Here is a 72089-nt window from a genome sequence, read left to right as displayed (position 1 = left end):
CCACTAAAGAGCAAACACAGAGAGACAATCACATTCACACAAAGGGAGAACTTAGGGTTCACGAATGAACCTAAAACACATGTTTTTGGACTGTGGTAGAAAACCCCTTGCACACAAAGGGAGAACATCCAAACTCCTCGAAGAAAAGAAAAGTCTCCCTTTAATGTTCCAGCTACACCACAGCACAGCTCTGCTGATTCATGCAGGCTTCTTTTTTCTTAACTATTAACGTGTTGAGAAATTGTGACATAATCACTATAATTACAGTCATAATTTACACATGATGGCTCATTAATTCAATCCTCTACCATTTCGTGTCGGATCAATTCTTTGAGACGTGACTGACTAAAGACGCAGTGTCATCTTTACGCCAGAGACACAGAGATGAAGAAACAGGATTAAATGTAGGTAGTGGGATGTAGAAAGCGCACCTGGGCTGGACGTGTGTTCCAGCTGGATACTACAGCGAGCTGTGAACGTGAAAGCTGCTCGGTCCTGTCAGTCTCCACGAGCCCCCGCCCCGCCGCTCTGCTAACGGGAACTCCCCCTAAGTTCCCCGGTTTCTCCTCTCTAATATGCTCATTCTCTCCATGAGCTGTCACACACACGCACTCATCTATCCTCCCGTTACACACGTTCTCACACACGCGGAGCCGCCGCGCGCTGGATCAAAAAAAACAACCCCGGTTTACTCTCTCCGCTCGTCCCCGGTTACAGAAGAACGGTGCGTCTGGTTCCGCAGACTGCGTCGAGCCTCGTCGTGACAGAGTTTGGAGACGGCTGGAGCCGCAGGAGCAGGAGGAGAAGGAGGAGCAGGAGGAAGAGGAGTGAGGAGGAGAAGCAGGAGGAGTGAGGAGGAGAAGCAGGAGAAAGAGGTAAGGCAGTGGTGTCAATATTACTATTTTTTTCCGCGCTTAAACTTTACCGTGCATTTTACCGTCGCGGAGACACCGCCTGTAGCGTGTTAAATTTTTATTTTTTTTATTTTAAATAACCAGGGCGGTGTTTATTGTAAGTATTTGTATTTGCGCGCGCGTAATGGTGCGTGCGTCCGCGCGCACGCGCCTCTTCCTCCAGTGGTGTGAAGGAAGTTTGGGGGGGGGGGGTAGCATGTCTGTAAAGATACAGCCATAGCTCCTTCATGTAGGTCAATCTAAAGTATTCCGATTATAAATATCTACTCTTCTCTCGTGGCTGTTCTACTATTGTTGCTTGCAAAGCACTGCCTATATTACCAAGCCTGAGAGGATACAGTGTTTGTGTGAGTGGATTGTTGTTGTTAATAATAGGACAACTTATGTTTGCTGCAAAGCAAGTTTTTATATGCAAAGAATTAGAAAGGCATCTTAATCCAAATCCTGTTTTGAAAATACCACCTGATGTTTACATACACACGTGTTGCTTGCACTTTATCACTACTGTTTTTCCCTTGTGTGCATGTGTATGTATGTCCTTCAACCCACCCATTATATGTGTGTGTGTGGGAGTGTGTGTGTGCCCAAGTGGTGATATCCTGTCAGATCTTGTGAGGTGGGGGTCAGTCACAGGGTCTCCCCTCTGGAATTCTCCTAGAATAGATGACACACACACACACACACACACACACACACACACACACACACACACACACACACACACACACACACACACACACACACACACTTTGAGGGACATCTTCCTGTCAGTTTAATGCCTGTTGCTCATTACCCTGAAATTTGTTGTATTTCAAAGCTCCACAAATAGAAGAGACATGCCACTGTGAGGATGTGTTCTCAACTTAGAGCGTGCTTGTCTCCTTGATGTTGACACTAATGGATGTGTCCCTTCCGTGCATCAGTTTCATCGTTTTTTTAAAAATGTTATTTTATGGCTTTCCTGTGCAGTTGGGTTTGTGCTTGTGTTTGCATGTGGATAAATTTGTTCTTGCTTTTGTAAATAAACAACTTCAAGTTGAATATATTGACTATTGCAGGAAAATAACCATTGTTTATGTTTCTTTCACATATTATGCCCTTTTTACTTAATGCCAAACGATGAGTTCTACAAATACATGTCCTTAAAGCAACACACTCCACTACAAGGATTTAACAAATACTGTTTTTTCTACCTTTTGGTTTAACAGAGAGTGAAGTGTGATAGGAATACGTCAAAGAAAAGCACAACTACCAATTCTCTCTTGTTGCTCACTGACCGGCTCTGCATATGCCTGTAAGATGATGGATGCTTGAATGTGTGTGTGTGTGTGTGTGTGTGTGTGTGTGTGTGTGTGTGTGTGTGTGTGTGTGTGTGTGTGTGTGTGTGTGTGTGTGTGTGTGTGTGTGTGTGTGTGTGTGTGTGTGTGTGTGTGTGCGTGTGCGTGTGCGTGTGCGTGTGCGTGTGAAAGAATGAGAGGATCTTGTCTGCAGTAACTTGAGCTCAGCTGGACACACTTACTCTTGAAAGGCCACAAATACTGATCTGCATGAACTGTGGGGAATGTGGAAGTTGCCATGTGTGTGTGTGTATGTGTGTCTGTGTGTGGGTGTATGTGTGTGCCATGTCACCAACCACAGACCCTCTTAACCAAAGCCCACACCACACTCACCATCACTATTAAGTCAAGTCAAGACTTCACAATAGATCTCTCACGTAAAAAGATTCGACAGTTGTGATATGAAGGAATTTGATCACTATGAGTTTATAGAAAAATGCAACACACTTTAGCTTGTAGCTTCTCAAACATGATGATTTTCTGCTTTGTTGTAATTTGTAACGTTGCAATTATAGGAATGCATTGGTATGGCTGATTTTCTGCAATCAAAATCTCAAGGATTATGTATACTAAATATATCTATTTGTCTCTTTTTATAGTCAGAATCCGCTGATCTAACTTCATGAAACTGACTGGTTTATTAAGTTACATGGTAGAGGCTTCAGGTAAACAGATTAAGACGAGGGCAAGTTGGTTATAATGCTGGAATATTAACACTGTGATGCGTATGAATAAGTCACATTGGAAAATCTTCTGATCTCCTGTGACTAATTAAAATCAAATTCATATATTAAATAGGATCTATTGTATGCCTGGTGCTTGCTCTGCTGCAATAATTAAAAGCCATCCATCCCAATTCTATACGCTTTATCCAATAGTATGGCTGCTGGGGTCCGGAGCCTATATCTGCCTACGCTATGTCAAAAGGCCACTAACAGAGAGAGACAGATGAATACTCACCCACACATTTAATTAAAAGAAAAAAGCATTATGATAATGATGAATCATCTTCTATATGGCTTCATCCAACTCAAGAGTGCTGGAGCTGATCCCAGCTGATGCTGAAAAAACTGGATCGGTCATCAGTCCGTCGAGGGGCAAATCCAGAGAGCGGGGCGATCACATGCAAGGGGAAACATGCAAGCTCTACACAAAGTGACTCATGAGCCCAACCTGAAATCAAAGGGATGATCTCCTAGCGTTGAGTATCGCCATTCCACTCTGTAAATCAGAATTAATGTAATTTTCTCAATGTCAAAAAAAATTGCTGTTTCAAAACAAGATGCCACCTTTTTACACGTTTGTATTTATTGATTCCAAAAACCTAAAGAGAGTATTGATCGCCGCAAAAAGGAGTTACGATGTGTGTGTTTACATGTTAAGGTAAAAGCAGATGGGAGTCGGTCGCGGGAAAAGGAAAAGCTCTTGACGTTGTGATTTCTGGAGAGCCAAAAAAGAAACGTACATGTCTCACTCCCCGTCACGGTTGAACCGAACAAAGCTTTCCCGGTGTGAAACACGATGTTCAAATAGCTCGGGGCCTGACATCCATGCCGTGTGTAAGCTTATCCAAGAGCCTCAACCCACAGGGGGGAAATTAGTAAATTCACACTTTAGCAGCGAGAGAGGGAGTCCACGCAGTTTGCATCCGCCTCCCATCATTGATCAGCAGCAGCAGCTGTACTTTAACTGCTTCCCATGTGTCTGAGATGTTTTTTTTTTTTTTTAAACATAGATGATGACAGTAGGAACAACTTTTTTTTATTCATGTCAATTTAATCAATTTAAATGAACTGCAGGCCTCTTCTTCCACTTCTTCATTCATTACTCTTTGTCACGGTCTTAAATTCCCTTTTCCACATCTTTTTATTTTTATTTTATTTAAATACACACTGCAGGAAAAGTTGTCTAATTTAATTGATTCTCACTCCCGGACAAGTTCACTGATTATCTACTTCCTCTCTGCTTGAATAGAAAGTTGGTGGGTGTAGTGGTGGGCGGCAGTCTGTGTCTGTTTTTGGAGCTGTACTTCTGCAAGTGATGGTTTCCCACCGTTCCCTCACAGATGTGCGTCTTTTCACAGGTGCTTGTTGTTCCCAGCTTTGTGTGCGTGCGCCTTTTTATGTGTGTATGTGTGTGTCTCATTGGGCGTGCACTCATGTGTGATATTAATCCGGGTTTTTATCTATTTCTCACACGAGTGTGGAAGGACAGCGAGTGCCTAGCAACGATATCCAACTGGAGCACATTTGGGAGTGTCCTGATGTAATGGAGTAATGTCTGTGGTTTTGGTGGTTCAGTGCAGACAGATGTAGGTTGGATCAGTGGGGCTGAATCACAAACTGCCGACTCAGAACGTCCTGTTTCATTCTTGTTCGTGTCACCTCTATTTATATCTGTCTCAGACATTAAATACCACATTTCTTGTTGCCAAGGCAAATGTAACAAACAACAGATTAGATTTAGATTTCGATCATCTGTGAGAAAATATTCTGGGTTTTGATATTTGATGGCAAAGTGAGGAGGGACTGGGCAGAGGGAACGCCATATGGAAACGTATCGAAGTTCTCTGGAAAACCCAAAGTCCTACTACAGAGGTCATTCTTTTGTTATATTGGATGCCAGGTGAGAGTCTGTACTGCTATTGTCTTTTGCAGCTCTAGATTGTGAATCGTAAGAAGTCTAACAGCAAATCCAAGCTGTCGCTCTTCAAAACATCACAATTATATAATTGGAGAATGTTGCTGTTTACGAGTCAGCAAGGCTTTGAGAAAAAACACCCAATTGGGTGTCCGTTATTACATCGCTCCCTGATAAGTTTTCTCATGATGATTTAAATAATTGAAAGCTGGACTCGTGTGAGAGAATACACCTTCATCTAAATATACAGCTGAGTGTTTTTTGCCTTCACAAATTGAGCAAAATGTACTTGCTTGATGGACATTTGACCAAAAGAAAAGCACAAATCTATATCCGGTCAATATGTATTGAACTCGTTCTAAAAATATGACCATTAGTAAGCAACTTATCAACTCGCCACAGTATATGCTTAATCGATGAAGTAGAAACAGGAAAAATACTGTATTTAGATTCATCGGTTCAGCACATGCAGAGCTTTTGTGAAGCCCCACCAGCACAGACCTGCAGGAAAACATATACTGTAGAGGGAGTGTAGTGCATAAAACAAGAGTTATGTAACAGAGGTAGAAAGTGGGTTTGAACTAACATGGAGACAAACCCCTCTGTATTTAAGTCAGGATGAATCTAACTCTCTAACTGCCACTTTGTATGAAAGAGAGTTTGTGTGTGTTGACAGAAAGTGATGCACATGAAGAGAGGAAGTATCCAGTGGCATACACAATTTTAATTAAGTTTCATTTTTGGATTACTTTCATGTGAAATTATGTGTTACATCATGCCCACACCCTAACTTGTTGTTTGTGTCTGGGCAGTACGTCTGGATGTGTGTGTGTGTGTGTGTGTGTGTGTGTGTGTGTGTGTGTGTGTGTGTGTGTGTGTGTGTGTGTGTGTGTGTGTGTGTGTGTGTGTGTGTGTGTGTGTGTGTGTGTGTGTGTGTGTGTTGATGTAAGGGTGTGGTGTGTCTGTAATCAAGCCTGCATTAAAGCCTGTACCAGGCCATCGACTGCTGTTGGACTTTTCACATTTGTGCCCTCTAATTGATGCAGAGTGTGATTTATATATCTCCCTGTACCCACATGTGCTTGCCTGCCTCAGTTTGTGCATCGTAGAAACATGCACACACACTCGTCCACACATGCATACACACACACAGGCACCTCGAAGTTGTGAGTTACTGATCACAGCAGCACAAGGCACTATTGTGTTGAGCTTCTTCATGGGCCTTTTAGTGACACAGACCTTCACATTTCCCAGCAGCTTTGTGTGTGTGTGTGTGTGTGTGTGTGTGTGTGTGTGTGTGTGTGTGTGTGTGTGTGTGTGTGTGTGTGTGTGTGTGTGTGTGTGTGTGTGTGTGTGTGGGTGGGTGGTCGTCTCATATTCCATGTAACACTCCCAGCTGCTAAAAATGAAGACGTGACAGGGAAAGTGTGAGTGTGTTAGTGAGAAGTGTGTTTGTGTGTGTGTGTGTGTGTGTATCTTGGGAGACGAGGCGGGAGGGGTTGGTGCACATGGAGCAGCATCTCAATAAGACGAGGTTACACACTCCTGCCTGGTTATCACAACCATCAGGTAACCTTCATGTCTGCGAATCTCATCGTGGAGTCTGGAAGGTATTAGACTCGATATGGCATTTCCAAGTAGCTTCCTTGAATGGAGTTTTGTTTTCAGGATGCAGCCGGGGGATGATCTTCTTATGATTTCTCTGATATTTGAAAATGAGCGGCCCAGCTGGATGAAAATCCCCGTTCAAAAGAGATGAGGGAAAGGCTTCAAACTTAACCAGCGTCAGGCAGGCTCTCCTCGCAGGGTAGGAGGAGGCTGGATCAGGTCAACTACTGGGTAGATTATGGTGATACCCAGTAGAGGTGTGGGTTTGAGCCAAAGCTGATGTGATTATCTCATCATATCTTTGACATTGATATGCTGAATCCGTGAGTAAACATTCTGAAATGTTTTGTAACTAAATTATGATGTCAATGAGATGTCTGAAAAGAACAGAGTAAGATAGACAGAAAAGATTCAAACAAATGAAATGCAGACGCACATGTTTGTTGTAACAGTGCTTCTTGGAAATAAATACACCACTTAAAAAGGTGTTTATTCCCCCTGTAAATGGTGCTACATGCGTAAGGAACATGACCTAGAATAATTGAGAATAAAACTGAAACACTCAAAAATGTTTCTGTTTGCATCGACACTATTTAAGTGAAGAAAATACCAAGTCTGAATAAACATGAACAAACATGAAGCGATATTATGAGCTCATAAACAACGTTTGTCCTATACTGTCACGTTTCTGTCACTAGGAAAGTGTGCTGCATTTAACAGCCTAAAGATAAAGAACAACAATCATGTCTGTTGCATGCTGTTGTCAAAATAAAGGCCAAACAGAGGGCTCCAAAAATCGAAAGCTCCGGTGTAGGAATAGAAACAGGCCCACAATGGGGTGATTCATACATGAGTGAGTGGGAGGTGGACTGTGCCCAGTGGCCACTCCTCGCTACCTTTAGCCTCTCAGAGAAGCACCCTGGGAAAAAGGAAGTAAGGACGAATAAAAGAAAACGGAGGAGGAGGGAGGAAGAGTGAAGATTAGTGAGACAGCGATGAAGAACCAGACACTTTGATTCACAGATCTCCCATCATCCCTCTGCCGCTCATTGACTGGCTCCATTGTGGCGAAGCATGCTGATTGGCCCGTTGGGCCTGAATGTCACTGCTTCTCGTCCTTGGACTCTGGAATTTGTGTGTGTGTGTGTTTGTGTGCATTTGTGTGCGATGAGTTAATAGCTATCCATTGAGTGCTTGATTGTGTCGTGTTGTCCACACTGGCTCCCTTTGTCCAAACTCTCACACATACACACATGTATGCACACATCTGAAGCTGAACCAGGCATTCCTCCAGTGGCAGGGCACTTGCCAAAAGAGAGAGAAATAGGGGAAGAAAGGAAAAGGCAGCGCAAGAAAGAAAGAACTAACAGCACCATTCATAGTCATGGCAGTGTGGTTCTTTTTGGCCCGTGTTCGAGACATGAATGGGTCTGAGGCTAAAAATATTTTATTGCTGCTTTTTATGCTCGTTTTACTCCTCCTGCTCTTTTCATTACCTCTCTCCTCTTTGGCATTCTCTCACAAGGCAAGGAAAGAGCCTTCAGATGCATTTAGCGGCATTTATCATTACATAGAGTAGGATTATGGTTGCAGTTGTGCAATGTGCAAATGTGTGCCGACCGGGTGAAGAAATTACTGGAAAAACAGGAGCCGAGACGTTAGAAAGAGAAGGATCACTTTCAGGAAAGGTCATGAGGCAAATCTGAACCGGTGCCATCATCAGTATACGCTCTCTGCCTTTTGCCAACCAGGCAGCTAGATGTCCTGCCGTACCCTGAGCTGTATACCAGGCGGAGGCCGCGTGAGTGACAGAGGCAAACGGGTGCTTTTTATTGGTCAGTGTGGGTAGACCATGCGTCTCACTGCTGACCGCAGATGGAGAATGATGGGGCGGGGGGGCTGATGAATTGAGATATAAAGCAAGAGTACAGCGTAAGGAGAGACTAAGGAAAAGAGTTAAGGAAAGGCCGTTAATATTGAGTTTGAAAGGGAAGCAGAAAGACTGGAACATGGGTGAATTATTTGAATTTGCTTCACCGCAGACGTAAGCGAGAGTGGCCTGCATCTCGGGGTAGAGGAAAAAGTTTTGCAAGGCTGTAAGTGCATTAACATGTTTGTCAGAAGAGGAAGGAAAAGAAGAAGAAAAAAAAGAGGGGGAGGAGCAGTAGCCTCTCTCCAGGGGGGGAGAAATGACCTATTTGCTCCAGTGTGCCCTCTTGTTTCCCCTCTCTGATTTTATTCCAAATCCATTCAAGAAGCTTTATTGGCAAGATGGAATCGCGGCGACATTGCCAAGGCTTAAGTGCGTCTCTTAACCGTTTCTGCTTGGATGGAGGCGGAAGTAGGTTGGTGGTGAGAGAGGAATGACAGCCTTTATCTCGGTCAGTAAACACAAGCCCAGGGAGTCTCTACATTGTTTATACTGTGACTTTTAACTCCCTACTCTCCTCTGTACACAATCATAGGACACTGTAACACAGTCGCTCACTCAGGAGACACACACTGTATTTATGGACACGTAGGCCTGCGATGCTCAGGCGGGAACAAGGTCACTTATGCAAAGGCGCACGCGTACACACGTCTTCAGGCTGCGGTCGGATGGAGCAGCGGTGTGTGTTATTTGTTCATGTGTGCGGTGGATTGTTGGCAGTCGGCAAACGGTGAACTGGTCGGATCCCTGCACACTCAAGCTTCCCTCCTGCCTGCCAGTCTGACCACTGTGTGTGTGTGTGTGTGTGTGTGTGTGTGTGTGTGTGTGTGTGTGTGTGTGTGTGTGTGTGTGTGTGTGTGTGTGTGTGTGTGTGTGTGTGTGTGTGTGTGTGTGTGTGTGTGTGTGTGTGTGTGTGTGTGTGTGTGTGTGTGTGTGTGTGTGTGTGTGTGTGTGTGTGGGGTCGTAACTGGTCCACAATGCAGTAGAATTTAGTGCAACTGAATAGAAATATGCCAACAATCCATCCATCCATGAATACTAGTTGACGTGATATTTATTTGGAATACTCCTCTGCAATAAAAATATCAACTATCAATGATCTTCATTAGTGTGTTTCCCCCCCCATCTGAACCATGTTGTGGTCAATATCTGAAAAACATCAGATCACCATAAAAGTTGAATTAAAACACAAACCTAATACCATCCTAGCTTTTCTTATGTTAGACTTTTGAGGTATAATTTCCAGAAAGCGGCAGGATGAAAGTATGTGGGAAACTTCCAAAGTCAACATATTAAATATTTGAACGTCGTCATTTGGTCCTAAAGCCTGATTATTAAAAAAAAAAAAAGGTCCAGTATTGTGCATTCCTAAGGATAGACTCTTGATTTAATCACATGCAGGAAATGAACCTACAGACTAATTGTTTACTTTTGTATTCAACGATAACTCTGTAAGTGTTAACTTGTTCTCTCCTGCTTTTGCTTTTCTGTGACACAAAAATTGATCAGTGTTCAGAAACATTCATACGAAGATAAGAAGTAATCCACAGTCTGTAAATTGTCTGCCCACCTCGAGAATATATAGATTTTAATTCACCTCTTTGTCTTAAATATTTTATTTTTCTTCAGTTTTGTTTATCCCGACTTCATGAGAATGCATTTCTCATGCAATGTTTTGCATTTTCCAGGAGTGTAAACACTCTGGATACGTTGTTTATTTAGTTTATGAGAATCTGCGCACAGCTCCGCACCAGCCGTTAAATAGTGTTTCGGGGAGAGCTCCGCATTCTAATAATCCTCCAAGTGCTTCCAATTTACAATCAAATGGGATTCCTCATAGAGCACAGCAGGGTTTAGATAGTTAACAAACAACTAAGTGCAGCTGGAGGTGACTTATTGTACCTCTCATCAGACAAAGGTACAGATTTCGAGAGACGCCCTGCAGTGGGTTGCGGAGCGTGTCCATCTTGTTCGAGTCCGGGTTGACTTTGTGTGGCGTTTGCATGTTCCCGCTGTGCAAGCATTTTTTTTTTAACTCTAAATACAATCATCCCCTAATGTGAACAATCTTCTGCAAAAGTCTTTTTAATCCCTTTATTTCTGTCTAATGCCTTGCAGTCTCTTCCTTGGAAAATATCCTCTGCTTAACCAACTGGCTCGAGTCCAAATCCCCCATCTCTCCCTCTGAAGGCGTCTAACGATTTGGGCTTGACTGATCATGTCTGTATTACAGTATATTACACAATATATCATCTCTGTGACCTACGGCAAATTATTTCTGTATTTATGAGGTCTGCAGCAGTGTAACAGGGGTAAAATGAGGGTTATAACTTGGGTTCAACATTATGTAAGATGCATACTGTATGGAGCTTGAATGCTAATTTGCAAACGAGGCCCCATTGGCTCATTTTTGTGGGCTTGAGTTTTCTTTTTTTAGGATCGGTAGTTGGAGCTGTTGCTGTGCGCTCGAATACCAGAAGGCTGTTGGTTTGAGAAGGGCAGGGAAAGATTTGGAGAGAAGAGTAAATGCTCATGACATGAACAGGTCAAGTCGCCCTTGAGTGACGGGTTGAGCTTGAAAGTTTCGAGCGGAGCTGGTGTTCTGCCAAAAGCGGGGAGATCTTCATGGGGGTTGACTTCACCAGGAGCAATAGAGAAAGTTTTTCATCACAATAAAAATGCCAAATTCGCCGCAGACCTTAGAGGATGTAGGATGTGCAACTCGTCCTTTACTTTGATCGGGGGATTTTCCTTCTATGTGTGTGAAAGAGTGTGTGTGTGTGTGGCATTTCTACAATATACGATCACTTACCATGATTGTCGATGCTACATCCTTGTGGTTTCCATGGTTACAGACAGTGCCGCATCCCCACTGTGCGGCAGACATTCACAGACACCAGACAGATGAGAGGAACTTCAACTGCTAGTTAAAGCCGAGTCGTGCTGAGAGCTGAGACCCAAGAAAATCCTCAAACAAGGCTTATTTTTTTTATTTTTTTTACTTTCTGTCTCTCTTTACTTCTAATGCGGTGGAGAGACATCAGGGACATTTTTCTTTACTTTGCAATTTCAATATAATCCCATCATTTGTGCTAAACACTTTTCCTGGTTTCAGCAAACTCAATGGAACTGTACAGGTTTTGCTTTGACCAGTTCTGTTGTTTGCTTCTATTGTACCGGAACCTGGAGGTTTCCTCATATTGTCTATCAGGAGGCCCATAAATCTAACACCTGCTGCTCTTTGCGTGTGTACGGATACTTTTGTGGTGTTAAAAGAACACATGTTCTTTGGCATCACTTTGATTCTTTGATCCTTATCCGATTGGTTGAGGCGATAACTTTGACTCACGAGTGATATTTACTGACAGTGAACGACAGTATCAGCTGTTTTCTCCCACCCGGTTTTCCACGCAGATGCTATTTTTCTTAACAACCAGGAAGTCTGTTTATTCACTTAAGTCCAGCTGTTGGAGAATGTTTCGCATTGCGTTATGTCAGTATGAGAGTTTTAATAAGATCCCCTTCACTGTTGAAAACTTCTCAGTCACATTGTTTTGTGTCATTTTGCGTTTGCATCAGCAGAGTTTAGCGTTTAGTCAAAGGAGAGAGGTTTCTAACCATTTCTTGTGCCGCCCTTTCTTCTTTTCCATCCTTTCTGCCTTTTGTGTTTCCATCATCCATCTTCTTATCCGTTCAGACAACCCTGACAGCTCTGGTCCCCTCTTCCACCTCCCCACATATCTTCTTCCTCTGTCTTCTCATCTGTCCAGGTAGAGTGCCCCCCGCCCCCCACCCCCCACCCCCCCGAGGGAGGAAGACACCAACAAATGTGGGAGTCACTGCCTCTGGTCTGAACAGATTAACTGGATTTGTATTTGTGTTTCTACCATATTTGTGCAGGAACTTCCTCACTTTCTTGCATCCATGGAGTTTTCATGAAAGTACTTAAGAGATAGTTTTTTTTTCCCATTCAGTCCTCAATAGATCTGTGTGTGTGTGTGTGTGTGTGTGTGTGTGTGTGTGTGTGTGTGTGTGTGTGTGTGTGTGTGTGTGTGTGTGTGTGTGTGTGTGTGTGTGTGTGTGTGTGTGTGTGTGTGTGTGTGTGTGTGTGTGTGTGTGTGTGTGTGTGTGTGCATGTGTGTGTGCGTGCATGTGTGTGTTAGTGCCCCATGCCTGGGAGAGCTCAGATGTGGTAGTTTGATATCATTGGCGTTCTTTCATCAGTGAGCTGACGTTCCTGCTATGTGTTTGAACTGCGGTGAATCAAAGACAGCTTGTTGTGCGGCTGCAGCTGGAGACGTATCACCTGCACACTCCTCCACCCTTTCGGTTCCATCTTTCTTTCACTTCTTCACAGCTTCATGGGCTTCGCATTCCTTTTTCTTTCTTGGATACGCCATGTAGAAGCCATGATTCCGGTTGTTGGCGAATTTTTCCTTGTTACACTCGGTACAATTAACAGTTTTTACAGGTGTGTTATCTGCCGAGCTGTTATTAGGGAGGACAATTTTGCATCTTCTTTCTCACAGTGTTTGCTTCTTTAGTTGTGGAGGAGGGATATCAACACAAAGAGGAAATTTTGTATTTGTGCAACTTGGAAGAAATCCACTGTGTTTCTCTGACTCACTGCTGAAGCTTTCTATTATTTGTATCTTCACTGTTTGAATGAGCTTTTGCCCAGAAGGAGTACTGAACGTTTTGAATCCCAATTTCTTTAAACTAAAATCACCGAAATAGAACGATAAACATTGAGGATTTGCTGAATGCGATGGTAGCCTACATTTTAATCTCAGTCATCGTGTAAACCTGTACTCTTGTTCTTTATGCTGCACAAAACCTAAAGAAAAAGATCAACTCATCAATGCTTTAGGGCTCATTTTCTCCAGGTTTAAAATTCTCCACCACATATTGTGGCTTTCTGATTTACATGATTTCTTAGAGGGAGAATATTTTATTTATTAATTATTAACTTGCTGCATTTTTTTCCCAACAATAGAGACATATGCACTTCAAGTTTTTTTATTCAAGCTTTTGAGCCTGTAGCAGGAGTGACACAACTTCTTCTTCTTTGTCTTCATTTACTTCATTTTCTTCTACATCTTTTTCCTCTTCCTCACTGTTTTCTTCTTCTTCATCTTGTTCTTTGTGGTTTTCCTCTTCGTCTCTTGTTTTCTTTATCTCCTTCTTTGTTTTCTTCTTGTGTGTCCTGTTGTCCTTCCTCTTCCTCCATTTTTGTTGATGCCTCCTTATTAATAGTCTCAGCTTTCACTGTTGACATTCTTGGGAGTTTTTCTGAGCTCTTTTCAATCCGTTTGATGTCCAGATTGGAAGTGGCCCCTATTTTGATATAATCTGTTTATTTTCCAACTTTTTATTTACCCATGGTTCCGTGAGAGCCAGATTTTCTTCCTTCATAAAATGGCTTTAGAAGATAATTTTGCTGTATTTCATTTTAATACCTCAATGAAGTATTCCGTTTGCACTAAAGGCACAAGATGCAAAGATTGGAATTTTATACAACCCCACTCATTTTGCAAAAAACATGTATTGCATAGATAACACACTACATATTTAAAGGGTCTACAATTAGAATAATAACAATACTTTCCCCATACTTTTCTGTTCTGTACTTTCTGATGGCATCCTGATTAAAGACTCTCACTTTTCAAACCTTCATTTGGGAAACATCAAGCTACATGTTGACAACACTGATGTGGCCTGCGCGTGTAATTATACAGTACTTTCTTCATGGTAACGTTGTGATTAAACAGTGATTTACTGGTTTATTTGTAGCAACATTGTGTTGAGTTTCACAATAGAAAGCAACACAATCCAGAGACAAGCTGCGTGGGCAGGGAGCTCATGGGAACCAAAGTGGCTTTTAGCGTTCAGGTCCTCGGGGACGGCTGGGATTGTGTTGTTGTTTTTGATAAACTCACTCCCACAGTTTTGGTGCCAAAACACACACACACATGCAGTGACACACAAGTATCGGTTTCAGATCTCCTGTTCTCACATATCATTATTGATGAATAATGAACTTAAGACTCATTATATGGGCCTTAATAAAACTTTCAAAAATAGTGTCTCCATTCTGAGAACTCCAAGATTCAAGTGCCCTTCCTTGGTTTCACGTTTGGGTTCGCATGCCCTGAAGTTCAGATCCTGTGTGTACAAGCACGTGTGCATGTAAATGCACCCAAACACGTGAGCGCTCGAGGAGAGTCGCGAGTTTGTGCCGAGAAGCATTTAGATAAGAACCTTTGGCTTCTTCCTCCTACGTCTTCTCTCCATCTTTTCACATTGTCGTTCAAGTTGTATTGCAAATCTTTGGCAGTTACAATTGAAAAAAGATCTTGTGGTTCCATCCTGCAGATTTTCTGATTGAGTGATTAAACTTCTATTTACATTTCATTGTTAGATAATTCTTCTATGTTTAAGAATGTGAGTTTAGGGCAGGTTTTGAAAAAGGATTTGGCAAATACCCAATTTCTGTTTTTTAATCACTATGAAATAACTCTGATCTCTCCTCCATTTGTCAGTCTTTCAACATTTGATAATGTGCCATGTTTGTGTCTCACTAACTGATGTACAGAATCTATAAGGGGGTTCAGATTCATTTTTACGATGCTTTATTATAATGTATGTCTTGGAATCAAATGGCACATTTTTGGGCATGTAGGCGGGAAAGAAAGAGGGAAAAGGAGGTGAGGACAGAAGCTGAGTGTTAAGACTCACCCTCTGGCAATGAAGCCTGTGAAGAGAGAGTGAGAGAGGCAGTGACGGTGAGGGAATGTATCTGAGGTATCCATCATTTAGGCTGAATCAGGAGAATGCAGGCTACTCTAGCCTGAGGCGTCAGGGCTTATATATAGGCTGTGCACCCCAGGAAGTCGGCGTTGCCCTCTGTGTGCCCTCCTCTTCCTCCACCTCCTATGGATGCAACATACACTGAAGCCCTGTCAGACTGTTGTTCTCATACGTCACACAGTAATGGCTCGCACTTAAAGTTGTTTTTGCCCGTCTCTGTAGATCCAAAGACTGTTTGTGTGTCACGATGAAAAGGCTTGATGACAGATCGCAAATTATACAAAGTAGAAAAGCAAAGCCGCTCTCCAAACGGAAACCGTTTATTGAACTGAAAAGAAGAAAATCCCAATTTATTTTTCTTGTAGTCCTACCTTCTCTCGTCCATGTAGTCATTATTGGCTGTCTCTAACAGGTAATGTGAACATGGAGAGAGAAGTAGCTAAAGAGAGACGTGGAAGTGTGGAGATTTTCCCCTTTTAAAATGTTAAAGTACCTCTACTTTTCTGTGTCTTTATAAGTATGATGGACTCCCTCATTTCCCCTCTTTTAAGTTAGAATATCTCCTCTGCTAAAACCCAGAGTCTTAATCCCAAACAGTGAGAAAAAAAAAAAAAAAGAGAGTCGAGATGATGGGAAGCTTTTAAAGACTCGAACGAATGACTGATGCTTTTGAAATGAGCAAGTATTTCCCAGAAGAAGATGGAATTGCTGGACTTAACTCGACACAAAAGGCCAAAGGCTTTTTGAATAGATCATTATAACTAGAAGCTCCCCTTTTAACTTCATAATGGGGCTTTTCGGGAAGCTTGTGTTTAGTTGAAGACTGAGAGGTGGAGACAGGGCGAGGATCGAAGCCAGTTTCCCAGAGGTTTACTGACTCCAAACTTCAAAGGCCAACACGGTCACACTGTAACTGCTGCTGCAGGAGCCAAATCCTTGGACATCACAAGTGTGTGTTATGTGGGAAATACACCTCAGGACTGTAGAGGTGAGAAGTCCAATAAAGCCAAAGCGTGTACAATTGTGCAACAATAGAGTTTTGCTCTTTTTAATAAAGAGAATCAACACTATTCCAATGTGGATCTCGTTTCATGTGACGTGAGCAGGCCTTGATGTTATGGTGAGAAAGAGAGCACAGGTGCAGCACATCCACGCATCCACCGTCTGTAACACTTTGTGGAGGCGGTATATCAGTTGGTTGAGCAGGCCGTCCTGCAATCCTGAGGTTTGTGGCTTGATCTACCATTTTTCCATATTTGTGTTCTTGGGGAAGAGTAAACCTCAGGTGTGCAAACACCTTGCATAAAGCAAACACAATATGTGAATGATTGTGTGTGATGGCTTGTGCAAAGTCAACTTTAAAACATCAATCAACTTAACACACGTGCGTTTTGACTGCAAGAGGTAAAACTGCTCAGAAAACCCAGAGAACATTCAAACTCCACGCTGAATCTAACAGAGTGTTCCCGCCTTGGGACCACAGTGCGATCTACTCCTGTACTGTGCAATAATATGTTGCACTTATGATAATATGTTGCACCATACTGATTCAAACAAGATTAAAATTCTCTTAGCCTCACCACCTTATATTTTTTTTTACACGTCTCCATAAAGTGACAACTTGACACACCCTGCGCTGTGGGGTTGATGACTCGTGTGGATTTCAAGCATCCAAATGTGATTTGAGTTTTAAACCTAATTAAACTCTTAAATATGCACTCTCTTTTCATCTAGTACTCGCAGTTTGGTCTTTGAACTTGTGTGGGCGGTTTCTGGGGGGGATGCATAGACGCTTCTCGCAACTTTCCAAGTGTAGGTGTCAGTGTGTGTCGGTGTCGCTGCAATGCACAGTTCATATTGAGTGTGTGTGTGTGTTTGTGTGTAACGGCAAACAGATGTGAGGCTTGGACTTAGAGAACTTGGCAGTATACAGATAGGATGACTGTGTGTCTGCCTTCCCCGTCATCTGCCCGGAGCTCCTGAGCCCTGCCTGGAAAATTTCGAATCAGAGCTCCCATTGCCTGTTCATGCTATACGGAAACATACACTCACATTTACATTTATAGTATTTACTGGCAGCTAATGGTAAGACGAAAGACCCACATGCCTGCATGACATATACCATTTACTGCCTTCTCAGTTTTTATGGGAATACACACGCTGAAGCAACGTGATATGAGTCAAAGAAACTTCCCTGCAGAATACAGCGTGCTGTCATAACGAATGCATGAGGGATTCAAGAGGGGTGATGACTTGGGTTTTGTTGGAGACCTGTGTGTGTGTGTGTGTGTGTGTGTGTGTGTGTGTGTGTGTGTGTGTGTGTGTGTGTGTGTGTGTGTGTGTGTGTGTGTGTGTGTGTGTGTGTGTGTGTGTGTGTGTGTTTCGTCACTCCAGATAAGGCAGGGCTAACAAGGCGTTAGTGCTGTTGCCCTTTCTTTGACCTGCCTTATGCAGCAGCCATATACTGCACTGCAAGTCATTCTTCATATTGACTCACAGCGGTGATGATTATTTCCAGTATATTTCAGCCTTTCAAGTTAATCTTACCGTTCTTTTTTAGCCCGTTGAGTCGATTCTTAAGGTGTAAGTGACACAGTGGTGAAAATAGCTGCAGAAAGAGGGATCATCAAATAGTTTTAAGTACTTGAATCTCTTTCTATTGATTTTGAAGAATGAGTGATGTTGTTTTTAGCTGCACAGTGGTGTAGTGGTTGGAAGGAAAGACACTAATTGAATGTCTTCAAATGAAGTTTGTTGGACTCAAACCTGTCAATCTCCCATCACAAGTCTGCACACAGTTTAACTATATTTGCACAAATAATGAGGATGGGGTTGCTGTAGATGTGATATCTATCTATCCATCTTGAATTTGAGATTTCTGGACTTCAGACAATATATATTCATTGACGATTGTATTGTGATTTGTATTCCACTTTGCTGCTTTGGTGCAACAGTTTAAGTGAGAAGTAGAAAAAGTCTGCCTCAATTCAGCTTGTATTTGGCCTGCAGGTAAACGGCAAAGTATAATTTTGATATTGAGAAATACAGTCACGCTGCTGAAAAATTTTAAGGTAGTATTTTAGTTAATCTGATTGCAGAGTTGCAGAGAAACGGTAAGCATGAAAAGCAGCTGTATCAACAAATAACAACAGCAAACTGCAGCAGCCAACACCGCTGAAGCTGGAGAAGTATCTCAAACTGTTTCATAAACACACCAATTATCTTTTGACCTTATGTTACTTATTTGCTGATCTGAAAAAAAACCAAACAAAAGACAATCCCTGTCTTCACTCTGTGCTCTGTGATCCTTTGCAACCCAACGAAGCACTGAGCTGATTACTCCAGACATATTTTGAAAACAATTACATATAAAAGCTCTAAATATAATTTAGATTGTGAAATGCATCGACAGTGTCGCAGTGTTTCGCACTGTGGCCTCAGAACAAGTTAATCCAAGGACAGAGATTGCTATAGGCATCCCAACATCCTCTCATAGAGCAAATACATGCATATTATTTATTTTGATCAAGGCACCTCTGTTTCACACATCCTCAAAATGATGGCCATGTTATGTTAAATGCTCTTTATGATGGAGTGAATGTGTACACTTGTAACTGTCTGGCCAACTGAATGAGTCCTTTTTTGTTTCCCATGTCGAATAAAACTGCTAAAACAAGTTGTCTGATAGGGCGAGTGTTGTGCTTGAAGATTGGCCAGGGGATCAGGACAGCGTTCTGACAGATTATCTTCGGCTGTGTCTACAACATTGAACCAACATTGACTCCTCACAACTGAGAATTAGATTCAGGTGTTTTACACTAATGTTGCCTCTCGCTTCCCCCTCAAGCAGATCCCAGGAGGGGGCTGCAGCATGGCAAGGCCAACCTTTCACTGCATTTAACTCAGTCACTTCAGATTTATCGTGGTGGCTTAACTAATACTGTGCTTGGTTAATGTGTGTTTCTGAACTTAAAAACAAGGTTCATCATTTTCTGGGGGGTTTCTTACATGCTTTGATCATATCTGCAAACATCTTAGCTTTCTTCTTCTAATTATCTTTCTTCTTTCATGGCCCACAAAGCACTTCCTGTCCTCTTTGCTGGAGGCTCTGCTCCTTTACTTCTTGGCCCAAAGTTTGCGACATTACACGGTCAGTTACCAATGCTACACTGACACTGGTCTATAATTGACATCACTGTTGGCAGGCAGCGTGACTGTGTGTGCGCGTGCGTGTGTGTGTGTGTGTGTGTGTGTGTGTGTGTGTGTGTGTGTGTGTGTGTGTGTGTGTGTGTGTGTGTGTGTGTGTGTGACTTGCTGGGCTATTGGTCAGTGTGTTAGTATGATAAACTGTGACAGTAGTCCGTGCGATGGTCCAGGCCTGCAGCCAGTTAGAGCCATAGTAACAGCAGAGAGTTCCCACTCCCCCTTTGAACTGCTGCTATAATGAGGGAATGTTCTTTTCAAGGCTGTGTGTGTGTGTGTGTGTGTGTGTGTGTGTGTGTGTGTGTGTGTGTGTGTGTGTGTGTGTGTGTGTGTGTGTGTGTGTGTGTGTGTGTGTGTGTGTGTGTGTGTGTGTGTGTGTGTGTGTGTGTGTGTGTGTGTGTGTGTGTGTGTCTCTTTGTGGCATGGTGAGTCATACACGCTGCAGCCATTGTCTTTACACTGTTGACATGTTGCCCTATAACCAGAGGTCTTGGTTGTTTTCTTCAGCCTCCAGGTGAGAGAAACCAAAAGCAAACAAAAACCGGGACTTTTTGAAAGTAAATATGAGCAAGATTCGATGAGATACTTGTCTCACATAAGCGATTGTCTCATATGAGATCACCGCATTTGCTTGACTTCGTAAGCTTTGGCTTGTGAGACTGGGCTGCTTCTCAAGAAGTGTGGCGTGTGCAGAGTTGTGTGTGTCTATGTGTGTGTGTGATGACGGCACAGGCAGGTAGCCCTTCCCCCTTTACTCAGCTCTCTGTTAAATCCCGGTTTGACATTATTGGACTCTAATAAGCCATACTCATGTCAGCTCATGTAGTAAATCTTTGCCATTGTGCTGCCATATTACAAACAGATGTGCGCTCACACTGTAGCTACACGTAAATGCAGCCTGTGGCTATATTTGGAAGACTGGAAAAAAACCAAGCCTCTCCTTCTGCTCTTCTGTTTATTCTTTGGAAATCTTTAGTGAGACCAAACCCAGTTTTCTAACTTGTTATGTTAAAGAGTGTTTTCTTTGTGGAGTATTAAGATATGGTCCTTTTCTGCGTTTTATTTCTCTTTTGTTTTCTGTCTTTTCATCCACTGCCCTCTTTTTGTTATACTCTTTGATCTCTGCTTTAAATCAGTGCTTCCTTCTCCACTAACTTTAGCTGTGTCTGAAATCACACTTCATCACCAGGATCCACCCTTTTTCTGTGATGTTTTTCTGTAGACAGTCATGGAGAGCAGGAGAGTATTTCACTCGACATAGGCTCAGTCAGTTGTGTGTACACAACATGTACTCAATCAATATACAAAGACAATCATTCACATCCAAAGCGAAAGTCTGTCTATCTAAGTCGAACTCTATGAAGTCACCAATTAACCAAACCAGGCTGTCTGCAGACTGTGAGGCGAATACAGTCTAAGATTTCACCATCAATACGTATGACCATTGCTCATTTGTTGAGTGGGTGCCTGGATGAGTCAGTGGTTGGTGGTTCAGTCCCCCATCTTGTCTTGTCCTTACGCCGAAGTGTCTTTAAGCAAGACATTGAACCAAGTTGCTTCCAATGGTCACCGAGCACCTTGGATTGCAATGAGTGAATGTGATTAACATTGAACAGTGTCAAAGTGTTTTACAATCACTAAGTTTCCTTTTTTTTTGGTAACAATTTCTAAAAGCTGATTTAGCAGGGCAGGACTTTCCAGTGAAATTCATCATGGGGGGGGGAAACATCTAATCAAATATTGGAATCGGAAGCAAATTAGCAATTTATTTTATATTATATTAAACAATTTCACATTCAATTTGAAATTAGTTCCAATGACACAATCTTGTAGTGCAGGATACAGTATACAGCAAAGAAAAGCTGCTTCTCATTAGACCAGTCTAGACCTAAACCCTGGGCTTAGCTGCAGCGGTGCAGCCACATGCGCAGATCCCCAGCCACATCCCGCCCAGAGCCTCTATGCACTTGGCTTACGCTGAGGCTTTAAGGGCAAAAGAATGAGAAGCCCTGCTGGTGTGTGCTGATGTCTCAAACAGATGAAATAAAATGTCAAGTAAGGCACCAGCAAAGCGTGAGTACACAAAGGAAATATAGAGTTGGTGTTGGCATTTCTATTTCAGAGCCCCGGAGGGTTTGTGATTCAGTGATGGAATGAAGCTAAAGGGGTGTTGATTAAACGATGGCAGATGAAAAGGGTCTGAGATGGAGAGTGCTTGAGAAAAAAGGACAAGATAAATTTTGAGTGAAGCCAGGCAGGTGCTGGGGGGGGGGGGGGGGGGGGGGGTTATAGGGTAGAAGGAATGATGCTTATGGTAAAATGAATAAAATGTGGTCCTGTTTCTCACTGACTTAGTCTCACAAACATAGGCATTCCTGAGGCACCCGGACATTTGACCGTGAGCAGCGACTCGGGTCACATGCACAAACACGACTCCGAGAATAGACTCTAAACACTAGGGCAGAAAATAACCCAGTAACAGAGGATGTGGCGCGTGTGAGAGGGAGACAGAGGCCGATTTGGGTGTGTAACGTGTGTCCTTGTGCTAATAGATTTAGTTTTAAGGTTAACCGTCTTATAAAGGAGCAATCTGGTTGTTTAAATTTTCCTTTCATTTGTAACTTTATTGAATTCTTTGAGCTCTTTAATATCTTGGTAAATCTTCTTTTAGTGTCTTTAATGTTTCCACTACTTGCACCATTTTCTCTTTGCCGTCTGTTGAGGTTTTGTATCCAGGTTTAATAGATTGGGGGTATATAAGGGTTGAGAGAGAGTTGAGAGGAGTCCACTTTTATAGTCTTGTTTGTATGTTAGGCCGTAAAACGGGTTTATAGTGACAGCTTCCGAGACAGAGTGCCATTTACTCTGACTGCAGTGTAAAGGAATGATGGTCTGATGGTCCACGAAGAGAGAAAATTAAACATTTAAATGTTTTGTTGTGCTTTGCTCTGAAAAATGCATTTGATGATTTGACTGAACATCTGGTTAAATAAAGAGCTGTAGCCCCCCTGATGCTCATGCGTCGATTTATGAGTGTTACCCTTGCAGGATAAATACAGCAAGAAACCTCATAGCATAGTGGTGAGTCAAGGTCCCTAAGGTTGACATAATTCATATTTGTAGGAAGAAATTACAGGACTGTTCAGAAGATTTGCCCCAAATTTGGCAGCCCGAGACACAGCATGGAAATTTTCATCAGCCTGTTGGTGAAATCATAATGTGGGCCACATTTGTAAAGCAAATCTTAATCATACAACTAAATCTGAGCGCACAAGTTTGAAAACTAAAGGAGGAGGTGTCCAAAAGTGAGATTTGTATCTCCGGGGAGAAGAAAGTCCAGCTTTGAAACTGCTGTGAATGGTCCATTTGGACAAGCTGATGCCAGGTTGGAGTAGATTTGCTTATGTGGCCGTCATCCATGCAGCTGTCAGGACAATGAGGCAGGTGTGAAATTACAGGCATTACACAAAAGAGAGACTCTTCCCAGAAACTTGGCCATCTAGTAACAGTTTGGATTTCAGGGAGGGGGATTAATACAGAATAAAGACACTCTTTTTCTTGTGTGTTTATTTCAGAATTCGAGTAGTTTTCTATCTATTCCATGACTTGTTTCTGAGAAACTCGTAATTTTCCAAAAAACTACTCTCGAATGGTTCCATAACATGAAAACAAAAAATACTTAAAAGTTAGTAATATAATGCTCCTTTAGGCTTCACATACAAAGAAGCACAGAGAATCTTTTCAGCACCTGCGTTTCACTTTCGTTCTGAATGTCTGGAGACTTCATGTGTTTTTAGTCAGCCTCATAAACAGACCCAACAATATCCCATCTGCTGTTGTCAGTGGCATTGTTATGGATGTTTGAGCGGATTCTTGACTTAACTATGCACTTTGGCTATCCGTCAATAAATATCACAAAACCATGATCGATACTTCTAATTCAGTTGATAGCGTTCATCCACTCTGCTTGAAGCTGATTGGTTGAGTTGTTGGTAAAGAGGCTGCAGCTCAGAGTCCTGATTTAGATGCTGTGTGTGTGCGCGTGTGTGTGTGTGCGCGTGTGTGTGTGTGTGTGTGCGCGTGTGTGTGTGAGTACTTGTGTACATGGCGATGAGATAAGGGGGTAGGGGGTGTGAGTCAGTGGTGGTTTGGAACTCGATGACTCTCCTCAGCAGCCCTGTGACGATGGGCCATGGCGACAGCGGTTTGCGGTGAGAAACCCTAATATGCTCCTCATATGACCCTCTGATGGACAGGGACAGCAGTCGTGCAGTCGTGCAGTCGTGCCCCCCCCCCCCAGCACACGCACACACACACACACACACAGCCCTCAGACTAGTTAGTCTAACTCCAGCTCTCCAGTCTAAACATGCTCTTATATGGATTTCTGTTAAAAATCTTTTTCGCATCACTGTAAACACAGTCCTGCTGCCTACATGTCACTACTGGTCGAACACAAACATGTCTGCAAGACGTTGTGTTTGGACATTTTTAGTGGAGTGATGACAATTTCAAGTTAGATATCTTTCTGTGACGTTATATTTACACCTGTTTTATTCTTTAAATTATGTTTTTGTGTCTGGATTTCAATTTGATTCACACTTTCCTGCGTAATAAATGCTGTGTATAATGCATATGCTACTTTATATGTAGGCCTGTCAACATGTAATATTCATGTTGGTATCCTGTTGCTCCCCCATCAATGAGATGAGATGGTTGGAAAAAGTCTGAAATAAAAAAAAAAAAAGCTTTTAATATGAAAAGATATGAAACTTTCTGAAAAGTTAACCAACTGATTTCCATTCAGTGTGATAGTATCTCTATATTAATAACAACCTTTAGGTGAGAGAGGAGAAACTGATGTGAGGGGAGAGCAGGGATCACTGGAACTGCTCTCCTTAAATGCTCATTTCATGTGGTTTCAGCTTCGACTGGGGGTTTCATTACTTTTTATTTAGTTCAATAACTGGGAACGTAATTGGAAATCACAGGGCAGGCAGGTTTTAAAATGTGTCATTAAAATGCCTGCAGTTGCGTCTGTCTTTTGTTTAGTTTTTTTCTTGTCTGAATATCACTTGTTTGCCGAGTGAAGTCATTTCATGGAACTTTATGTCTTGTGTGCGCCAATAAATGTAAGAACCGCCTGAAAGCTGCCCGAGTTTAAGTTTAGTTCTCACACACAGTTTGGTTGTGAGGGGTAGATTTGCTGTTTGTGTGATTTCTGTTAGTGTAAACACACTCTGGTAACTGGAGAACATCTGAGTCCAGGACTTTCTGAACATTCGGCTCGGACCAGGTCTGGGAACTGGTGCAGCTCTGGCTCCACGTCGTCTCCTTTTGGTTGACTTGTCTTCCTTTTTAGGCTCCAAATATGTATCGACATTCAATACATCCTAATGGATTGTGTTCTCCGCTTTTGATTTGTCATGTTAGCTATTTTTGCACCGCTCTCGCTCCGATAAATTTTTACAACACAGTAATCCGACCTATATGGAGGTCATCCGAAGCCTTCTGACCAGATAAAAACCAAGTGAGGCTGAGCGAGTCTTTGTGATACGTTAACACATCGTAACCAAAGCCTCATGGATATTTTCTTTAATACGGTATGTGCACTGGGGATGTTCTGAAGCTAATCCCAAACTTTGTATAGCACAGCTGATCGAGGAAATTGTATATCAACGGTTTTTGGCTGTACAAATCTCTTCAGGTCTGCAGCTTTTAATCCTCTGAGCTCATGTTACTTTTGCAATAAAAATGTCCAGTTGTACTGCATTAAAAAGCTGAAACATTAAATAATCAGGTTTCAGACATCCATGATGTCGAAAGCACAGGTGCTTTGATTTAAAAAAATAAAAATAAAAAATACAGCCATATTTCTCAAGTGAGCCATGGCACCAAAGTGTAGCTGCTGGAGGAATTTTCTTTAATTATTATATTGTGTTGTGGAAAAGGTCGTATACATTTTGAGCCTTCAATAGTTCCACACTGACTCGAAAAACGGGTAAAAGCTTTACACTACCATTCCACATCCCACAAGTCATAGAGGCTTATTCTCAGCTTGCACTGACAATAAAAGTCAGAGATACATTAAAGCAAGCCTTTTTAATGAGGACTGAAATAGCATAGTGTGCTGCTTTATTATGTCAATATCAAATCATTCGATCCCGGCCAATCAACACACAGACTTGTTTTGCTTCTGCTGTACGGCCACAGGTTGCATTTTCAACGTGTGTGTGTGTGTGTGTGTGTGTGTGTGTGTGTGTGTGTGTGTGTGTGTGTGTGTGTGTGTGTGTGTGTGTGTGTGTGTGTGTGTGTGTGTGTGTGTGTGTGTGTGTGTGTGTGTGTGTGTGTGTGTGTGTGTGTGTGTGTGTGTGTGTGTGTGTGTGTGTGTGTGTGTGTGTGTGTGTGTGTTCAGACGACTGGTCTGTTGATGGAAGTGGTAAGCAGGTTGCCCTTGAGTCTGGTTTGTAGGTGGCAGCAGGAATAAACGGTTGACTGGCTGAATCCAGGTCAGCTGTCTTTGCACATTACATGAGAATGAAATTTGTGTGTACTTTGTCTTCTCTGCGGGTTTGTGTGTGCGTGCGTGCGTGCGCGTGCGTGCGTGCGTGCGTGCGTGCGTGCGCGCACACAGACATGTATGTGTCTTACATCTGATTTGTGTGACATTTTTTAGCGGCATACAGCCCAAAGCATGACATCCCAAACCTTATTTATTTATTTATTTATTGAAATGGCAATGGCAAGGTCATCATGAACTGCAGGTACTGCAGGGAGACGTTCTAACTTGTTGTTTGTGTACCTGTATGTGTCTTCAAACGCAAATGTTTATTGAAGTCTTTAGTTATGTGTATCGCATATCAATACCTGTAGCCTTTAGCAGCTACATTTGTCCGTACGCAACCTAGAAATGTGTGTTTGCGTTTGTTGGAAACTGCAGTTCATGACGTGTTTGAAGCTCATGCCCACTTTCCCCACAGTGGTGCATATTTACAGTGTTTTTTCAAACCTCTGCAGTGGAACAGTGGGATGTGTGTTTATCTGCGTATCAAGACTGTGTGTATTAACCTTATAAGGTCAAGCTGTTTTAACCAGGAAACGTCTAAGAATAAGAAAAGAAGTGACTCACTGTTTTCCTCTCATCTGTTAAGAAGCAAAAAAGAAAAAAAAAATACACCCTCTTCTATGGCCTCGCACCTTCCCTCAGGGCTTATATTGAGTTTCCGTGTGTCTTGTGGTCTTAGGGTTTACAGTTTTGTTCCTAATGAGGTGGCGAGTTGTTCACATAGACCGATTTCCCAAGAGATGTGAGGAGTGCTTGGGGAGCAGCTGGTGCAGCAGTGGAAGTGTAAAAGTGTAGAAGAGCACTCGTGGCATCTCAGTGTGTATTACAGCGTGAGAGCGAGAGAGCGAAAGTCTTTGTGCTGGATTTGAAGAAACCCACTGGAGTATTCACCTCCTTACATATGCATTAGGCAAATTAAACACATTCGCCTGAAGTTGAGATAAGAGAAGATATGAGGCCTTAAAGGTGGGCCTGAACCGGTCAGTCGCTTTGTGTTACGAGCATGCACTGAAGGATGAGTTTAATGTGCAACAGCTTTAGTGCAATCAGGATCTAATTTCTGCTTCCCGGCAGCTTAAATGCTTTTCGAACTGATCCTGCAATGATGCAAGATTGAAACAGCAGTCAAAGATGAGACAATGTGTTGCGGTCCACAAAGACCTTTCAGCGAGGTTTTATACATTATTGAATAAGAAACTAACAGTTTCTCATACTTGAAGCAATGGTTGCTAGGAGAAGTGGTATATTTTCGGATGATTTGAAAGATATTTTGGAGGCGAACTGCCAAAATCAACTGATTTAGTTGGTGACCAGACTAAAAAGTGAGCAGCACCTTCAACAGAGCTGGTCTGTCTGTTTGTATATACAATAGAGGGATTCCCAGAAAGATCCTGGCTTGTCTGGACTTGAGTACTTGAGGTAAAGAGATGATTCATAATGCAACCTAAAAAAGCTACAACACATTCATTCCCTCATTGTCCGGGTATTCAAAGAATTTTTTTTTCTTCTTTTTTTTTTTTTCATACTACTTTAACATCACAGTTTTAAATCATTGCATCTCCCTTATCCTACTGTGGTGCCTGGTGGAGCAAAGCAACAGAAAACACATTAATCAACCTCTGTCCAAACATGAAGATCAACACCAAGCACGTAAATATAAATCAATGCTCTCTCTGTCTTGCGTTTCCGCTTTCTGTTGACAGTGAAAAGACCTTCGGAGAAAGAAATGTCCCCCAAGACCTGAATGTAGCTGCATGCAGCTTTGTCCCGTTCAGTTCCGACTGTTATTGTGACCTATAAAGACCAGCGCCATAATTCAGGGACGGGCTCTATCAGGCCTGGACTTTCATCCCAACAGCTGTGTGTGTGTGTGTGTGTGTGTGTGTGTCCAGAGTGCAGTGATTTGTGCTGTCGGTCTGGGTCCCATCTAGACTATAATTTTGGCAGGCATAACAAGAGCATCCCTACGTCTCTGCCAGATCTGTGTGTGTGTGTCGAGCTTTGCATTTTCTCTTTAAGAGTTCTTGCTACACTTGATCACAATTATGTGTGTTTTATGAGATCAGTCTGTTGATTGAGACCTGGTGTACTGTTTAATTTTAGGGAAGATTTACAAAGATTCTCACCCTTCCTGGCCTTTCCCCCTTTTTTTTTTTTAACCCAAGTATATGAACATTTATCAAAATCTGTTTCTTGTCATGACACCACTGATTTGTTCCCAATTTCTCCATATATGTTTAAAAATGATAATTGCTACTTGATATTGTGTAAACAAAGATATGTATATTTGGTTTTATTTGAGGATGATGAACACAAATACCGTTGGAAATGGATGCAGGGACATGTGCACATTGCATATAGGTGCAAGGCTCTTCAAATAGCCATGTTAGACAAAGGAGCTATGTCTTTATAGATGTGTATAGTGTGTATGCAGACATACTGTATTTACTTTTAAAAAAACAAATCCATTTACCATCTCTGAATCCTGTGTGTGTCACATTCCCCATGTGATTCTTCCCTTGGTTGTGTTTTGGCTTGTATACAGGCATCTGGTTTGCATGGCAGCTCATCATTTTGTGGGACCTGGCAGAGGTTGTTGTCTTTTACAAAGCAGTTCCACTCCGCTCCTCCTCCTTCTCAAGAGAAACTAATGGCCACGTGTATCTGACACAGATAGGAATCTTGTCATGTTTTGCTTTAGGGGGTTAAAATGCCATAATTATCTGTTTGCACACTAAATATTTATTTCGGGTTTCATATCACATATATTTGACACATTGAAGTTAGAATGATATTCTCATCTATTCTTGAAGCTTTGGTTCTAACACTGCATCCAGTGGTGTAGCATCACGTATCCATGGCAACTGAACATGCTGCCATGAAGATATCATCATTATCTATCTCTTCTTCTTAGGAGAGCAAGTTGACAGAGAACAATGACAATAATATGAGATGAGGACAAAGCAGCAAATAGTTTCTGTCTAGTCCCTGTTTCTGCAAGAAATCAGCTGATATTTAATTCATACCAAACAAATGAACAAACTCTGCCAACAGAAAAAAAGTTTGAAGGTCTTTGCAGCTGAGGATGACTACATAGATTGTGTTTGCGTGTGCGTGTGCGTGGGGGTGTGTGTGTGTGTGTGTGTGTGTGAGTGTGTGTGTGTGTGTGTGTGTGTGTGTTCCTGTTAGAAGTCGGTGTGAATAATTCATGTGAGGATTAGAGAGTGATGTCGAGAAGTGGGTCAGAACTGCAGTGAGTTCGTTGGACATTTGTAAAGATCAAAGTGTGCGAGAAGGAGATGAGGACAGAAAACAAGAGAGGGATAAAGGGACACTAATAAAAGTTGATTTGTAATGAAACATATTCATGCACAACTTATTTCCACAGTTATATCTGCACTTCTATTTGTATAGGTGTATACATTTGTGTTTCTCCAAGGAAACTTGAGTTTGAAAGTACCCCGTATTTCTTTTTTGTTGCTATGCCGCCTCCCCGTTGTAGGGCAAAAGTCAACACCCACCGAGCAACTCGCTTCTCTCTCGGCTCTGTTCAGTATGTGTTTGGCACGGCGGAGCTCTGCTCTATCTGCGTGATCTCAGTAACAACACTGAAGTTGTGCTTCGCATTGTGTGGATTTGTGTGCGTGGTACAGCCAAAGGGCTAGTGTGGACCTGTCCTCACTTCTAGGGGGTGTGTTTGGAGTTCCTATTTGGGCTTTGTTTTCCCACAAAGCCACACTTCCCCTGGGAGGCCCCCCTGGCCCCCTCGGTGTGCACCCACTGACAGCATGCTGGTATCACCATGACCGTCCACGCCTCCTCTCTGCACGTTTCACACATACGTTTGGTGGCTGAATTGGAGACTGTGACACGAGTGGCCTCCGTTGATTTACTGCATCCTGGTGGAGGTCAAGTTGATGGAGCTGGACTCTTTAAGATGGAGGAGAAAGGAAGGCGGGGAGGAAGGGCATGACAAAGTACTACAGGGAGGATGGGAAGTGAACAAGAACGCAGGTTGTCACAAGTCACCTCTCGCTGTCTCGCAAAGAGCAACGTGCTCGGCCTTGGAATGCATTCGCACCGATGGAACACAATAAAAGTGAAAAGTGGAAATAAAGAATGAAGCGTAAATGTATAATTTCCACTGCCAACAGGCAATGTTTACTTTGTGCTCAGACAAAGTAGGTTGTTGAAGTTAAACTGAAAGCTGATACCTTCACACATTCCCAGCTAACTTGCTCATAAAAATGTTCTGAACTGACACACACACACACACACACACACACACACACACACACACACACACACACACACACGCACGCACGCACGCACGCACGCACGCACGCACGCACACACACACACACACACACACACACACACACACACACACACACACACACACACACACACACACACACACACACACACACACACACACACACGGAGGGGCTTGAAAAGAAAACATCAGAGGATAAGCCGGCGTGTGCCTGTTCGTACGTTAATCACCTATTTCTGCGATTTGTGTCAGTGAGGCATGTGTGGACACATGAGTGGGTGTGTGCACGTGCAAATCTGTGTGTGAGGAGGTTGCGAGCTGTTCTAAACACCGGTGGAGTTTGTATACATGCTCAGTATCAGTTTGGGAAGCTGTCGGGATGTACACACTGTGGAGGAAGCAGTGTGAGCGAACCTGTTTGTGTGGATTTGTGTTTGAATACCAGCCTATCATGGTCTATTTCTAACTGTCTGTCGACATTTCAAGTGCAGCTTGCCAGGAAGTGTAATTTCCTGCTCGGGGGACTGATTCAGCGGCATCCAGCTGTTGAGTGTGTGTGTGTGTGTGTGTGTGTATGTGCATGTGTGGAATGAAAAGGAGAGAGGAAAGCAAGACAGAGATGAGGGTGACCGTCTGTTTTTTCCATTGACTTCATAATTGTTGTTTTTCCAGGTGGTTGAAAAAAAACCCAACAACCCATCCTCACTTTTTCACTAACTCTTCCTTTCCCACGAGCGTACCAACAGCCATTCCTTCTTCTTAGTTGCTCTGCCACATATCATATATTTGTGCACGCTCAGTCCAACTAGTTGTAACCCTCTAATGCTGATGTTTCTTCCTGTGGTCATTATAAAAACTCGGACAGGTTTGCAGTACAAAACCTGGAAGTATCATATTTGTGTTTACTTTTTGTGTGGGTAGTGCGCTATGGAGGCTTAAAATTGGAGGTTAAAATTAGTTTAATTTAGTGAAGGAAAAAATAACATTAATAATACAATCGTGCTTGTTTACAAAAATTTTTTTCATCTTCACTATTACTGAAAGTATAGATAAGTGTAAAAAAAAGTTATAAACCTTGTCCTTGTGTCATCAACTAACCGCACATAAATCAGATAAGTAATTTATGTTTCCACTATTTGCATTCAAAAGGTTGTTTGCGGCCACAGTTGTTCCATGGATTTAGGGTGCCTCGCTGTTTACTGTCTCTTCATTCAAACACAGACTGACTGAGTTTTATGGACTTCGCTGCTCTTTGTGTTGAGGATATGTTGTGCTTGTCAATTTCAATGTTCTCACTCCTTCTAAAGATACATAGAATATACCAGAACATAATAAAGCAAACATCTCTATTGACTTGCCAAACAAAATATTGGATTTCTGCTGGAATGGAGACATGAAAGCAACAGGTGCTTGGTCCCTCTGCCACACCTGCTGCTCTTTTACTGAGTCCTGCTTTCTTAGCGAGGTTAAAGTAAACTCTTTAAAGAGTCGCTGTCATGAAAGGAGGTGTAATCTTTTCTCTGGCTCTCCCTGTTTAACTTTCACTTTCTTCTCACTTTCTCCCCTCCTTCCCATCAAGACATGTCCGTCCGTAGATGTGTATTCATGCTTTATCTGTGTTTATATATTTGGCATTGATGTTGCACAACATAAAACACAGGTTTCATAATGTGGCTGTGAGCTTATATCAGCTGAACCATAGCTAAAGGCTTTTCAAACAGAACATCTTATTATGAGTGGCTGATTTCTATCAACTCATATGCTGAGAAACCGTTGAAATAATGACAACATACAGAAAAAAAAATTCTTACAGAAGAGATGGGACATTTTTTACATCTTCAAAAGTGTTTTCCTCAGAGGTATAAAAATATGCAATTACTAGGTGCAGTTTCAACCCTGTTATTTCATGTTTGCATTACAATGTCAGACTATTAGTGATAATTATCACTGTGTTTGCAAACACAAACAATAAATGTACAATTGTTCACCTTTTGATAGCCTTCATACTTCCATACTTACTCTTCTTCTGTTTTCCCTTTTCCACTCTCTCATTCTCTCCTCTCTCTCCGTCTCTGCTTTACTGACTCGCAGGTGGTGTCTTCCTGTCAGAAGCACAGTCTCCCTATGACACATGGCTGACAGCGGGAGGCGGAAAGGTTGAGCAGGAGACTGCGCGAGTGAGAGACATCCAGGCACACACTCACAGAGAGAGGGAGTCGGTCAGCCATCTGTGGTCGGTCCCCTGCTATTCTGCAGCTGTGTTGGATTCAGCGAATCGTCTTCAGCCCTGCCAGGACTTCAGAAAGTAGAGAGGGACGAGACGATTCTTCGTACATTTCTTCGTCCGGGGGATGAGCCCTTGGCTAAAGCCATGTCAAGGCCTTGCCGGCCTCGGATTAGGCCCCTGGGGCTGCTTCTCTGGAGGGATGGGTGATGCCCCAGCTGGATCTTCCGTTGTCGCCGTCCACCACAGCTATCATTAGTGCCTAATGAGCTCCTGCTAGAGAGGAAACGAGGAAGGTGCCTGTGGAGAGAGGAGGAACTCTACAGCTGTTATTAAGAGGCCCGGAGATTTCAGACAAGGAATTTTCTGCCTCAACAAGGAGTTGAACCTATTAAAGCTTTCAAAGCTAAGGAAAGATATCCACTCCGGACATCATAGCCAATCTTTTTGTTTTTGTTCCAGCAATATATACTTGTGAAAATGTTTTTACAATGAAGACAAAAGTCATGTTTTTTCACCGAGGTGATTTTGTTTTCGGACAAAAATACAAATTTTTCCTCAACTGAAGCCATTTACACTAAAGATTTTAATCAGAACATTATTTTCTGTTAGAGTTTTGCTTTATTTGTTTTACACTTTTTTTTGAGCCTTTTTGAGATTTTTTTTGAGCCTCCTATGCCCTGAAGAAAATTGGTCACCATGGCAGCCGCCTATCGTGTTGTTGTGAGCAGTGTGAGCTGCTACAACAGTGTTGTAGTAGACAGGCGCGCTCACTCCAGTGCTGTGCACTACTGCTCAGGACCATGTGGGGCGCTGTCCCAAGGTCTGGACTGTACAGTTGCGCACCGTGGCACCTGCTCTGAACTGCTTGTTGCACCTGACCCTGTGTACAATGACATTAACAGTTCCCCCATACACTCCCGTCACATGATTTCTCAACAACTACCTAATCATGGTAAACTTGGTATTTCCATAGATGCTTCTCATAATGGAAGTCTTGAGAGGGCGGGGAGCAGCGGTAATTTGTCTTTAGGGGAAGACAGTCCCACATGGCGTAGTAAAAAGACCCCGAGTGGAGGAGGATCAACTGGAAACTTGAGCTTTTCTAGCAGCCTTAAGGACATTACCGAAGAGGCCATCAACCTGGCCAGTGGTAAACTCAAGGAATTTTCTTTTGACAAGCTTCGACTCTCCTCCTCCAGCCATGTTACCTTTCGGAAAGGTCGTAAGGTCCGTCCCGACTCTTTTAGTCGCCGCTCCACTGACTTGGACATCATCTATGGTCACTTCAGCTCCAATCTCACCACAAGCACAACGAGTAATGGTCTGACGAATGGCACGACTACCTCTAATGATGAGAACCTGCCACCATTTGTGCTCGGAAAAGAAACCGGTTTGGAGGAGACAAAACTAAAGGGAAGCACAAGCACCTTGACAGCCATCACTAAAATAGGTGGTGGCTCAACAGGCAGCTTGTCCAATATTGGGTTACTAGACCAAAGTCTGAACACAGTGGCCTCACTGTACCGCAACACCCTGGGAGAGGAGAACCTCATCGCCCGGCTGTTAGAAAAAACCCGAGCAGAGGCTGCTAGCGGGGGAGCAGGTGGAGAAGACATTCGCGCCTGCCTCGATATCCTCCTTAAATGCTCTGAAGATCTCAAGAAATGCACTGACATCATCAAGCAGTGTATCAAACGCAAAACTGGTGGAGAACCAGAGGATGGTGGAGCAAGTCCTGACAGTGTGTATCGGGCCGTGATGTCTCGTCTGAGCTCTTATCTGAAGAGACTGCCTCTTGAACTTGAAGGAATAGGAAGTTTCGGGGGAGGTGGGCAGGGGGGAACTGGAAGTGGGCACAGCGATTTGGCAGAGCTTGTAAACACTCTTCACTCGATCCAACAGGGACCTTACTCTCCAATATTTGGCAATGAGCAGCCTCCTCGCTATGAAGATGTGGTGCAGTCCCCTCCGGTCGCAAAGAATGTTTTACTTTCTGGATCTTCTACTCCGGCATCATTGAAATCTGATTCCATTCATACCAAACCAGTCCAGAGCTTATCCCAGTCCAGAACTCCTGCACTTACCAATGGACTGCAGCATCCACATTCTGCTCCTGCCATACAACACACTCTGTCTCCACCATCCGTCATGCGCTCTCCATCCAACTCCTCTCCAACACACTCCCCCTCCCCTCTTCGCACTTCCCCGACCCCACCATACATACACACTCCTCCAGCCTCCCCAATGGAGGCTCTTTATATAGAGGAGGAGGAGACGGACATGGGAAAGTCGGCAGAACAATTATCACAGCAGACACACACTCCAGCGCGAGGAGTGAACATGACCCAGAAGAAAAATGGGACTGTTTTAGGGCAACACATGCACCTGTCCCAACCACACACACTCCATACTCCTTCAGACAATTTGCCAGGAAGCGTAAGCCCCACTTGGCCTTCCTCTACCTCGCTGACAGTCTCAGCATTTAAATCTGCTGCACACAGGAATGATGACATTGACAAACTTCTGATGGACTTGGAGAATCTGTCCCAGAGTATGAGTCACCCTAGAAACATAGAGCCTCCCCTTCCAGTGAAGACCAGGAAACGAGAGGGTGTCCAGTGTGTCAGTGCAAATGACTCCTTCACTCAGTCTAAAATGGCCCAGTTCCAAGGCCCAAAGCCAGCCACTCATCTCCTGATGAACGGCCTGAATTGCAGAACTCTGCAGAGTCCTACTCCTCCACAGGGAGACAGCAGTGGATCTGGGGGAGGCGAGGAGGATGACGGTGCACTGTTACTGAGAATCCTTGAGAGCATTGAGAGTTTTGCCCAAGAGCTGGTAGATTCTGGAGCAGGGAGCACAGGTAGTGCTGAGAGGAACAGTGGAAAGGAGCGGGAGGTGATGCGGCTTCTTCAGGATACGCTGGCTACCACTGTCAGAGCCGACACACCTGTGGATGCCACAAAATCACCACCTGCTCTCACTGCTTCAGCTGTACCTAGAAATGTAGTCCCAACAACACCTACAAAACACACCCCAGCAAATACGCCTGAGGTTTCACCTCCAGTGTCTGAAGCTGAGTGCAATGATGCAAGTGAACCTTTACCTGATGCTGACCCCATACCTTTATCTGCATCTGCATCTGGACCTACTATAAAAGCTCCTGACACAATTATAGAAGCCTCAACAGCTGAGGCAGACACATTATCTGTTCAAGCCCGGGAGCAGTCTTCCTCACACTTAGATGAACCCACACGTGTGACCACGCCTGAACCTCCAGCCCCTGCTGCTATCTCGGCAGCTGCAGCCATACGAGATGTTGCCGTTGCTGTTGGTGATCCTGCACTTGTGAGAGACACTGGCTCAACCCTCCTCATCCAGCAGACTCCAGAGGTGATCCGGGTAAGCAAAACACAGTCAGTCACGAATGCACAAACCGCGACTCAAACATTTATGGAATATTACACTTGTACAGTTGGCCATGCAATTAAATCTTGCATTGTTTTTTTTTTTAATTACCAAAGGGTTTACGTTTATAACTATAGTTAAGACGTTATTTCAAGAGCTTAATTGATTCAAAATTTCTTATTTGTTTATCCGAGACTCAATGATGTAACGGATTATACTCACTCCCTTAATGAGACGCCCTCACAACTCTAATAAAGGCCTCATTGCTGCAGTTGATTGGAAGGCATCATACATAGCTTCAACAAATCATTGTTGCAGTTTATACAAGTCATGATATACAATATTGGGGTGACCTAGTTTGAGCTGGGATCAAAAAGTCAGAATCCTTGTGTTAGGAGGGACACTGTTGACTTTTCCTGGTTTCCCTCTTGTGTGTTCTGTGTGTTTGTGTGTTGCTTTTCCTCACGGGAATCTTCAAACTTAATTTAGGCCTGTGCTACACAGGGACCTAGGGAAGTGAAGCGTGCGTTTTCATGGGCATAAAGCACTGACACCGCACGATCTTAGAAAGGGGAGTTAGCGACTTTGTCTCTTATGTGGGCGTTTAACAGCCCATTGTGGGTTTTGGCAATAACACATTAACACCCATAGTGAGTATTAAATCATTGTTGTTGTCAGTTCTCCCCATTCTCTCGTCTCTATACTTGTTTTTCCTTGGTAAAGTACTTATTTTTGCTGTCTCCCTCCATCCATCCTTGTCGTTACCACACTCCCACTGCCATTTGTGTGTTTATTTACCAAGATGTGTAACCTTATGCCCTACTGATATGTAGGGCACCTATTTATGAGGTTACCATGGCAGCTGGCACAGTCAGAACAGAACAGCCAGCACCCGAACACATCATTACACAATCTCCTTCCTCCTCCATCCTCTATCTCTCTCCCCACTGTTTTTGTGCTTTTCTGTTTGTTTATCCATACATTTCTTGCAATGTTCTTCTCTTGTCATCCTACAAATCTTTTTTTTTTTGATTTTTGTTTATCTTGGTGTCCTTCTTTCACCTGCGGTCAATGAATAAGTCCTTGTTGACCACCACAATGTTTCCTGCCCTGTGATTGGCTGCTGCGTTATTTTGGGAGAGGTGAATAACAGTTGTTGCTGTGTGGAGGGCAGAGAAACCCAATGAAAGGTGCTGATTGGATCACAGCGGGAGGGGGGAGGGAAGGTGGGGCTGTTGGCACACCAAGTGTTAATGATATCGTTACCCTACAACCCCCTCTGCCCTGGCAGCGCTAGGTGTGAGGGAGACCTAAATCTGTCCACCCCTCTGTACTATGGCATTCCGCTAACAGACTCACTGTCGCCACAGTGTAAATGGACCTGCAAGCACATGTGTGTGTGGGAGGATGTGCATGCTTTGTGTGCATCCAAGCTTACTTGCATGCACAGGAGTTTGTATGTGTGTACATTAACATGTGTGCCCATGCATGTGCACATGCATATAATAATTTGCACGAGACCTGGTTTGGGGAAGGTGTGTGTGTGTGTGTGTGTGTGTGTGTGTGTGTGTGTGTGTGTGTGTGTGTGTGTGTGTGTGTGTGTGTGTGTGTGTGTGTGTGTGTGTGTGTGTGTGTGTGTGTGCTTGTTGGCCCGTGGGTAAGTTGACCCAGTGCTACTGTGGGTCACAGCTGAGTTTGGGAATAGCTCCCTGACACCCAATACCAATTCTGGCATTCAGGGAATTATGCTAATATTCCTCAGTGCCAACCCCGCCCCCAGCTGGCCTCGTTACACATTAAACTGCCAATCAAACTGTAAACAAGGCAAGACCCTTCGTACACAAGTCAGCGAATGCCCTTGCACTGTCACACGCGACTACTTGCATACTCCAACATTTTGTTTCCGTGTTAGCCTTGGCTCTGCCCAAGCTTTGAAGGGAAGTTTTGTTAATACCTCTCGAGTGACTGTCCACAAACAGTTGCATCCTCATCTCTGCTTTACACGTGTTTATTGTTGATTCTGCTGCTGACAGACTAATATAGGGCTTTCTGCACCTGTCAGAACATACCTATTATGTGAGCTGATATAAATCAGAGGCCAGGCCACAACAGTCAGACTTCGAGTGAGATAAGTGGTCTCAGTGATGCTGAGAGGGAAGTCAGATAAGTTTACTTGGGGTACGTTAGGTCACTTGCCTGGTCTTTCTCTTAACTTCTCTCAGTTTTTTTAGGATATATAAAAAGAGGTGTTTGAGTGAATACTTCCTCTGGGCCTAAATTTGACCTGTATGCTCCCCTGTCAAATGTGGGTTGTTCCAGTTCACCCAATGGTGACATGATTTACTCGCATACAAAGTACACCACTGGCTTTAGCCCGAGCTGCCATTCTGATGGCTTAATTAACCCACTGCTGATTTGAGTGTTTTTGCCAACTGCTGTGGATGTGTTGCCAAGCCGGGGGAGCACAGGTTAGTTCAGGCTTTTTTCAATGTGTGATGCATGCAGATGCTTTTTAAAAAAAATTTTGTAATTAAGAGTATTGTCTTCCAAGATGTTCACCGGCATCTGCAATTATTCACTTCTCAGAGTTTTTGAGAAACGATGCAGCCAAAAAAGACACACACACACACACACACACACACACACACACACACACACACACCTGACCAGAACATCTGCATTATTCATCCAAAAGGGCTGCTTATATATGTAGAATTCGTAGAATCTGTTTTGCGGTCACAGAGTTCAGCATATTCACCATATCTCCTCAGTCATAGCGTTCATTCAAGTGTTCAGAAATGAGTGCCACTCAAAGCCACTTCATCTGACCTGCAAAGAGAGTGAGGACTGTTTCCCTGACCATGTTTTCAGCCTGCAGAGGAAAGTGAACTGTTGACCTCTTGGACTGAAACCTGCTACTTTTTTTGGGCTTTGGGAGAGTTGAAAGAGGAAAGACGGCGTGGTAAATAGAAGACTGGTGATAAAAAAGAAATGACAGGAAGACAGGAAAGCTAGATGAATAGATGTCTGTGTGTGTCACCGGGGGTGGGACCTTTTATGTAGCCTGAGTTGTTGACTCAGAGAAAAGAGGAATTCGACAAGATTTAAAAAAAGAAGAGGAACATGCAAAGTTGAAAAAAAGTGACCCGTCGAGCTGAGAGAGGTAGATATTTGTAGGGAGGTTGGGGGCAGGCAGCATACAGTTGTTGACTCTGGGTCTGCAGGGAGTGACATCATTTCTCGGGCTGCTTCCACAGGAAATAAGGTCACGGCAGGAACCTTGGCCAAGCATGGAAAGACGCCCGTTTCAACTAAGGTGCATAAGCACACAGGGCTGTGATTCATACGCCAACATTCAAGAGTACAATGCAGTACAAGACAGGAGCTGGGGTTGCTTTGTGTGTGAGGACTTTTCCTACGCAGTTCATGCCATCAAGGTCATCTTGGACAATGGAATAATCAGCATCCAGCCCTTTCATGCACACACACACACAAACAATAATACACCTGGGGGAGTTCATAAACTTTTATGTTTGCCTAGGTGATATTGTGCAGCTGCATCGGAAGCTTAGCAAACGCTTCAGTGGCTCGCTCATTGCATAGATGATTACACTGTCGAAGGTGAGCAACACCAAGCTGAAGGTCATGCAGCACCGCTCTGTGAGGGAGCTGGACAATAAATGGACACTTTTGTTTTGTGGATTCGAGTGTGGTAACAGGATGGTGCCACCATAGAGTGTGCTAGTTATAGTTATTACAATAAGATTGATGGTTGGATTCCCATCTCTGCCTGATCATCTGTCCAAAGGCTGAACCCCAAATTACCTAAAGCACTGAACCGCTGGTGCTTAAAAATAGATCATTGAAGCCAATCTTCCCTAATACTCTGCACTTTTAAGTGCGATAACACTCATAAAATATCATCCACCATCTGTTTCTCGTCTGTTTTGCACAAATACTCTGCAGCATACACACACACACACTTGCAAACCTGAGGTTATGCACTTGCATTTTTTCATGTAAAGTTTCTCGCTCAGTGGGACCCTCTGCTGCGTAAGTGTTCGGGCCTCCCTTTGGGTCTCCATGGAAACCACCACAACATGTCTATAAGCAGTAGGTAGGTGGAGGGATTTCCCTACCCCAGAATATCAGTTGTGCAATGTGATTGGCTGATGGGGACTCCCTCACAGAACCATGGCACCAGGGGGGATCAGATGGAGGCTGGATGTTATTAGGCTTGTTTCAGAATACTAACCGAGCCGCCATGGGTGTGACTGCACTGGCTGCACGTACGCGCGTACGTTTGTGCACGCATGTGTGTCTTTGTTTCCATGTGAAAATGTTTGCCAATGTTCCAGAACGCTATGACTCGGTTGAAGCTTGGGTGTCACCCGCCCCCCCCCCCCACCCATTCCCTTCCACTCTACTTATTTATCCCCACCCTCCCCTCGCTCTTTGAACTTACCGTCCAGCTGACTCCACCCAATCAGGCCTTAGGGGTCTCTCTGTAAACACTGTTTTAGAGCTGAGATGCTCCCATGAGTTGATGGGAATAAACATATTTTTTTAAACATGTATATAACTAGGCTTTAAATATGTAATACAAACAGAGGACACTCAGTATAGAAGAACTGTTTCTATTTTTTATACAAAACTTGTTAATTCAGTCATGACAAAGCTGTTTGGAGTAGCTGTTCCTTCATGGCTGATCAATAGACGTATGGTTTCGTCATGCAACTCTCACTTCAGAAGCCGAGTTTATTGTGGTCTTTTATGATGTGAAAAAAGAGAGCAGAAGGCTCACCATCTTCTGTCAGGTGCATGCTCATTTATGAGGTTTGACTTATTGACCACTTTCGGCTCATAGAGAGCTGCTACCCCCTGCTGTCTGCCAAGTCCAACTGTGTCACAGAAAGCTGTTGGCTTTCAGTCTAACCTGCGCCTATGAGGTTGAAATGAGGAGGATGTATACCACCATCTACAGGATGAGGTTTGAACTAACATGAGTCTTTCAAGCTTGAACTCCAATCATTTAAATTTCTCCAGATGGATTCCACTTGTACTTTATCACGTTAATTAAAAAAAAAAAAAGAAAAAGCTTTCTCTTGAAAAACAATAACACCATTTAAGATAATAGTGTTTTTATGATAAAAATTATCATTACTGAGAAATATAGTTCTGTGTTGGAAGGATAATATTGACTAGTAAGATGTTGCTGTTTTTTCTTCTTCTTTTTTTTGCTGCATGTCAATTCTATGTGACGATTTCCTGCAAATTTCTGGTAAAAATCTTGAACGGCTGCAGGAAAATAGTGAATGCCTTGTGCAGTGACCACTTTTTAAACCTGAAGCAATGCTCCCTGCCAACATTCCTGTCTATCTTTGCTCTTCAATTTAAAAAGAAAAAAGAAAAAAAGAAAGAATAGGACAGGAGCTGTTCTGCTCTTTGAAGTCTCTCGCTGCACTCTAGTGACAGCCTGCAGCTCCAACGCTGATCAGTGAGGTAAGATTAGCTCACTCACTCTAAATCTTAAGATAGCCATGGGAACGGTAACGCAAAACCCACCCTGAGAGCCATGTTTATAAATATCAAATGCCAGCGAAGGCAGAGTTTGTTGTTATTAAACATTAGTAGTTGCAGGGTTATTTTTCTATTAATGTTGCACTGAAATAGGCAGCGAAGTCTCACATACTTTCCATACATTTTTACCTTTTGTTCTTATTCTTTCACTAAATATTCATGCTGCTCTTTTATTGCATCAACATCAATCTTTTCTAGTTTTATTTCCAAGTGCCATAATTATTCACAATTATATAGAATTGATTCTATGGCTTCAAAAGATTTCAAATTGCGGCTATCAGGTTTAATGTTTGGTGAAAAATCTTTTAATATTTCATATAGACGCTTTCAGTGCAGCTGAAACCAGAAGTTGATGTTTACTTTTAGCAACTAAAATATTAAGAAAGCTCCATTTGATAAATTGACATAATCCTAAATGTAAAAAAAGAAAAGAAAGGAAGCATAATGTTTTATGCCACTAAAAACAAAGTGAAAGAACAATCAAAGATCAAATAAAGGAGCAGGAAAAATGTTTCTGAGTTATTGGAGCTGGCCACACAGAGGTTACCACCGTTCATCTTCTACACCCAAGTTGGATTCTGGACCCGGGCCTTTTCTATTCGTTGGAGCTTGTATTTCTCCCTGTGCAACCAGGGGTTTTCTGTTGGTACTCCAAAGTCACGCCTGTGACATAATTGGTTTTTGGTGTGCCTATGTGATTATGAGTGTCTCTGTGTTTGCCCTGTGATGGATTGCTGAGTATAAACTGGGATCAGTGTCTGTCCCCCTGTGACCCGAAAGCAAATATAGAAGATAAATGGATGGGTTTTTATGGACGGTGTAATGAAAGATTGATTTCAGTTTGATTAGATTAACACGTGCTCAGAAGGGTCCAATGCAATAGAGCATAGGAACTTTGATGCACTATTTAAAAGAAAAAGAAGCTGTTCTGGTAACAGTTATAGTGAGAGCGTAAGAGCAGTGAGGGGCTGCGTTACTGCATGTGAACACACATCTTTGGACTGTGGGAGTAAACCGGAGCACCCGGTGAGAACGTACAAACTACAACAAGAAGGAAGGAACCCCAATCTCTGAATAAAACCAGAAGTGTTGACAACTACACCACCGTGTGAACCTCTATATGTTCACATGGTGGTGTAGTTGTCAACACTTCCACAGTATAATAGCACTGCTGTTATATATGTATGTTTGATGTGTGATGGATTTCTTCAAAGTTTTTATTTCCTTAAGAACATGAAACCAAATGTGTGACAATATTTTATCATTTGGTTCCTTATATAACTTCTGTAGTGGTGTTTCTAGATGCTCTCATGTTGTCTTCCTGATTCGGCTGTGAAGGAAATCTGGCCAACACTGTTTCACTTCATCATCCATCACAGAAGAAGCACTTGAACTGGCTTCATTCTTCCAAGTTTAGAGGAGGGGTCAGCTTTGTATTGCGTTTATGTGCCTGTGAATGTGTGCGTATGTGTGCGTGTGTGCATGTGTGTGTGTGTGTGTGTGTATGTGTGTGTCCTTCTTGAAAGGAAGTAAGACATGGGAATGAAGAATAGAGCGGCGATGTGAACTCTGCTTCCCGCTGCTGGCACGGTAGTCTTGGGAGCATTCCTCCCACCCCTCGATCCAGGGAAAGGGTTATCACCATGGAGATGGCATTTGGCAGGCCTCGTCTAAAGTGACTGTGTGTGTATAATCACAAAGATGAGGCGGGTTAGTAGCCTGTTTCATGGGATATTAGGTTGAAGTTGGAAGTCTTCTATTCCCAGTTGGTAATTAGTTTCACTGCATAAATGAAAAATAGCACCACATTAACATATGAGAACAACATGCCCAACAATGTGGTGATCATTTTCCGCAGAAAGTTTGTAAACCCATAAAATGAAAAATAAATTGGAATGTGTGAACATTTTAATCTTTTTTTTTAAAACAATTAGTTGATTAAAGAGCATGACATTAGATGATTTAGCGTCACGGATTTCTTATAAAAAAAGGAGATTTTACAATAAAATGTTGTTTATAAGTCAGTTTAGAAGTTTACTTTGACGTCAGAAAAGTCAATTAAATTGTGTTTTTCACCTTGTTTTACACGTGTGTGTGTGTGTGTGTGTGTGTGTGTGTGTGTGTGTGTGTGTGTGTGTGTGTGTGTGTGTGTGTGTGTGTGTGTGTGTGTGTGTGTGTGTGTGTGTGTGGCTGTGTGTGTGGCTGTGTGTGTGGCTGTGTGTGTGGCTGTGTGTGTCCGTGTATGAAGTCTGCCTGGTGCTTGAAGCAGAAATAAACATGAAGTCGGAGCCTATATTTACTCAGATAATTTTACACACTGCAGAGAGCCAGTTTCATAGAGCAGGTGTGTGGGTGTGTGTGGGTGTGGGTGTGGGTGTGTGTGTTTAGGAAGTTGTTATGTTCACACTATTCAGCTGCTCTCAAAGAGTGGAAGAAGCAGTTCCTGTTAAGTGAATCCATCATGACACACACACACACACACACACACACACACACACATCGGCGCATGTGCTCAGATTATAACGGTGGAGGAGAGCGTGTGCGTCTCACATGTGTGCTGAGCAGCTGTATCAAGGTGTCAGTTGTTGGACAGCTGAGCCTCGATGCTTCCCGTCATATTTGACGCCTGCTGACTCACCTGCTCTTGTAGCTGTAGGCAGGGTTGGATCAGATCTGAGGAGAGCTCTTCCAGACATAACACAACGCACACGTGCACCTGTTGCTCGGCCACATCTCCTGAAACTTCAGTCAGCGCTCCTGCATTTGCCCTCCTCATTATTATTACCCCTGCCCATTCTCTATGATACCAGCATTTCAGGTTTCTCATGAAGAGTCACCATGTATTTCATTCTTCACGTGTATAGTAGCTTCTGATTAAAATGATCATTTTGCATGCAGCTCAGATTCCTATTGTGCGTACAAAGTCCTGTGTTGAAACAATGAACGATGAAACAGTCTTCAACAGTCTTCAACAGTGCGCAAAGGATTGTGTGCATGACTGGTAGAATTCCAATCAACACATTTGCATGGCGATGAAAATTTGATAACTGGAAGTAATAAGAATAATTCTAATAATCTCATGTGACGCAGTTGCGCTTCTGTGCAATAGTGCAAGAAGTACACATTTTTTTGTCGCTGCTTTTTCCACATGAAATATCTCCTCTTCACTTCAGAAGCCGCTCTTCATCACTGCAGGGACAGTGGTCATGTGAAGCAGGTTTAGACGACTTGACATTTGCCAGTGTCAACTTCACATTTCAGTAGTTCAGTCGAGAGAAGTCCTATCTGGCATGTCGAAATAACCAACAGCCAGTTCTTCTCATGTCGCCTCTACATTTATTATGTATTACCAACAACAAAAAATGTTATTGTAACATATTGGCTTTTAAACAAAACAATCCTTTCTCCAAGATAAAATCATTCAGGGCCAGCTTGAATTTACGTGGTTGCTTTTATCGACTAGTCACACAGATCCACATACTTTAAATTACAGGATTTAGTTTTACTCTTAAATGTTGAAATTTATGTGAAATTGATTATTTACACGGACTTTAAAGAGTAAAAATACAACACAATCAACACAACCACTCCAACCCACCTCTAATTGAAGATTTTCAATTCAAAGTCAATGAGTTCCCTCTGTTCACCACAACTGTTTTAACTTCTGTTACAAAGACATTAAATCCCCAATTTATAAAGTAAATGTCTGTTAAACTTCCACTGAGGTTATTGCTTGACAGATTGTACAATTTATCAGAGGTCGTTCTTGGAAACAGCTCCTTCTATAAAAATGGGTTGCGTGTCTAACCAAAGAGTAAAATCATAGCAGTGAGCTAAAAGATGCTAAAGTACTTTGGAGTTTAGTGATGAGCCGCTCCATGTTCTTAATATATACTGTATACAGCAAAGGGAAGGGATTTTTCTAAAATGGAAGCGTTGCGTTGTTGCAAATTTTTCCTTTTGCAGCCTTATGAGGAATGTTGACAAATGTCTGCGAAGGCATTGGAAGATTTGTGAAACCCCCAAAAAACATGTGGGCAGGTTTTAGGACCAAGAGGAGCAATTTTGAGGAGCAGAGTTACACCGTCTGTCAGGCAGACAGGAAAAGAGCACACAGCTGCCTGATGGCATCTGTTCTGTCTCGCTTTACACACACATACACACACACACACACACACACACACTCTCTTTAAGCAAAGATTTATGCTATCAGGAGTATAATGCGACACTCGATGAGATTGTGCAGAGGAAGCGGTGGCAGCGATGAAAGGAGAGCAGGAGTACAGGAAGGGATGGCTGAAGGATTTAACAGGAGGTGATTGGCTGATGTAAATCTCGCTGATGTAAATGTAGTGCACATTTGCCGTTTGAGGAGACATGTTTTCTTCTGTGATACGGAGGTGATGGCTGGAAACGAGGCGATGTATGCATCAGAGTGTGTGTGCGTGGTATCGGCATTTGGCCTTGGCTGCATTACAGAGTCCAGTTCTTCCAAAGAATTCCTCAGGGTGCACGGAGGAGTTCCCCGAAAACACAAGGTGACTCACTTATTTTGCTGAAAAAGCCACTCGCATACAGACGTTTTGTGCGTCCAGTGTGAAATCCCTCTGTTTTTCAGCTGTTTTACACACACTGATGACAGTAATATAAAAGTGATTAAATACAAACTAAAGATACAAAACCAAAAGAAGAAATAGATCACAAATATCAGAGTTAAGGTGTAAAAATATGTAGTAATGATTGGTAGGGAAGTTTTCAGTTTGCCTTTACTTGAAAGAAGGGTAAAGGTGATTCTCCTAGTTTGTATCTGGGTGCATCGTTTCTTTAGTTGAAGCCAATAAAATAAAGCACTAGAGGGCACTAGGTTCTGACTCTGTGTCCCTGAAACACATCAAGTGGGATCTGAGTTTACTCTGCACAGTAATGGGGAAAAAGGCGGCTTAGTTTTCTTCTTATTTAGAAGTTTTCAATAGATCCTGTAGAAGCAGCTATATGGCAGGTGCTTCTTTGAAAGTCTCGTTTTTCTAAATCATTTCAGTTCAAATAGATCAGATAGTTCAGATTAATGTAGTCCGTCCTAGTCTGACCAGGCTAGTAGGAACCTTCCTGGCAATCCCTATGATATTCATATTTATGATTCAACAGCTATGAGCTTATGCAGAAATCTGTCAAAGGAGCACATGTATTAGTATTTTTCTGGACATGAATTCATCTTTAACACTTACTATTATTACCTGGATCAGAAAATAAATCGAACCGTTTAATTAAAAATTTGAATCAAAATGTTCACATGAAAATTATGATTTTGTAAAATCTCAATATGACATCTATCTTCTCTATTTTCCATCTGTATACTACAGAAAATATAATTATTCATGGTGAGAAGAAGAGAGAACCTGATCTGCTGCTATCTTTAAAGAACAGTTCACCTGGAAATTATTCTCTGAAAATTTTAAGAAACATTTTTCCTTTTTTAACTACTACTACCATGACTTGGGACATGGTTGCATGTGTTTTGTGATTATTTTATTCAGTTATCATTCCAGCAGCTGCATCAATTATTTAAGAACTATCAAATACCATAAAACTAATATTTCTTTAAACTCTAATGAAGAGTGACAGTAATGTATTTTAAAGATTTTCGAGCTCAAAGGGAATGTAGCTTTAAGTCTCCGAGCTCGTCCAGTGGAAATACTCCGTGTCAACAGATATAACAACAGGTGCTTCGCCCGCTGATTCATCACTCCATCCCATATTACCTCTATGCGAATATTTAAGCTCGCTTATCCAAGCTACTCACATGAAACACCAACTGAAGCTTCCTGTTTCCAGTCAAATCATTTCAATCAGAGTCATTTTATGGGCGGCAACTCCCCACTGGATAACTTGGTCAAAGGCAGTAAATGTTCTGGTCCCTCAAAACACTATACAAAGATATGCAGCATGGCAGCGCCCCCTCCCCACCCACCACCCGAGAGCTCAGGACAGCCGGTTTGCGGTGTGTGTGTGTGTGTGTGTGTGTGTGTGTGTGTGTGTGTGTGTGTGTGTGTGTGTGTGTGTGTGTGTGTGTGTGTGTGTGTGTGTATGTGTGTGTATTTGTGAGCGAGTGTGTTTTGCCAGACCCCGGCATGGCTCATGTTTCTCAGTGCAGTTTGTCAGAGACCAGCTTGGAGCAGAAGGCACCAGCGAGGCTACACCAAATACATACATCCAGAGCTGACTAAGGGGGGGACACCAGAGGGTTTCTTCCCCGGAGAGAAATTGCAGTTTGGGATTGCAATCAGCCTGAAAACGGCCTGATATCATGGTCCTGCCTGCCGTCCTGCAGCGTAGCACAGGACGCACAAGGAACGCCTCTTCACCCAGATACACTGCTGGATTACTGCTGGACAGGACACGGTGTTGGGAGCCAGTGTGTACAAGTGGAGTCTGGAGTAGATAAGATTTTGTCAGTTCAGGTGATCACTAAAGGACATTTTACATGAAGACATACACATGGTGGACATTCCTGTGTTTTCCTGAGGACTTTTGTCATTTGTGGTTTTTGGATATCTGAATCCCTCCGCTGGTTGTGTGGTTGTTGGGCAAGCCGGTCCATCTGTAGTCGCCGTGTCAGTAGCCACTTCGTTGGCCGTGCCTGGTGGAGGGTTGCAAGTGTCGGCCCCCACCATGATGATCAAGGAGACGTCGTTACGACGAGACCCTGACCTGAGGGGGGAGCTGGCCTTTCTGGCCAAGGGGTGTGACTTTGTTCTCCCATCGCGCTTCAAGAAGAGACTCAAGTCTTTCCAGCAGCAGCAGGTCAGTGAGTTCAGCAGGCCGGATGGACCCTTGGGTGCAAGACTGGATGGATGTGCAGGGCAAACGCAATTCTATGAGTCAAATACTCACAATTTGTACATGTTCATTTAATCTTCTCTTTTTCATATCTTCCTCTCTTTGTATATGTTTTCTGTTTTTTGCGTGTGACCATGCATACGTACATGCATCTTGTCGCTCTCACATACAAAGTGACATGCCACGAACGACAAACTATTCTGAGGCAGATACCAGCAGGGTATTAATAGGAGAGGAGGTGCAGGAATAGAGTGATAGAATGAACGCTGAGACGGAGAGGACTGCTCCAGCTGTCCTGCTCAGTACACACAGTGCAGAGGCCCAGGCTCCAGGTAGCTCCTGCCACAGCACACTGGGTTTTATTCAGGAGGCCGTGTTCATTCATTTCTGGGGTTTTCTGCTCTAATATTTCACTTCATGTAAAGTTTGTCATGTGTCTGTTTCAACATGTCAACTCACCCTTTATTTTACGGGAGTGTGAGTTGTGAGGTAGGTGCGTTGGTAATGAAGCATTTCCGTTCTGAACTTTTTTAAACGCTGCACCAAAAGCAGAGATTGAACTCTTTCTTGGAAGATAAATTTTTTTTTTTCTGCTAAAAGACACAATCAAAATTGTGGGGAATTAAGTGAAACATCAATAGCAAATATATACCGCATGGTTTATTCACGGTGCTCACCGATTATGTATGAAATGCCTGCAGGTGGAGACATTTTAAGGCTAAAACGCCTTGATCAAGCCACCGTATTTACATTGTTACTCTTCCTATGTGTGTGGGTGTTTTGTGGAATTGTAATTAGCGAATAAAATCCTGAAACAACCTAAGTTGCTCCAGTGCTAAGTGGAACTTTTCATGCCAACAACCTAAATAAAGTACTGATTGTTCCGTCTACCTGCCCAGCTTATGTAGCGACTAACAGATTGTGAAACAAGTCTGTTATTGTTTGTTCGAATGTTAATGACTCACGGGGAGTTTCCACCACGTCCCGCACTTGGATTCTCATTTTACTGGCGTGAAGCAGGGTCTTATCTCCAGATTTAGAGAAAGTAACCTCTGAAAGCAATTAAGCTCGCTATTTAAAATGCCTGCAGAGCTAAGTCAACAGGGAGTTTTCTAAACTACAAAAGCCCAATTAGAATAGCAAAGTTTGCAGGCTTCTCCCAGTTGTTCTAAATAAAGACGTTCATGAGCGTGCCTTTTTCCTCAGGTTCAGTCCAAACCGGAAAAGAAACCGGGGACACCTCCACCAGCTCCGGCTGCGGCCTCACCGGTCCCCACGCCGCGCTCGCCCAGCCCTCCTCCAGCTCCTATAATCGTCACCCCTCCTCCTCCTGCCATCAACATTCCCAGGTTCTACTACCCTCGTGGGCTCCCTGCCCTGGGCCCGACTGCCAACCACGATGCAGCCATCGCTGCCATTGAAGGGGCCTTCACCGAGTTTGAGGAGGAGAAGGCCGACATCTACGAAATGGGCAAGATCGCTAAGGTCAGAAATTTAAAGACTCCTGAAAAAAAAAACCCTTGTTACCAGAATCAAAGCTACGAGAAGCAACTTCCTCTTCTCAGAAATCGCGGTACAAACATTGACCTGGTTTTCACAAAGGTGTTGTTGCGCTGTCACTCCTTTCTAAGCTGAGCGATCAGTGATTCTAGGAAACATACCCGATGCTTTTCGGGGTAAGGTAATAGCTGTCTTTCTGTGCAGGCATGTGGGTGTCCACTTTACTGGAAGGCCCCCATGTTCTACGCAGCAGGTGGGGAGAGGACGGGTTTTGTGTCCGTCCACTCCTTTGTCGCAACCTGGAGGAAGTAAGACAAACCTCAAATTTAGATCGGACTCGAACACAGACCGTAAAACTATAATGGGGCTGATATAAAATGTCTCAATCTCCGCTCTCCTCTAACCTTCTCTACTGCAGGTTGTTGCACAGTTGTCACGACGATGCATCAAGGTTTATTTCCTTGTTGGCGAAGCCTGGCTGTAACTATTTGGAACAGGAAGACTTCATTCCTCTACTGCAGGTAAATAAGTCAACACACTAATAAACCAGACAAGAATCTTAGACATTTCACAGTTTCCATTCACATTCATGAAAAAAACACAAAAAAAACCTCATATTAATTGCATCTTTTTGTGTTCTTCTTCCCGTTTGTGTTTTTCTGAATAGGACATAGTGGATACACACAGTGGACTCACGTTTCTGAAGGATGCACCTGAATTCCATTCACGCTACATAACAACGGTAAATGCATTTTGTGATGTCGATGCTTTTAGTGACAAGATCACAGCAGTGTGGTGCGGACGGCATACAGGTGGCATCCTGGTGAGACACCTGCTCAAGGCAAAGAAGCTCCACTCTGAGCTCCATCCACATGTCTGAGCTCTTTACTCTGTCTTATCTCTTTGAGCTCATATTGAGGCAAAGACAATTATTATTTTTGTGCTCTCTCTGAAAGGGATCTCTAATAGTTTTAAGTATACTTATATCTTGTCAGTTAAACAGCCTCTGTGGCTGTTCGCTGTGTAAGATTATCAGCGAAGCCTGTACATCCTTGAACGTGGACTGTGACAGCTGTAGCACGTGACTTCACAAGCTGAGGCTTTGCCCTTCGGAAGCTTAGATGTAGAGAGGGTCTCGCTCTGCTGCGTCAGCCCGCCGTGACGTCACGGAAACGCTGATGCCGGCCCGGCAGCCCGCTGCTGCTGAGACCCCAGACTTCCACATGTCCATTTTAAGACACTTCTCTTTCACTTCGGGCCAGCTGACCTGCTACTGTGTGGGACATTAGTAACCCCGGGAGGTCTGTGTACCAGGAAATGGTTGCTAATCCGCTCTTTACTGAGCTGAGGTGTTGTGTTTCAGAGGCAGGGAGCCTGGACCCCTTGTTTCCATTCTATGCTGAAGGGTTTTCTCACTACAGTTATGAATGAGGACATGAATGCCAGTCACGGATGTACTTTTGTTAGAGAAATCTTAATATCTTGGCTAAACCTCCTGTGAGTTTCATACTGTTATCAATTTCACTTTCACACGTTCACTTTAATTTGCGTATATTTTAACTTTTTATTTTATTAAGCAAAACTTCTCCATAGACTCACAATGTAATTCTGTTAAGGAGCCACTTTGGGGTAACATATCATAATATGCCACATTTTCATTAGTCTCAGCCTACTTTTGTCATATTTCGATGTGTCCATGTGGTCTGTGTTATTTGTTATCCCATTTTTCATTTTCCTGTTGTGCAACCAGGGACAAAAAAAAAAAAAGATTAATTGAAAACAGTGAAAGCAAAAGTAGGGGAGCCACATGAAGTGCAATTGTCAATCCACTCATTTGGAACTTAAATGTATTTGTCGTCTCCACTCATCCTACCTTACTGGTGATTATTTTCCTTGTTAGTTATGTAATATGGATCATTTTGTGTTTGCCCCAGTCACCTTCAGCTTTTTTTGCATTTCCAACATGTTGTAAGTGTGTCACAGCCCAACTGATTATTTCACCTCTTTCCCTATGTCAGACTTAATTCCATCTTAATAATGCGATCTTGCTGCCCTGCGCTCACAGGTGATCCAGCGGATATTCTACGTGGTGAACCGTTCATGGACGGGGCGGATCACCATGATGGAGCTGCGCAGGAGCAACTTCCTACAAACCCTGGCCTTGCTGGAAGAAGAGGAAGACATCAACCAGATTACTGATTACTTCTCCTACGAACATTTCTATGTCATTTACTGCAAATTTTGGGAGCTGGACACTGACCATGATCTGTACATCGACCCCAAAGATCTGGGAAGATACAATGACCATGGTAAGGACAACATGACCCAAGGAAGTCTGCTTTATTTGACAAATGTCTCAAGCATGACAAGAGAGAAAGAAAGCATTAAGGCAAAAGCAGCTGTTTGTCATAACCTAAATACTTTCCTGCTGTTTGATATAAAATCCATTAAACTGTTAAGTGCTTAATCGGACTACTTTGCCAAAGCCTGATTCTCTGAATTGGTGTTTGCTCTACACGCTGTGGTTTCCAACCGTATCTATTTGTTTCTGTGCGTTTGAAACATTTGCTTTGCTTTGCTTTTCTCATTGTCTCCTTTTGACAGCGTCCTCAAACAGAATCATCGAGAGATTGTTTTCGGGGGCTGTTACCCGGTAAGTGAAAACACACGCGTAAACAAAAAAGAAGTCCGAGTGTGCCACCATAATGGCAGCACTGAATGTGAATGGGCCCTGTCTCGCTCATTTCCCAGGGGGAACGCCGTGCAGAGGGAAGGCAGGATGAGTTACGCTGAGTTTGTCTGGTTCCTCATTTCTGAGGAAGATAAGAAAAATCCCACCAGGTAATAAACTGTTTCTCCCATGTCGGTGTGGTCGAGCAGCTTTTTATATTAACGTTCTATTTTCTCACTGCGTGTATCCAGTAAATATTCACCTCCACAGTCAAATCAACGCTCACACTTTCAGTGTGACTGTATATTTATCTTGTGTGTTTCCAGTATCGAGTACTGGTACCGCTGTATGGATGTGGATGGCGATGGTGTCCTGTCCATGTTTGAGCTGGAGTATTTCTATGAGGAACAATGTGAGAGGATGGAAAGGATGGGCATAGAACCGCTGCCCTTCCAGGATTTGCTCTGCCAGATGCTCGACCTGGTCAAGCCTGAGAGTTCAGGTTGGTGCTAAAACTACGTCACCACATTCTTTAGTGTTTTTCCTTTTCCCCGCCAAACCTTGAAACAGTGCTTCTAAGACTTGTGCTTGTTTTCTTCAGGCAAGATCACCCTGGGGGATCTGAAGCACTGCCGAATGGCTCACATCTTCTTTGACACGTTTTTCAACCTGGAGAAATACCTGGACCATGAACAGAGAGACCCGTTTGCTGTGCAAAAGGTGCCAATCACCATCTATTATCAGCTACGTTGTAGGAGCTCAGAATTAATGGGAATATGGAATTGAAAACTCGAGTTTGCAAGTTCTAGAAAATGGCGTTGTCATTGTTTCTTCACATCAATTATTTGACTCCAGTAGACGTAGGACATGGACAATAACAATTCTTTTACCCCCTCAAGAATCTGTAAACTATGGCTTGGATGTGGCACTGGAGATTTCTTTTTAATGTCGAGTCATTTTCTGCTGAATCTGTATTGGTTTTGTGGAGCTGTAGCTTGTAGCAGCAGTCAGACTGTGTAGTGAGATGAAATGCATGAAACCACTGACATTATCCCCCAGCTATCCGTCAACCCTTCGCAATTTACGACATTAGACCACAGATGTCAAATTACGATCAGAAATATCAACACATTTTACCCGTCTTTTGTCTGGGACAGCCAATACTGCACCGTACAGTCTACCTTAGGTTGGATAAAAATGGATGGATGAAAAAAAACAAAAAACCTTGCGACCTTGTTTGAGATAATATGCAGCACCATTGAGGGAGAATTACAATTTCCCTGTTTTTGCTTATCATGCTGTGTTTACTACACATGCCTGAAAAGTGTAAAGTTTCTAAATAGTCCAGTGTCTGTCCATGAGGTCATTTGGATTTGAAGCATTTTATGAGATGAATCTTTTTTGGATAATAGCTGGTAAATACTAACCTTTGCTCTTCAAATGAATTTCAGGATATTGATAGTGAAGGTCCGGAGCCGTCTGACTGGGATAAATATGCTTCAGAGGAGTATGAAATACTGGTGGCCGAGGAGACTGCAAACGAGCAGCTGCACGAGGGGTACGGACACGCCGTCTCTTACACACATCAACCGAAATCTTTTAAAATAAATACGATGAGTCAGGAAACATAGAATGTGTTTGCATTGCTGATTATTTTTGTGTGTGTTGTTCCCAGGTCATTTGATGATGACTATGAATCTGAGGAGCTCCAAATCCCAGGAGAGATCGGGAATAAAATGGAAAAGTTGGTCATTTCAGACCTGTCGGCATGAAACTCTCTTCCCTGGAATTTCTGGGCTTCTCTTACTGGAAGACAAACAGGAACCAGTTTTTTCTTTTTTTTAATAAAAGGCCCTTTGGGATACATGCATCCATAAATGCTTGGATGTAAAGACAGAGAGCGTAAAGGATTCTGCCATCTGTCTTATAGTGACTCCGTCCTCCAGTCAGAATGGGGATTTTGTGTGTTTGTGTGTTCGTGTGTGCGTGTGTGAGACTGTAAACCAGCCCTGCTCTGTGTGCGGTGTGGCAATGCACCCGTATCCACACAGAAAGTACTGTCACTGCAACCAGCGCTTCGCCCTATCAGCGAAACCAAAACCGTGCAATGGGTGGAGGAGCATTTGATAAGCTTTCAATGGACAAGTGAAATGTTTAGCTGTAAAATATTGTCATTGTGAACTCTCTGCTGACAATCCTGCCTGAAGACAATCCTTTTTTGTTTGTTTGTTTGTTCTCCAAAGCATTGCCATGCTTGAGGAAAACTAACACCAGAAGACTCCCAGTCGGAGCGATGTGCAAACTGTACAGACATGACGGTGAAAAGCACTGCCATCGAAGATCCACAGCCACCAAACAGCCAGCTGCTCAGATATAAGACACTCAGACAGACACTGCCTTCAGAAACCTGCTGCCTGTGCAGCCTGACACTGTGTTTCTGGTAAAGGAAGTTGTTAACCCCCCCCCCCCCCCCCCCCCCCCCCTTGGTTCCTTTAGGGAGAGGTCAGGTAACAGTTTGGCTTGTTGTAACAGCACCTCCTCTCTGTGGCCACTGTGTGCTACTGCATGCCATCGTCGGCTGGCTAACATTTCCACGAGTCCAGGTCACTGCAAAGCCTGAGCCTGCTCTATTATTAGTGCAGCATTATCAGAGCTCCACCTCTGGACTCTCTCTCTTTCTCTCTCTGTCTCTGCGGTCACGGGCAATCTTTTTTTTCCAAATCTGTCTCAGTCGGACTGCAGTCACAGATATGCACAGAAACGCTGCCAGTCACGTCAAACTCTCTGGTAGAGTTTGTTAACACCTGTAATATTTGAACGAGCACAATAGGTGAGCCTGAAAATGAGTTTGTCACATCTCATACTTTGTTTTTGTGCAGTTTTGTTCATTTAACTGAAATGAGTGTAGGATAGAAGCATGACGCCAGAGGCAGGTGAACTGACATGGCACATTGCACAGGGTGCTGAGTCAGAATGGTAAAGAGGGAAAAAAAACCCAACCACAATAAAACCCATTTTCAGTCAGGAATGATCCCATTTCATACAATATTTTCACCCTTGTTTTTTGTAGCTCTTCTTCTTTCCTGAGCTCCTTGTTGAATGTGCAGAGGCACAGTGCCTGGTCATCTGTTGTGTTATTTTAAATTGTGTAAGAAAAACCGCTTTTCTGCCCACATGTCATATTCGTAGAGCATTGCTTATGGAGGTTTCTGTTCAACACACAGCAAAAAAAAAAAAAGAAGCCAAAACTGGGTCATCAAAAAGGAATTATGGAGTAAACTTAGAGTAAACTTGGAGTATTAAAATCCTGCCTGCAAAACGTTTGGGATTTTTAGTGGGATGAACTTGATATTGTAATGGTAACATAAAGAATGACAAAATCATAACAGGTTTTTTTTTTTTTTCAATGATTCAGAGTCAACGTTTATGTCTAAATCTTTAGGCAAAGCACATTTCAAACATTTGATAAATAAGTTAAAAAAAAATCCCAAACAATTTGCATGGTTTGATAGCCATTTATTTTAGTTTATTTATGTATTTATTTTTAAGTCTGGATTAACCATCTTCATATAATACTGTGTAGTAGCTAGGAGTATGTATTGCCTATAAATCACTGATAGAGGAGTGTGTTTTGAGACCCGCTATTATTAGGGGGCTGTTTATATATCACTGCCATAGAGATTTGTGTTCCTGCATCTATTCATGTGTGTGTATATGTGTGCAAAACTTTAATTAAGGATTATCACAGCTATTGTCCTCAATGACTTAAAAGTATCTGGCATATACCTCCTTAACTGGCACCTATTGTACACAGACACAAACGTATTGCAAAGGAGAACACGTGTAGATGGTCTTTGCCCAGTGTAAACCTGTCCTCGTCTCTCCTAAACTATTATATTAATATAATAAAGGTAATGATAAGCCATTCTAGATTTAAGAACCAGGATTTTTGATGTACTTTGCCGGTTAGTATTGCTGTGCCACTGTGTGGCTTGGGAAAGGGGGGTAAATTATGTTAGATGTGTGTATGTTTGTGTGTTAGACACGCAATGGATTTTGAAATCACATAGGGGAAGAGATCCTCTCCGTTTTCCCAAACTGACAATCACAAAATCATATAGGATACGTTTCATGTAGGAACATTTGAGGTCGATGCTTCACCGCTGTGGTCACACGCTCTAGAGGAGGAGGTCAACACAGTGTTGAAGAGGAACCGTCAAATGTGACGACGACGCCGTCGGCCCGGTAACTTTTTGGCTCTATGCAAAGTGTCTTAGTGTTCACACGTTGAAGCATCAGGCAAGGAGAGAAGCCATGCAGGACTTTTACTTTGAAATTGTGTTTATATCGAGAGTAAGACAAAAGACTTATTTTTTTGATTTACATCCTCTGCGCAAAGGAAATGGGAGGTTGAGATGGTTATTGTATTGGCATGGTTTTCTTTTCACATCCGTCTTTCTTTCTCTTGTTCAGTCGTTCTTTCTCGTTCTCTTTTTCTTTCTCTCTCTCCTACTTTCTTGACCCTGTTACTTGTTGCTTTTTGTCTGAAGTTTAAATAAAGCTATTTCAAACAAATGAATTCTTCTTGAACCTTTTGCATCCATTGTGTTTCTTTGCACACACACACACACACACACACACACACACACACACACACACACACACACACACACACACACACACACACACACACACACAAAACGCACTTAGAAATGCTCACGTCATCATTCCCTCCTTGTGTACACACACTGAATCATGTGTTTGTCTGCACAGCTGCTTAGTGATCTTAAAAATACTGAGTTTCCTCACTTAAATTAATTTGGCTTTATTACTTTTTCTTACCAACAATTAGTGCCTTTATAGGCAAAACCCATTGTGCAATGGCTTTTTTTAAAACTACTTGGATTTCCTCGGCCACAATGTGACGCAGGAGGCTTCACACTGAATCAGCAGTGGCTGGCGTCACTGTCGTCATGACAACGGTGGGCACCAAAACAGGAAGCCTCTGGTCAGTGTGCCACCGTGTTGTTTGTTCTTTCAGGACAACGCATATTTGGGAGATTTACAAGCCAACCACAAACGGTTATCTGCGTGTACTGCTGTCATTGGATGTCACCTTGTCTGGCAGACGCCGTAGTTTCTCAGGCTTTCTGCCGAGTATTTCCGTTGAACCAGCCCTGCTTACCCAGATAACGAAACATGTCAATGCTGGTTACATGATTAGTCAACGAAATGTCCCAACATAATTACTCACAGTGTGATGTGATGTGCAGCAACACAGAGGCTGTTGTTCCTAATTTAAAGTAATTTTCCAACGAAGATCGCTCCCTGTCAATTCCAAATACTTCATTAAAAGATCTCTCCTTATCTCAAACCCTCAAAGAGTAATTTTTAAGTCTAAAGAGACCACACTAACTTTTCCAAACTAAGGAACATACATAGGTTTTAAACCTTGCCATCCGTGAAGAGCTTAAAGTAGATGTTAAAGTATAATGCAAGTTTTGTTCAAGTTGTTTAGGAAGCACTGTGTTTCTGCCCCCGCATTCTCCACTTCTTGAAACGCTTTCAGATTCGCTCATCTTCACGCTACTGCATGGTTTGTGTTTGTAGCATATTCATGTCTTTTATTGTGGGTGCAGATCATGTCAAACCAACAGGAGGCAGGAGGCTTCTCCTGGGGGTCTGCCGTCCTGAATGCACTGATTGTTCTGAGAATGGTGTCATAGTTGGCATGCCGGCATGTTGTGATTTCTAAATGAGCAGTGTGCCTCCCATCGAAGGTCGGAGTTGACTGGTCATTGTTTGAAATGGCACTCTGCTTGTTTTCCACAAACGTCAGGGACAAAACAATTAGCCAACCAGCTCGCTGAGTCACAGACTTTCTGCTTCCACAAACACCAGCACCCATCACCCGGTGCTGGTGGGTGGGTGGCTGGGTGGGGGGGATTGACCCAGGCAGCGTGATATCACCCCCTGTGATATCATGGGTGGAAGATATTCTGTAAGAAGGACCTCACGACACCAGTGCGAGACACAGAACAAACTCTTTGCTGAACACTGAGCGGGTGGACAAAGCTGACTGGGAAACCCATAAAGAATGGCGTGGAAACAACTGGAACCAATTTATCTCATTAAAGAGAACAAGAGAGACGGACTGATGTGCTCGGGTACTGAAGGGTCTCAAATCAGCCAGAGCACTGTGCTCGTTCCACACATACCATTGATGCCAGGGACATGACCGCTGTATGAAGCTGTCTGGAAAAGCCCCAGGAACAGCAGAAGGACACAACTGGAAGCAATTCATCTTATCAAAGAGAGACTCCGAGAGGTGCTTCAGAACCAGTTGCTTCTTCCAGATGTAACAAAGCTCCACAATCGGGGGGCCATGAACAATCATGACCAAATATCTAAAGCTTCTTTAAAGGAATCCAGAGGTCATTTGACTTCAGTCAAAAAGGCCGAGTATCCTGGACAAATCACTAGACAGAGGATCACCAACTAAGCTAACCTGCATGTCAATGAATTATGGGCAGAATCAACCCACACATGCACGAGGAGAACATCCAAACTCCACAAAGAAAGACCTTGACCTAACCAACACTCCACTGTGTGGCTTAAATATTTGACCTTCTCAATCAGTGGCTTAAAAAAAAAAAGCATATGCTGCGAGATGTCCTGAGACAGAAAATATTGTGTTTTATTGCGTAATAGGAAATCCCTAAATAACATCAAGCTTCCTATTCTTGCTGGAAAGGAATACATGTACAGACACACGACAATAACCCCCCATTTGTTCTGAGGTTATGAACCACTCGAGGTATGCAGATGGAAACACACACGACAGAAGGTGCAGTGTTTGATGGTCAAACCAGGTGCTTCACAGAACTGAAGGGAGCGAGAGAGAGAGAGAGAGCGAGAGCGAGAGAGAGAGAGAGAGAGAGAGAGAGAGAGAGAGAGAGAGAGAGAGAGAGAGAGAGAGAGAGAGAGAGAGAGAGAGAGAGAGAGAGAGAGAGAGAGAGAGAGAGAGGCATGTCTGCTCATGTTGGTGAGCTTTGAGTTTTGACTCTTTTGAACTCATGATGAGGTAAATTCCATCCTCGCATCTACGGGAGGAAGTAACGTACACACACACACACACACACACACACACACACACACACACACACACACACACACACACACACACACACACACACACACACACACACACACACACACACACACACACACACACACACACACACACACACACACACACACACCGTCATGTTCCATCTCTTCAGCCAGACGCCCCTTATCATCAGTCACCCACTGTCTGACTACCATTTCTGCAAACATATGCACACTCATACACTCATACATATATGTATGCATATAAACACACACACACACACACACACACACACACACACACACACACACACACACACACACACACACACACACACACACACACACACACACACACACACACACACACACACGCACGCACACATACGAGGTAAGAGAAGAGCGAGGCCATAATTAACATCTACATAACCACACAGAAGAGCTGGCGGCGATCCAACAATCTCCTTTCCCGCTTTCTCCTCTTTGCGATCCGCCTGAAGAATATACAGTGCATGCTATCATATGGCTGGACACATTCCATTCACTTCAAAGACCTCTGGAGAAATGAGTGTGCATGATTACAGGGAGGGCTCGGTTTAAAGAGCCTCAGAGAGAAGAAAAAAAAATTCTGAGAAGGAGAGATGGGGAGAAAGAAGGGAAGAGAGGGAAAGCAGCTGGGTTGGTGGTAAACATCTGGTGGTTGTGGAGCTCTGGCCCTGACTTACAGGGAAATAGTCGCAATGCTGAATCCAAGGTCTGCTCCCTCCAGTCCTCCCTCATCCGCTCTCCTCCACAGAGCTGATCTAATGTGACTGGCTGTCTGTAAAAGTCTGATACGTCCCTCAAGGTTGTCCCACTTTGACCTTGTGAACAGATTTACCTGAATCAATGGCGTATAGTTTTGATGCTGAAAGGCTGATTGCATGCGAATGCTACCGAATGTACAATATTTCCACTCTGCTAAATCGTGGGAACGTCTTCTTGACATTGAGTTCCAGCCCCTATTGCACAATTCACTCTCGCTTGTTTAAAATGCCTAAGCCCATCCCCAACTCATCTGCTTCTCTTTATCTACACCTCCTTCATTGTTAATGCATTCTGCATTACAGAGGGAATCAATATGGGACGAGCACATAAACATAAATTTACCCAGTTTGTAAGCATGACAAAAATATGTCTCTGACTGTAGCAATTGCGATCATTTAGAGCAAGTTATACCCAACGTGGAGGGAAGAATGGAAACATATTGATATTGAACATATGCAGGGCCTGTCTGCTGATAAACACAATATTGAATGACTCAAATCTGAACAAGAGCAACTACGTGGAGTGTATCAAACATACTGTGTAAAGTTTTTGTTTTTTTTAAACAGACACTTTTATTTATAAATGTAAAACTTAAACTAGAATCTTTTAGGAACATTATTCTCCAACCATTAAGCTTTAGTCACTTAATTAATTACTAGTAGAGTGTAATCTCTTATCATTTCAGTTTTAGTTTTGTGTTTTTTTTTCGATACTTTAGCGTCTGTGGTTGTTGTCGACAGAGTTATTTACTCAATATTAACTGTCTCAAATTCCAAACAGGTCTCTTTGGGTTTCTGTTGCTCAAAACTTTGCTCATGATTTCAATGAAAGGGCAAAGAGGGAGTTGGACCTCTCTGTGGTGTAAATAACACCACAGACAGACAAAATAACAGGACAGTGCTGGCTGAGCTGTGGGCCATTTCTTTCTGTGGCGCAAAAGAAATATAATGTATTTGGTTAAAATGGTCATTTTCTACACCTCATTTTTTTTTCTTCTATTAAAAGAACATTAAGGAAACACTCACCAGACACCTCATTGGGTGCACATGTGCAATGGGTGCAACATTTCAGATCTGCTATAAATCCAGACTTTAGAAATTCGATATTGATTTTGCTTTAAAGATTTGATTAGAAAACATGATTAAAACATAGGTTGCAGATTACGCACTGATGTACGTATGTAGAACGATGTTTCTAATGTTTTTCACCATACCGTACTACACTATATCTACAGTAAAATAAAAACATGTATTATAATTCTGCTTCTTAAAACAGTTTTATTAATGTGTTTACTGGTGTGATACTATAGAGTTGACTTGATTTTTGAGATAAATTGTTGGTCATTTTATGTACTGACAATAATTAATCATAAAGTAGCTATTTTGTGTAAACAAGCAACACGATTATAAACCTAATGCTGCAGTTCCGATTAATGACGCCTCCACGGTACATGTCATATATTCACAGCCAACAAATAAATTTCATTTTACCTTTTGCATGAGACTGTATTGAACTTTACTGAACTCTTGGTACGTTGGCATAACTTTCTCGGTCTGTCATATCCGTTGCTTCTCAGGAATTTTAAGTGTTTACTTGATTGAAGTGAATTTCATTTTATTCCTCGCAGGCGTGCTGTCCTCACAAAGGACCATTTTTCACCCTTTTAGTTGCTTCCAATTACACCAGTGGCTGTTTTCTCAGTGCGCTTGCAGGAATGTGACTCTATGTGAGTGGGTGTGTTTGTATGTAGTGTGTGCCAGCAGAAATGAGGAATTCAGGGGCAATGGGTGTATTTGGCTGTGTCTTTTAGCTTTCTGCAAGGATTAACACGGGACACAAACGCAAGACTGACGGATGCACTGTTGTTGGAGAGTACATCACAGCAATATCAAACCATCTTGTGCGCACGTCTTTAGATATTCTACAGTCTGATGGATTTGAGGATTCTCAAATGAAGTGTCCATTTTTCACTGACATAATCTTTGACAGCACCTCACAGCCATTCATACGTACATAAATCAAAGAGATCGTTATGTTCAGCTGCCAGCATTTATTTCTTCCAGCTATTTTTAGAGTGTATTAACAACTTTCTCCAGATGTTGGTTCTTAATGAAACTGCTCATATTGTATGTTTGGCACTGAGAAAAGGTTAAACACGCTGAGCCTGACATGTAGCTCGTTGGCATTAATTTCCTCAATTTCAAGCTTCAACACGCCCAAATAATCTCCTGCACAGATAAAAGCCAGTCTGTATACATGTAATTGCATCATAATGCACCCAGAGGAAGGAACTCATACACAGTTCGGAGGACCGATACCATCTAACATTTGCAGTATATCTTGTCTGGAATTGTTCAAGGGAAGCTATACATATACACACACACACCAATGTCTTGAGAGATTTAGTTGATTTGGGATATTTGTTGACATTATTTTCCTCGAAATCATTTAGTCTGTTGTTGTGGGTGTGCCAGACCCATTATGTGAATGTTGCTGAATTACTTTGCAGCCACCAGAGGGACGGAGGGCAGCATTCGTGTCTGCCAGGACAGAGATTTGACCCTCTTTAGGTACCTTCAGGGAGCACATTTAGCTTGCTTTAGAGAAAAATACATGACCGCCATGAAAACGTGACAGCGGTGAGGTCAGGTCATTTGCCTGCTGTTGAAAGCAAGTAACCAGAACACTGAATGACTAAGAGCAGACATACAGGGAGATAATAGAGAAGTTAAAATACTGGCAACAATAAAATCCAGTAAAATGAAAGAGGAATCACGGTAAAGGGAGTTTGGACATGTTAGAATTGATGAGTATTCAAGTTTTCACTGCATGAAATAGTTGTGATTCTCAGAGGAGTACTCTGTTAGCAGGTGAACTTGGTTTGAAGGAGCAGATTCCCATTGACTGTGGGCGAGTGCATGGCACACCCCGTACAGGTCACCAGTCCATCACAGGGCAAACAGAGACAAACACTCACACGGGTAATTTAGAGTCACTGATTAACCTCAAATGTGCGTTTTTTAGGCAACGAGGGGAAACCAGCTGACCTGGGGAAAACCCACACACACCGGGAAGAACATGCAAATTTCAGGTTGAGACTTGAACGAGTGTTATCCTGCCGTGAAGGTAGAGTGCAAATTACTACACTGCCTGTTTCGAATTATTTGGTTAATATTTGATATTTGTCAGTAGGTGTCAAAGAGTGCGCAGGGTTTGATTGAGGTTTAGGAGCGGCACAGAAGTTGGAAGTTTTTATAGAAAATATGGATTTTTCAAATTATATTTTTGAGAACAAATGACAAAATATATGTGATCGGTTAAATAATGACAAAACATTTATTATAAATGAGGTGCAGAGCCACAGCACCTTAATATTATTGATAACTGTTGTATACTGTGTAATGTGTTGTTTTGAATTATGATGATGAGATAGGATGAATGTATAGATAGATAGATAGATAGATAGATAGATAGATAGATAGATAGATAGATAGATATCAGAATCAGAACCCAATATTGCGAGCTGCACACATCTCCCTCCTTCTCTCTCTCTCTCTCTCTCTCTCTCTCTCTCTCTCTCTCTGTCTCTCTCTCTCTCTCTCTCTCTCTCTCTCTTTACCACACACACACACACACACACACACACACACACACACACACACACACACACACACACACACACACACACACACACACACACACACACACACACACACACACACTCTCTCTCGCCCTATCTGGGGGTTTTCTCCGTGCGCACAGTGCATTACGGTAAAAGGGGGCGGGCTCTGACCTCCATGTGCGTCGCGTTTTGATTGACATGGCGGAGTCTCCCAGTACGCGTCGCGCCGCGCCAGCAGACAGGCAAGACCCGACCCTGGGAATAAAAAAACGCGCAGCCGAGTCTGTTTGAAGACCATTTTATTACAGCGAGGTGAGTTCTTTTACACTTCTTTCACAGCGCGAGCCACCCCGGACAGAAAGGGGAACTCGGGGAAATGGAGTCGAAAAAGTTTTTTAGAAGTGCGTGTCTGTGGGTGAATTTGGAGACTAACGCCGGCAGTCTGAGCCACTTGGCCAGCGCAGAGGAAAAAGGAAAACTGCTGCGGAGAAGACAGGGGGAAAGGGAGGGGGGTTATCCAAACTTTTTATGTGGGGTGTTGGTTGATTATCTCGTTTATTTAGAAAATTCAACGCAAAACGGCACAGATTATCGTGCTACTTCTTCACCCATTACTCGGGTTGAACGTGTCGGGGGAAGGAGGGGGTGGTTTGACGGGGGGGGGGTCCGCTAGTTGTGCTCCCGATTTCTCCGCTTTCAAGAAAGAATGTGTTTTTGTCTCCGAGGACTTGAGATGGAGCGAGTGAGTGCGCAACAGGAGGAAACCTTCTCCCCTTCGACTCGGTTCTGGTCGCTGCGTTGCGGGTCGCACTGTGGAAACCAGCCTGTTGCCTTGTGGCCGCTCAAAATCAGGAAATGAGCACTTTTTATAGATGGAAAATAACTTGGAAGGGAAGATGCTGAGGCAGTCAGATTTGACAGAGGAGAGAGAGGAGGGGGGGGGGGGGGGTTGCGAAATCATTGAATTGAGGGGGTCAAAAGGCATGGGATCACAGTTTAACTCGCTCAAAGAGGGCAACTTGATGGCGACTTTCTGCGAAGTTGCAGATTGCAGTTACAAAAAAAAAAAATGGCTTTGGAGGAGAAAAAAAATCCCAACTCCAGCATATCCTAGCATTCCTTCCAGCCAGTCTGTCTGCCTCTCTCTCTCTCTCTCTCTCTCTCTCTCTCTCTCTCTCTCTCTCTCTCTCTCTCTCTCTCTCTCTCTCTCTCTCTCTTCCAGAAACGACTACGTGTCTGTTTGTGCAGGGAAGACAAATCTCTCGCTCAGCCTCTCTGATGCAGACGTGGAAATCAAACATTGGTCTCCTGTTTGCTCCGAGCGATCGATTATCTATCTGCCGAGGACAAGATAGGACAAGCTGTTGTTATTTAAAGCGCTTTAACTCATCACTTAAGAAGGGGTCGGAAAAATTTAGGAAGACGCGTTCAGGTGCGCAGATCCGTCGCGTAATAACGGGACTTGGTTTGTTAGGTCTCCTGCTGCGCCCGCGCGCGCGTAATTGGCACATATAACATAACATAACATAACATAACATAACATAACATAACATAACATAACATAACATAACATAACATAACATAACATAACATAACATAACATAACATAACATAACGTGTATCGCACCTAATACTGTGCGTTCTGGACCCACTGGGCACGTTGGAGAATATAGGCTGCAGGCAAAGGGTTTCAAAAAAAAAAGAAAAAAAAAGAGAGAAAACAGCACGTACACACGCGTCGTTTTTCTTGGGTGAGAATAAACAAGGCGAAAGGGAAATCTGATCCTAAATATATGACGTCAGATGACTTTTTTTTTGGGGGGGGGGGGGGGGGGGGGGGTGAAAAGGCTGATGTGGCCATGCAGTTTTTTTTTTTTTTCTCCTGATATCCTACTTTTTTTTTCTTTTCAGGGAGAAGGTGGGGGTGTTGCTGGGGGATTGGGGGTTGGGGGTTGAATGGCGCTGGCTTCCAGCTGAAAAGGTGTGTTTAGGTTTAGAGTGCAAAGGAATTCTGCCTGTGGTGCATGAATGAGCAATTTATTTGGCTTCTGCAAGTCAACGGGAGCATCACAAAGTCTTAGCATCAAGCAGGTTTGAATGTGGACAGTAAGCAGAGGGGTGGACAGTGGGTAGTGGGTAAAGCTTTAATTGGGGAATATGATGTAGTTTCACATAAAAAAAAAATAAAAATATTGGATTTAACCCCGAGTGATATTTCCACAGTTACCTAACAGTTAAGATGGTGTTTCAGGTCTGGGAAGGCTCCTCCTGTAGACCCCAGGTTGCTTCTTTTTGTGTCTTTGGTTTCAGTCGAGCCCTGCAGCCTGCATTAGGCGTTCCATACAAAGGCAAGGGCGAGAAAGAAAACGACAACAATGTACTTAAAGAGCAATATTCAGGAGCGATGATGACAGAAAGGGCCACGGAACACCGAAGAGAGGGTTTTATTCAACCTGACACAGCTTCATCTGGTGACCGTTCGGGTTACCTGGAAATGTGGCCTCGTGGCGGCATTTGGAGTCCCAGCCTCTATTGTAGTCCCTCGTGTTGAAACACATCAGGGAGAATTATATCTCAGTTAGTTCGACTGAACCACTGTCAGTTTATTAGTTTGAAATAAATAACTTTGAATATTTTCTTATTGTATTGTAATATCACATTTACTATCCTGTTGAGGCGGTCAGTCCCAGCTGACGACAGGCAAGGGCAGGTGTACCTGGGCAGGTATTCATCACAAGGCAAACGCAGAGGTATTTTAATTGATTTTAAACCTGATAGCCTTTGACCCACTTGAGCCGACAGAGACACTGCGGTAAAAGAGCAAAATAAGTCAGTGGACACCTGGAAATCAGTTTTAAGCTCCTTGGGGGTTTAGAGAAATGGATGATGCTGCATCTTTTTGTTTTCAACTGAACTGACCAACATTGTGTGGAGCAGTGACGCTTTACAGTGCATGTTGTTCTATTTCTTTCTATTCCTACGACTTGGAAAATAATTTGAAATGTGTTGGGGGTGGTCTTAATCTCCTCTATTCTTTCCACCTTTAATTTCATATTGAAAAACAACTGCCGAAGCTTGAGGAAGGCTTTGTAATTGTTCCACTGGTATAAAACACTGGAAACATGGGCTCAGATATATAAGTCTTGAGTACCACAAGTTTCAAGGCCTCTCGCCCATTTGAATTTTTCAAATAAAAATGCGGGTTTTATTGGTCAAGCGCTACACCCATATCCTTCTTAACACGGGCCGAAGGAGGTTTATATCGCTGTACACTGTTCTCCTGGAAGTTAAGCCTCTTTGGCCTCAACATTTATACACTCTAACAATGTAAACAAAGCTCATGGGCCGGCACTCCAAAAGTTATGAAAGCCCTCTTGTGCTGATTTTCTGTTTAGAACAGGTTCAGCTGAACAGCACGTTTTGAAAAAGCTTTCTTTTTTTTATTATTCTTTTTTTTCTCCTTATGAATTATTCATTTCGTTCTAGTTTTTAATATATGTCTTTGTTTAAATCGGTGTTTAGTGGAAAGTGCCAGAGAAAGCACAGCAGCTGATCATAAGCCGTGCTCTCCCAACTGGTGCCCCCCCCCCCCTCCCACTTATAATTTTAGTTTGCTGTTTATGAATTTGCGTTTTGTGTGTGTGTGTGTGTTTAGTCACAGAATAAAAAGAGAAGCATTGCTGCCGGGCTCGGGTTGAAGGAGAGTAGCCATTGTTGTGTTGGAGTTTCTGTTTCTTTTCCATGAATAGGCGAAGGGGTTGAATAACACTTTATATAAGTTAACCGCCTGTGTTCTGTAACCGCTGCGACTTTGTCACACAGGTACAGCCCAGACGCTCACGCCCGTCACTGTGATGGTGTGCTGTTGCCTACACTTTGCAGCTGTTTAATGTAATTTCATGGGTTTGTCAGTTTGTTTTATTCCAGAAAAGTACTGGAAGGTTGGGTAGAAAATGCCAAGAAGTCAAAATATGTCATGTTGATAGCACTTTTTTGTTTTTTATTTTTTTTAGGCCTTATCATAGATAGACCTTGTTTGTTCCTTCAGGTGAAGGCGAAAGCGTAACGTTAACTTTAACTCGAGCAATCGGTCGCGTTTCAGAAGCACGGATAAAAATGTTTTCCATAACATTTAGACACAATGAGGACGTTTTCCACACATTCATCAAGAAGTGCCCGGGGTCGTATATCAGTCTGTGTCCTGACCTCCAGCACAATCTGGATGCTCCGTTGTCTACCTGCGCTGGCTTGTGGTTTCTCTGCTGGCCCAATAAAACCTGCCGGTCAAAATGGGGTCAGAGAACGGGCAGGATGATGCTCGCCTTTGTATGTGCATGCTTATGTGTCTACCCAGTAACCTAGAACATGTTATCCGGAGGGTAATGTTACTGAGCAGTGCTTGTGTGTCAGGGAGAGAAGCTGGAGGAGCTCTAAAGTTACACAGACAAAACAACCCTGCCCTGGAAAGTGTGTGCGAGCATGTGTAATAGAGACGAAAAAGAAGAAACATACGATAAATCTCCTCGCTCGGCTTAATGTAGGCTACTGCAAATTAGTTTAGTTTCTTTTTTTTTCTTCTTTTTTTTCGAACAAAGGAAGTCATTCAATGATGCATATTCATTATGTGCAGGGCAATATTCAGCTAATTGAATCTCAGTTTTTGTTCGAAAGTAAATTTGATTTCGGGAAAATTGGTCAAGGCCGTAGATTTATCATTTGCTTGACAGGAAAATAATGTGAATCAACTGCTCCAAAGAGAATTGCTTTTGTTTTTGTTTCTGCAATGCTGATTTGAATGTTTTTGTCTTTTGGATGTCGCTTTGGTGTCTGGGCAGGTTGGATTTTTTTTTAATTTATTTTTTGCTTTTTGTCTATCTCAAAGCTTGAGCTTTTGAGAAAAAAAAAATTGAATTGAACACTCAATGAAAATATTAATAAAAAAAAAAAGAAGAGACATTCAGACAAAGAGGTACATAGGACCTGGGTGCCAATATGTATCAGTGCAGGTTTATTAATTCAACATATGTCACACACAAATCCCATTTCTGCAACTCACTTGACCTGTTAATTATACATCTATTTAAATGTGTCCAGTCGGCCCTGATCAGCTGTTCATGTTTACAATATTTCCTCCGTTGCTGTGCACCGCGTCAGCTGCACCATCTGCTTCTCCATCATGCAACAGGTGTGCCTCTCAGAAAGGGAACACTGCCTTCCTGGTCGGGATGATGTGTGTGGAGCAGGGCCTTTGCAGGATTGACTTTGCTGTAGGATGAGTTTGAGGGAAGTTTCAAGTATGCTTATAAATGAGGCGGTTTTGTTTTCACACCTGTAAAGTACATTTGCAGGATGTTTGCATTTGCTGCTTCAGTTTGATTCAAATTAGCTGCACCACAGCGTGTACATAAAAACTGGGTGACATGCATGTCTGAAATGGAAACAAACAAACCAAATGAAAAAAACAAAAACAAAACCTTTGTCCCATTTATAAATAACAGCTGTTCTTTGGCAGCTTGATGCTTTCACTTTCCATTTCCCTGCTTTCTGAACTCTCTCTCTCTCTCTCTCTCTCTCTCTCTCTCTCTCTCTCTCTCTCTCTCAAGCATCCTCCCACTCCCCTTTTATTTTCATGATCTCTTTTCTCTCCCATATGAACGCTGGCTTTTTGTTGAAGTATCCCAGCATCTTATGTTTGCTTGGCACCGAGCTGTAATGTTTACCCTGGTCCTCTCTTTCTCTCCCCCTCCCCTCCCGCCTCCCTCCTTCCCTGCTCCTCTTGCAGAACACCGTCTCCCTTCTTTTTGTCTCCCATGATAATTTCCTGCATTGTTGACAGTTGATTTAGAAGAAGATAAAAGAAGCCTTTCAACTTCTCTTCCCTCCATTTCCCTCCTCCCATCTCCTTTTCCAGTGCTTTTTTTTTTTTTTGTTTCCCTTTCTTGCCCTGTCTGTCCTCTCACGGAGCAGAATGTCCCATATCAAATGGTGTCAATCATTTTGCTCTTTGGTTCTCGTCAGCACGAAATACACATGTGAGAAATGAGATGTGTCTGATTATATTCAGAAAAAGTCCCTTTCTGTTTTTCATACTTTATTACAGAGGCATAACACATTCAGCATCTTCGTGACAAGCGACTCATCGTCTCATATCTTTTGAAATTCTAAAAACTTTTTGGGGGATTAATAAAGGTTTATGTGGTGCACTGGTCTCACCTTTGGAGTCATTGGCATGCCTTTTCAGTAGTTTGTACTATTTTCTGAACGATTAGTTAAAATCAAGTAGACATGTGTGCAAAGGCTAGAAATACCACCAGCGCCGACAAGGAATTTCAGGACGGAGCATCATGCAAGACGCGACTTCACACAAAACTCTCCTTTGTTCTGCGCCATCGCTCATCTCTTGGTGTCATTTAAAAGGTCTTGACAGCGGCGAGCAGAGTCGTAATGAAAGGAGGCGGCGGCAGACATCGGAGATGATGGAACAAAACAGTTTTGACAAAGCGATGAAATGTTTGGAAACCAGAAAATAAGGCTGTGAAGTTTCTCATCAGCTGGTGAAGTCGTGTCGCGGAAAGCCGGAGCGCTTCAAACGAGGCGCGGAGCATTCGGTCACCGTGCCCTGCCGGTGCCCTTGCCCAGTTTCTCAGGGGTATAATCCATCGGAATGGCTTGTTGAAGATCTGCCCGCTGCTGTGTGTGTGTGTGTGTGTGTGTGTGTGTGTGTGTGTGTGTGTGTGTGTGTGTGTAGCGGTGCGCTGTCAGCTGGCTGATCGAGTGAGCACCTGTCCACACACACAGACACACACACACACGAATGAGTTAGCACACATGCATGAAACATAGACACACACAGAGTTAACTTTACGTGCCTGCATTAGCATGCCAGGCGTGTTGGTGTTGCTAGTTGGCAGGCCCATGGAAAGTTCCGCCAGTCGTTAATGGGCGTTTATATGCCTGACTGTGAGTATTTTGAGTGTGTATCTAAAGTATCTAAAGTGTGCTGGAGACCAAAGGTTGTTGCGTGTGTCTTGTGCGTGCATGCTGGAGTCAGCAAGCCGAGTCTACATTGTGTAGTTGCGACTTGCGTAATGCGCACGTAAACTCTCGAGTATTCCCCCTTTTTTCCATTGTTTTTTGGATGTATGCGACGTATCTGTGCATTAGTGTGTGACAGCAGCCTGGCACACTATCCCATGCTGGCGCGCCACAGTTAAAGACTTGGAAAATACGGAAGTAGGTGTTCTTTTAATGCAGAGCCACATTTTTTATTGCTTTTCCTTGCTAAACCACCCACCTTCCTCCTTCTCTCCTCTTCCTCCAGGGCCTGTAGGCACACTTTGACAACACCTTCTCCTCCTCTTAACATGACATCCCCCACCCAGCACCACACACCTATTATTATTCCTCCTTTTTTTTTTTTTTTTTTTGCCACACACAGCCTGTTTCTACAAGACTAATAAATGCTGATGGAAACGATGATGAATCTGTTCTCACACAGACAAAAATAGAACCTCACATCAGCGTCAACAACAAAAGTAACACGGAAACAATGAGGATTTGTTTGGGAACATTTTAATATTCTTAACTGATAACAATCTGACTTTCAGGTAGATGGTGTCATATTCTATATGAATGCTCAGTTTTCCATTTCAAATAGATATAATGCTATAAACTAACAGGAGGGGATACATATACCTCACTTGAGCCCAACAGAAATGTCGTGGACAGTTCTTCTGTGTTTTTGCGTGTTTACAATAAACCGAGACCTTAACTTCCGTGTACATTTTTTTTTTTTTTATAATGTCATGCCAACCTCACAGGATATCATATTTTGAAATATGTCAAACTACTTTATCCAATATTCAAAATGTGGCCTTCATAACATAAACAAGTTGCCCACCCACAAGCTCCCACTCTGCCTGCAACAGTACCGTCGTCTGCTTCTGTGAAAATGTGAGAAGGGAAATTTCATACAAATGAGTTTGGAGAGGCACATTGTGTCCTCACATATCATACCCTTGTCCTTTGTATTTTTGAGACTTTC

General features: G+C 43.0%; 2 protein-coding genes across 3 annotated transcripts in view; both read left to right on the top strand.

Moving 5' to 3' along the window:
- Window positions 1-33206: 33206 nt before the first annotated feature.
- On the top strand, window positions 33207-55731 carry ppp2r3a (protein phosphatase 2, regulatory subunit B'', alpha; the record flags this gene model as incomplete). 2 transcript variants are annotated; one of them, XM_080480191.1, is made up of 12 exons in its annotated part: window positions 33207-35912; window positions 49542-49820; window positions 50040-50143; window positions 50254-50356; window positions 50503-50577; window positions 51901-52144; window positions 52440-52488; window positions 52587-52676; window positions 52833-53008; window positions 53108-53226; window positions 53958-54064; window positions 54182-55731. In XM_080480191.1, 12 exons carry the CDS (start codon window positions 33207-33209, stop codon window positions 54276-54278), a joined length of 4149 nt encoding a protein of 1382 aa, XP_080336317.1. In that variant the 3' UTR covers window positions 54279-55731. The 2 variants fall into 2 exon arrangements, with proteins under 2 accessions (XP_080336317.1, XP_080336318.1); XM_080480192.1 differs by lacking the exon at window positions 33207-35912 and adding an exon at window positions 47643-48299.
- Window positions 55732-64216: 8485 nt separating this feature from the next.
- The window catches only part of fndc3ba (fibronectin type III domain containing 3Ba), an 88393-nt gene continuing 80520 nt past the window's right edge, over window positions 64217-72089 (top strand). The window contains exon 1 of the mRNA XM_080480947.1: window positions 64217-64357. The gene's annotated coding sequence lies outside the window, so the exon portion shown is untranslated. The remainder of the gene's footprint in view (window positions 64358-72089) is intronic.

Source organism: Lipophrys pholis, assembly GCF_963383615.2.
Source record: "Lipophrys pholis genome assembly, chromosome: 14".
Lineage (NCBI taxonomy): Eukaryota > Metazoa > Chordata > Actinopteri > Blenniiformes > Blenniidae > Lipophrys > Lipophrys pholis.
Note: the sequence above shows the minus strand (reverse complement) of the source record. Positions and strands in the feature narration are given on the sequence as shown.